The 72089-nt window shown below is 41.7% G+C and overlaps 1 protein-coding gene across 2 annotated transcripts; it reads left to right on the top strand.

Annotated features, from left to right (window-relative positions):
- Window positions 1-33322: 33322 nt before the first annotated feature.
- LOC147891445 (small RNA-binding protein 11, chloroplastic-like) lies at window positions 33323-57704 on the top strand. Of its 2 annotated transcripts, none has more exons than XM_087389737.1 (5): window positions 33323-33749; window positions 44811-44943; window positions 56838-56906; window positions 57012-57091; window positions 57260-57704. In XM_087389737.1, the coding sequence occupies exons 1-5, from the start codon at window positions 33747-33749 to the stop codon at window positions 57323-57325; spliced, it is 351 nt and encodes a 116-aa protein (XP_087245863.1). In that variant the 5' UTR covers window positions 33323-33746; the 3' UTR covers window positions 57326-57704. The 2 variants fall into 2 exon arrangements, with proteins under 2 accessions (XP_087245863.1, XP_087245862.1); XM_087389736.1 differs by having other exon boundaries at window positions 56985-57091.
- The last annotated feature ends 14385 nt before the right edge of the window (window positions 57705-72089 follow it).

Raw genomic sequence — 72089 nt, 5'->3', positions numbered from 1 at the left:
CTCCAATCCCTACCAAGGGTTTAATCTACTTCTTTTGAATAAGCACATCCCTTATCTGTTCTTTCCATAAAGAAAAGTTTATCCCATCAAACTTTTTACATGGAAGAGGAAGCCATGATGCAAATGAAACAAAATCCCAAATGCTAGTACTTGCAAGAGAGAAATCACACCAAATACAAGGTGCACCCAAATGTGAATGCCAAAATGGAAGGTAATATCACCAAACCTCAAAGGCTCAAAGCATCAAAATGCATTTGACTCATGTGCATATACTATGCATCCATATGAGCAAATTTGGCCCAAAAGAAACTGCCAACTATAATGGCAAAACAATGGCAATCCCAATGCCAAGAAGTGTCAAAATGGCTCAAGCATAAATGTTGTCCATGAGCATATGCATCAACAAAATCTCATCCAAGAGATCATCACACAACTTGTGCATCCACTGCAATGTGTTAAAGTTGTCCCTCAGCATTAAATAGCATCTGTGTGCAAAATGTCCATCAATAAAGCATCCCACAAGGCAATCTAGGCCTATCAGCACATCCAACAAGGATCACAATGCATCCAAATGGCCTATAAAGCATCAAATGTAACCCAATGCAAACCACGAATGAGCACACACGGCTTAGACTGTGCAACCATAATGATTTGCATAACATATATCCAAAAATTACGACCCCATGTCAATGATTGCTAGTGAAAATAGAACCTGAGATGCCTTAAAACATGGGCATCATTACATAATCAGACTTAGCAAGACAATTTACAAATATCTCTCTTCTGTTGGAACTCCAAAATCCTAACCGATGAATGGGAACTGGGGAGTCAATCCTTGCAATTAACCTATAATCCAAAAATCAAAGGTTTGAACCTTTCAATGGATTTTTGACAAAGAAATAAACAATTCGGCACCTCAGAGAGATGAAACTTCTCCAAATCTTCATGGAATTGCATAGCTAGGAGTTTTTGGGCCTCCAAAATGCAATGGAACAGATGGTTTTAAAAACTGTGGTCCCAATCATGACCGGGTCCAACACACGGACAAAAAAAACGTTTTACAAACAAACCTATTTGTAAACACCACCGGAGTGTGAATGATGAGCAACACATAAGTTTTAGAACCTCTTGAGTCCATTGAAACTAACAAATCTGTGAATGGTTGCTTCAAACTCGAGTTCTAACCCACTGGAAGAAAAATGTTGAAGCAGAGACAATGAGTGAGAAATCCAACAAAATGATGCCAAATTCAACAATAAGGGTGTTTTCAAACTCCCGAAGTGCAATGGACACCAAAAGCAAGCAATGGTTGCCTCTACAGGTCATTCCAGACTCTCAATCGCATCGAATGAAATAAGGGAATCATTAAAAAATGTCTTTTTTGCTCCAAAACCACTCAAAGAACTTTCCAAAGGTTCATGCAATGTCTTTGCATACCATGATATAGGTAAATTCACCCAACGGAGCTTCTCCTTCCTCCCATAGAGCTATAGTAGTAGATTTTAAGCTCCAGGGCTCAGTTAGAACATCTGCGCTCTGATACCAGTTGAGATATCTCAACAACAGAAGCAAAACAAAAGAAGGTGAGAGAGAGGGAGAGCACAAGAGAGAGCCACACAAGTTTTGGTTAGTGCATAACACCCTAATCTTCTATGTCATCCATATATATATGAGTTTGAGTATTGTACATAACCGGGGTTAAGGTACAGTGGCCTTTAACCCTCACACACCCAAGCTAATGTATCATTGCAAACACATTCTTCTTTAAGTTCTCTTGAATTTTTGCATACAAGCCATGAAGCAATGTTTATGTGTAAACATCATCATTGTAATCAACCTCAACGGTAGGCTGAGTAGCCTCATTACCATTAAGCTCAATCTCTTGCAAACAAGTAATGCATCCAATCCATTTGTTGTTAAGAATCATGTTATTTTCTCTTTAGAGCAGTCCAATAATAAGTTCTTGGAGCACTTTCATTGTGACCAATGGTCAAACAACTCCACACATGTAGCACTAGGGCGGATGCCTCATTAGTTAAAAATCTTGGAAACACTTGTTGCACCTTCTGTATGTTCACCATGACATGAGTTATTCTCCCATGCAATCGTGTTGCCATTTGCAATTTAATTCTTGGACTTGCACAAATGGAATTCAAATAGAAACCAAGCGTGCTTCAATTGCATTGAGCTTGTTGATGTATTTGGTTGAGCCATTCATTCAAATCAGGGAGCTTGTAAATGAATGTGTTAATCTACTTGTGTTGAAGAATTGTGCATCTATTACATGTCAAAGTTGTTTGTAGACTAGAGTCTTATTGTTCAGGGCTTAGCACAATGTCAAGCGATTAAAGGCCGACCTGATTTAGCTTTTGAAGTTGCTTCTTAAAAAATAGATTTTTGCAAGAGAAGCATCATTTTGAAGGCATGTTGAGAATTGCATTCGAGTATTTTAGTCTTTTGGTTGAAACATTTTACGGTAGAAGGTTGGCACAGAGCGATTCTACTTGGGGTAGCCACCAAACTTTTTTATTCCTTGCATAATCTACATACTCTCTCTTGGATTTGCTTATTTGTCATGTTTGTTCCTGGGCAAAGTCCTTTAAAGGCCTCAACAATTGTCTGTGAGTCAACATTAGATTCCATAATGGTATTTAGCTTGGATGTCATTTGGTAGTCATCGTGCATGCCTTTGTGCAATGGCAACATATCATTGACATGGGAAGATGAGGTAGCTGTTGTTACTTTGACTACCACAACCAAGTTTGTATGGCTTCCACTAGTTGTTGCATTGTAACTTGCAAAGTGTAGTTTTAAAGTTTTGTATGCCAATATTGACAAGTTCCATCGCTTCTTTTGCCATGTCACCATGCCCCTTAAAGAATGCCAAAGAAGCACTGCATAATGGTCTCTAAGCTTAATTACTTCAACTATGCTTGAATGCACTTTTTGCTACATTTTCCCTGCAAAGACTTTGGAATCGCTAAAGGTTACAAGCACTAAGAATATGCTTCTTCGGAAGGAAATATTTCAAAGGAGTCATGATCAATATGCAATGAATTCAAGTATTCATTCAAAATCCATTTTGTATGCTATAGAAGGCTATGCTGATTGTTTGCATGGGGGAAGATGAAGAACTTGGTGTCAATTGTCTCTACCACAGCAATTGTCTTTGCAAGACACGTAGCAACCTTTGATGTATGAGATGCAGTTTTGCACAAATTGAAGGTTTTTGTAGGTTACCACCAAAAGTGGCCAACCCATCAAATTTGAAGGTTTTTGTAAGTTATCACACCGAAAGTGACCAACCCATCAAATTTGAGACAAGATGACAAGTATGATGGAGCAAGATTCTAAATGTTGAACTTGTTTAAATCAATATTGAGGCTCTATTTTTTATGGATGTCGCTTTGAGAAGTTATTTATCCCCTTTGAAAAAGCAACACCAAACACACATATTATCAGCTTCCCTAAGCTTCACCACTTTAACCATTCTCAAAACATCCATTGATTTTGAGTCATGTGCTAAAATTCCATGGCCGAATGAGAATGCAAGAGCCAAGAGTATACCTATATTGCAAGGCGATGGCTCAAAGAAATAGTCATCCAACTACTCAAAAGACAACATTCATCATGAGACAGATGACAAAACATGTGTGCCTCAGGATCTATGGAGCGCTCTAAGGTGGATGGAACCTATGTGAAAACATGATGAAGAGAGTGCTCATGGCATGTATCTCAAGTCAATTAGGTTCCAAGATAGATTAGCTTGGACTCATAAAGAGAATCTTGAGATAGTGCAAAGTGCTTGATTGAATTACTTCAAATGAACCTCCCTTTTATAGGTGAGGGTACTTACATTCATTTGCTTGCTCACATGTGGGATATCTCCTCCATGCCATGTGGCAGCTTACCCTTTGCTCATACCTTTGCTCTACATGTGCTCATGGCACCACAACTCTCAACACCTTCCCTTGGTGCCATAATCCTTTGGCTACTGCAAGGTGGTCAGATGTGAGTTACATTCCATCACCTCCCCTTAGTGCATGCATTGCTACTTAAGGTGGTCAAGTGTGGCTTTTACATGTCAATACCTCCCCTAGGTGCTTTCATAGCTACTCTCAGGTGGTCAGGTTTGATTACAAAATATAGGCAAGGTTGGCAAGGTTTTTGCTTTTCAATACATTCCATTGATGTCACCTTTTGGCTCATGGCTTGATGATGACTCGTTTGCTTCTTTGTTTGGTGTAGCTTCATGCATGATGCTTTGTTCTTCCATGTGCCTTAATGCTTTCTGTGTGGATGCCATGCTTTCCACTATGGTCATCTCATGCACTTGTGCTTTTGGCATGCTTTCTACATTCATGCGTTGCTTTTTCATTTGTTGCAAAGGTCTTACCAATAGATTTCTTTCAATATTGGCAGTGTCTAATTGCGATAGATTAGCTTGGACTCATAAAGAGAATCTTGAGATAGTGCAAAGTGCTTGATTGAATTACTTCAAATGAACCTCCCTTTTATAGGTGAGGGTACTTACATTCATTTGCTTGCTCACATGTGGGATATCTCCTCCATGCCATGTGGCAGCTTACCCTTTGCTCATACCTTTGCTCTACATGTGCTCATGGCACCACAACTCTCAACAACAGATGTGTCTTGGGTAAAGTTAAGTTGAAAGGCTTCTTCTTATGTTCTTTTGATGAGCAAGGCTAGAGACATAGGAGTAATGAGGAAGCTCATTGAAATTATGCATTAGTAGAAGCAATCCATGGAGAATCCCACCTACCATGCCAAGCTTATAAGAAGTTTTGCATAAACATTGACATGAAGCAACTTCCCCATCATGTCATTCTCACAGGAAGGTTTGCTCAAAGCGTATGTAGAATCTAACTCAAGAAGACTATATATTTGTGCATGAGCATGGAAGGCACAAAAAATCCTTTATAAATCTTCCATTAAAAGAAAATATTCCTATTAAGAGCATTGTAATAATGATATCTAGTTTACAATTTGCTCATTGCTTAGTGATAAGGTCCCAAAAAGGCTTTGTGTCAGCATGGATGCGAGACTATTAGCAGAGAAGATATTGAGGTTGTGAATCTTATAGCCTATGTGATGCTACATTAAGACAACTAAACTTTGCATCACAATAGCAAAAAGCATGATGAGAGTAAATACTTATAGACACGCTTTCAGTTTACATCAAATAGGGAAAAAAGAAAGACAAAAAAGGAAACTTATATTAATTCCTTCTACCATGAATACTTTTGTAGGAAATGCTTGTGAGCAGGCATTGCACAAAAGAAGAGAAGCATGTAACCGTAATGCTTAGCTATGCTAAACCTTGAAAAGAAATTTCTCTACTAGATTTTTCTTAGCAATGAAAAAACTAAAGAAATGCTTGAAAAGACATAAGAACACAGTGACAATGAAAGCATCAAATGCACATAAGAGATGCAAATTATTCCTCCATATTTATTCCATAGTTTGAAGAAAGCATGGCTCAAAAAAGTCTTAGTGATCCCCCATGTGCAAAAAGAGAGCATTGCAGAAAAGTTTTTAAGTCTATTATTTTACATAGAATTGGAGCCACACATTGTACTACTTGGCAACCTAGCAAGAAAGCAAGTCTCCAAAAAATCCAATACAGGTTTAGTGGAAGAAGATAAATACAAAAGAAGCTCGAGTGCCCATAATTTCACCAGTTTCAATTCAAAATTATCATGCACAAAGTTAACAATAGAGTAGATATGGTTATGGTTACAAATCTTGAAGTTGAAGGAGATGCTTTGTAGTCTAAGCATCTAGGGGGGTCTCCAAGTATTAGCAAAAATGCCTTCAACCTCCACGAAAAACTCCAATTTAAGAACATAAACTATTTTAATAGCAACTTACTTTCCTTGATTAGGATCAAAGTCTAGCACATGACCTTGCTAGTTCACAAAAAAAGCACCAACCTTTCTTATGTCTATCAACAGTTCCTTACTCCTAATAGAATTCTTGTAGTACATATAGAGAAAAGGTTCTTATAGATAGAGAACCTTGTCAACACACAAACCAAAATGCAAAACACTCAATTGCACACCATCACACAACATTTTTTTCCCTTGTAGCATAGCTACTTGCATTATAGTAGCTACCTGGCAACATTGATGACAAGAGTAGTTCTGCCTCTGCCAACTTCCTTTATTTGTTTTACATAGGCTGCAGTTATGCTCAACCTTGATATTATTGAATTTCACAAGCTATAATGTCCCAAAGACCTAGCATTTAACTGTATACTTAGAAGGGGAGAAGATTCTATGATGTATTGGACATGAGAGATCCTAGAAAGCAATGAAGAAATCATTCACACAAATAACATATTATTGGAGGAATGATTCTAGTCAACTTACCTTTTTCCCATATCCTAGAGTTAAAATCTTCCTTGCAAATTGAGGTGAGGGTAGTGGAGTCAAGAAGGTCCCATCTAGTGTGAACAATGTGTTGCTTTATTGCTTCTATTAGGAGCAACATGATAACAGAGCAATAAGGCAAGAAGCAGAATGAATAAAACACACAAGATAGAAAGTGCATAGGATGGAAGAGATGTGGGCTACATCCACAAAGAAATAGCCAGTCCTACATTTTTCTTATCTAGCCAGTGAGAAGATACAAGAGTAGTATATGCGTTGCTCTCATGCTATGTGAGCCACACACTTATTTTACAAATTTTGACCACACAACTCATGCACTAATTTTCATGTAGTTTTGGTTTTAGGGAATTGCCCCTGAACCCCTACCAAGGGAGGCCTAATATCTATCTCTAGTCCCCCTTGGAACCCCCTAGTGGGATAGTAGTAGGGGGGCATTACCTCCCTTCATAGAGTGGGTATAAACACACCTGGGTCCAAAGCATAGCTAAAAAATAACTTCTAAAAAAAGAATCAGGCTTCATATACAACATATTCCACACCCCTATATTGTGGGCAACGTACATCACATTACCTTTTTCATGAAATTTATTGACTATCTGATAATACTCGAAGCATAAACAATAACTACAATTCATTAAATGAAATGTGTTCTCATAAAAGCAATCGTAGTAATGATCTTAACTTCACTATTACAAGGGTAGAAGCATTATGTTGGCTCTATCAATGGATGATGATGGCCCATCATCTATTGTGAGCTGCTCAAGATGCCCTCCACTTATTTTTGACACATCATCAATATTGACAATAGCATAGCAATTGTGCTAGGCTCTATCAATGCATTGTTTTCATTTGCATTGGATGACACTTTAGATAGGAATGAACTTATCTTCTTTTCAGGAAATAATAAAATGTGGCAAGGGAAAGCCTCAACTTTTACAATTGTTGTTGCCACATCCACATGCTGTGAAAATTTACATGTCTCGCCATCGTTAGTTCTTGGGTCTTTGCAAATAGCTGTTAATCTCTACGGATTCTAAGAATTTAGCCAAGTATACTTTAGAAACAATAAGCATCACATTTTTTTTAGCATTCAAATCTGTAAGGTCAACTTTCATATGCTTCAACCAAGGACCCTTCAATGCACAAAACGTCCCATATTTTACAAGCACCTTGCCTTCAAAAGCAAATTTATGAGAGCTTTCTAAAAACTATTGTATTAGCAATCAAGGTAGTGTATCGACTTCCCCCACTCCTTGCTTGCAAAAAATAATTGATGTCTTTGCACTCGCTTCAACAACATCAACTTTACAAGGAATATTGTAGACTCTTCAACACATCTTTCATGCCCTACAAGCCTCAAATTTTTAGCTACACGAAGGAACTATCAATGCAGCCCTACTTAATGTAGGGATTGCAAATAAGTAGCTAGAAGGCAATATTCAATCGACCTTCTTTAAGCCTTGCAATCCTCTCTTTATATGCAGTAGCCAAGGTCATTACTTTATGAAGTCTAAGACTTTTTCAAAGTTTCTTTGCATCACTACACTTGAACCACATCTTCTTGGGAGTGATAAGAGAACTGGATGTCCCTTTGGTATGTAGCTTGTCACAATATAAAGGGAAAGATTCAATTATTGCATATCAAAATATGGATTTTGAATTTCAATATTAGCAATTTGCAGTAAAAACATTTGCTTAGACATGCAAGTTACCATGCGCAACCTCCATGAATTGCATTTCCTCATCAAAAGACTCAAGGTTATCATGCACCATGCTACAATTCTTACTCTTTCTTGCTCCATTGAAAGTAACTGCAAGCACGATCAGACATAGGATCTATTGTGTAGCTACTTTATAGATTCAAGAAGCTACCTTCTCTCAAGACTAGCCATGCAAACCATAACCAATGCACTTAAGAAATGGCTGAGGAATGATGCCTAAAATCTTTTGGGCTGCTATGATGAATCAAATCCAGATTGCAATCTAAGAGAATGTGAATCAAAGAGGACCACATGGAAACAAAAGTTGAAGAACTGTAGCAAGTTTCTATCGCTCAACTAGTTACCATGAAGATACTCTAAAATCTATAGTCCAATTCAAAACAACAACCATGTGTGAAAAGCACACAAAACCCTGAGCCCCTTCTTGTTGATTTAATGATAGCAAAATGTAGTGATGAAGACTAATCTAAGTCAAATGAAAAAGAACTGCACCAAAGTTTCCATAGATGCAACATTATAGAACGATAAGTTTACAAAGTCAAATGCAGAAGAATTCCACCAAAGGTTTCACAAATAGGCTATTGGTCATACAACAGAGTGTCTACAACCCATTTTAACTTCAAAGAGCACCTCAAAAGCAAATGCACTCATAACCATGAACTAAAATAACACATCAAAGAATCAGGTCTCTAAATTTCTCAGCAATGAACTCTGTAAATTCCTCTTATGTAAACTACAATTGACAAAGCAACCCAATAGAGTGTTGATATTGGTCACTCCTGCAAGCAATCGTACTATGCAAAGAACACAAAAATGTAAGTGCAATATGGGAAGCTAACACTTGCAGTAGTTGAGAAGTTGCAAAAAAAGATCCAAACTCCAGAACCTACAAAAAGATGGATTGTAGAAGCCCCAATCCAACACTATGCTCGAGAAGCAAAATAGAGCACATAATAAAATGATCAATAAGCCTACAAGAATAGGAGCATACAAGAGATGAGTACACACTATATGCCTAGCAAGAAAATAATATGTAGATAAAATGAGCTAACACATGCTTTACCAAAAGTATGGTTGATGAATCCACATAGCAAGTTGATTCAAAAGAAACATAAAATTGATTAGAGGAAAATGACATGCAAAGCATAGTCACTTAAATCCATAACATATCTTTTGAGAATTGCTGACCTATAATTAGTTGATAGGGGGTATATTTTAGAATTATTTTCCTTGCCTCCACTGGTCTCAGTTCAGGGAGTGGTCTTCTTGTCATTAGATACCCAATGATGTCTGCACACCATTCAGGAATAGCATCAATTTGAAACAAAGTAGCATCTGGCAGGTCATCTTCTATTCCTTTTAGATCTCCTATCATTGTTCATGACATATGATCTACAATGTAGTGATGAGCTCCTTTCCTTACCACTATCTTGAAGTTGAATTCTTGGAGTAGTAGAAGCCATCTGGTGATCCGACTGATGGTACATGGTCAATTCACAAGATACAATAGGGCTTGATGATTTATGTAAATTACAAAGTCAATGGCCAATAAATAATGTCAAAATTTATTTACACTGTAGACCATCGCTAGGGATCTCTTTCAATGGTAGTGTAATTGACCTCCTCCTCATTCAACTGCCTGCTTGCAAAGTAGATTGGTTAATCTTTGTTGTACTTGCTAGGTTGACATAACATACTATGTATTGCATACTTGGAAACATCCATATGCTCATGAAATTCAATGTCCCAATTTGGAGCCATAAGTATGAGAGTTGTGATCAATCTCCACTTGAGGGTTTCAAATGCTTGTTCACATTCTTTCGTCCAGATGAAGTTCACCAGTAGCTTATAAAGGGGTATTGTGACCATGTACCTAAGTATGAACCTTCTATAGTATTTGGTATAGCTCATGAATACTTAGACACCATTAACATTTTGTTGGGGGGGGGGAGCTCCATGATGATCTTGATTTTGTCCACGTGAGTAGAATCCCATGTCAAGACACTATGTGTCCCAAGACTCCTCCATGTGTGACCATGAGTTGACATTTGAGAGGGTTCAAGGAGATTCCATACTCCCTGCATTTCTTCAGTACATCTTCAAGGCATTTCAAGCGATCCTTTTTGCTTGAGTATATGCACAAGTCATTGAGGAAGACTTGTAGGAACTTGTTGAGAAATTTCTTGAAGGTGGTGTACATGCCCCTTTGAAAAGTGGATGGGGCATTGCATAGGCCAAATGGCATGAATCTATATGCAAACTTCCCCACTCTATGGCAAAGGATGTCTTTTCATGATCTTGAGGTGCCATTTGTACTTGATTGTACTTGCTGAACCCATCTAAGAAGTTGTATACTTCTAACCCTGCTACCCATTCCAAAACTATCTCTGTTAATGGTAGGGGGTGCGATCTCTGATTTTTGCTGCATTGATGTTTTTGAGATTCACACATATTCTCAGCTTCTTGTTTTTCTTTTGGATAATCCCAATTGGTGACATTGAGTTGGTATGCTCGATCTCATAAATGAAATTGGCATCTAATAAATTTTCTAGCCCTTCATAGACATGGGTCTCATATTTTGGATTTCATCCGCACATTGGGTTTGAACTTGCATAACTTCTTGCTTTGGGAGGCTAGCACTAGATTCTCAATGGGGATTTTGTTTTCAAAGAGTGGCTCCTTTACCGTGCATACACCCTCAAGGCCCTTTGGGTGCCATTGTATTTTTTGTGGTTTTTATGCTTGGGTGGGCTTGGTTAAGTATAGTTCAACCACTCTGGCTTGCATCCTTTCAAACTAATTGAGGTGCGCCACCTTAGCCTTTTGGAATTACACACCCTCTTTCTTCTTCCTTGATCTTCTACTATTTGTTTCTATTAGGCGGTCTTAGCTTGGGATACTCTACCACCATTGATGAGTGAAGGTTGTTATAAAAAATTTGACCTTCTAATGTGGCATTCTCCACTTCTATCTCTAGATCCCAATCAAAATCTTCTCCATAGCCTTCGATGATGGCCTCTTTGGAGTCAGTATCCCATTCTATGCCCTCACCATGAAGATAGGTATATCCACCACCTCTAATTCTTCATCCCAGATTGGTGGTTCTACCTGTATCATTTGTGCATGTACATCTGACAACATTGGATGTGATGTTTTGTAGTTGTCTATTGTCGCCAATGCATGTATCCAATTGCTGATGTCACTTTGGCTATCACCTTTTGTAGGTTGAGTTCAAGTGATGCATGACTGGTGGCTATGGTGGAAGAATTGTCATCAATTTTCCTGGGTATATGGGCTTGATTTCCCTAGTTCCTAGAATGATTTTCACAACAATATCCCAATTTTGGATGGTGATCCTATCTATATCCCAATCATGGAGTATTGATGCCTCCCAAAGCCAATAATATATGGTATGTGGTTGATCCTTGAGGAAGATCATGTATGGTGAATTGTACACTGAACTTGACTCCCATAATTTTTGTTGACACATTGTCAACAATTCCCAATGGCTTCAATTTGGTGTGGCTAATGAGGCGTACGTTGAATGTGGCATTCCTCATCAGTTGGAGGACCCATTCTTCATAGAGATCCTTTGCGAGAATGTTAACACCTACCCCACAATCCACTATTGTAGGGTATTGGCCAAAGGCTTTATGTTCTAGGGGGATGGTTGCATGTTTTATGTCATCCCTAGCACCAAATTTCACTGATATAGGATTTTCTTTCTCTTTAGGTGGGGGGAAACATTGTGCCAATTCTATTCAACCCTTGAAATTCTCCCACATGATAGGACAATTTCTCAATAAGGTTTCAATTAGCATCATGATGGGATAGCTAATAAAGCTAGCTACGGCGGTGTCATCCAATTGGGGATGAGTTGCATGTAGATCCATTAATGGGCTTGGTGGTGGCTTCAACCACCATGTCGATACTATACAGTGTTGGTCTCCTACCCATTGTTGCTCTTTGGTCTACTTCGAATCTTCCTATTTAGGTCTTACCCATTCCTTCAAGGCTTGATATTGAGCTTTCTCCACTTCAACATTGGGGTAGACTTGCTTTGCTTCTTGCAGAGCACTTGGGGCCAATATACTTGCCATTGCCGCACTTTGTTCTAGGAGGGGCAAGGCTTGTGTGGCATTTGGGCTTTTTTCTTTCTGATAGTTTTTGCCATGCGGCTTCATTTTGCTTCCTTGTTATTACTAGCACAGGCTACAATGCAACACTTGGAGTTGCCACACTATGACTCTTAATGCCAATGATTCCAAGGGGTACATCGGCTTTGCTTCATGGGGTAGTTGAGGCTTTGCTCTGAGTGGGAAATCCATGCATGTATGCCTAACTCCACAATCTTTGCACACATGTTGGAGAGTACTTGGGCTACCTTTGTGTGGGCACTCAGTAGTCCAATGGTCTAATCCACATCCAAAACACTTGATGGGTGCTTGATACATGGTTGGTCTTACTTGATTGGCATACACTGGAATGAGTACTTTGGCACCATCCATGTAGTACATGGGGTATTTTGTTTCATACTCATATTGTAGTTCCATTTCTTCAGGTTTGAGTTGCACTGGGACTACTAGAGCAAGATTAGGGGCTTGAGGATACTATGGAGGATTGGGATTTCTCAGTAGTTGAGGCGTTTGTGTCCTCATAAGGATGGAATAAACCCATGGCACTTGTGCATTGGGTGAAAGTGCTGGCTTCCTATATACCAAGATTGGTGCATGTTGGTGTTGTTGGGGTTGGGGTTGTGCAACCCTCATATTGTAGAAGCATGTGTTTACCTCGTGGCCTGCAACATTGCAAATGGCACACCATAACCTTGGGGCCTGGCCCACTTTTGGTGGATTGTGTTTTCTCCTCAGGATTGGGCACTCATTCGTTTTGTGGTTGGCCATAGAGTGTTGGCACCATACATTCTCTCTTCTTGGGTACCATGGTGGTTGATAGATGAACAACTTTTACTGTATGGGCTGCATCATTTCTTCCTTCGCCCTTAAGGCCATGGCTTCCACTCTGTCCTTAGTGGTGCAATCCTTGGTCGAAGTGCTTCCCTTCTTGAAAGATTTGTTGTCCTGATGACTTGATTTATAATCACCACTATCACTATCAGATTTGGTCATGCTATCATTGATGTCAATTGCAGCTTCATGAGCATCATTGAAATGTGCATAGCCGCTAACTTTTCTCATATATTTGCAAATGGACTTTTTCAGTCTAGAGATGAACCAAGCAACGAGGTACTTCTTGTCAAGATGGGGAACACACTTGACTCTCAATCTCTTAATTCTTCCCAAGTATGTTCTGATGTTCTCTCTTTTCTTACACATTTCCATTTTCCCAATTGGAGGGTAGGCTCATCTTGTAGTGTTTTGGCTTGGAACCTCCTTCTAAGCTGCTTGGATAGTAGTGCCCATGTGGCTCTTTCTTCTACAACAAGTTATAGGTACCATTTTGAGGCCTCATTGATTAAGGCCATGGGAAAATTTCTTTCATTTGATTGGCCGCCTCTAGCACAACATGTTGCATCAACGAGTTAAAGGAATCTTACAGGATCATCTCGTCCATTGTACTTTAGCATTTCCAATTTACCAAAGTGTCTTCTTCCATTGTTGTTGTTGTTGTTGTTGCATCATTGATTAAAGAGATTTGTGGGATGTAGATCGTCATTTAGTAATTCTTCATCAGGCCTTTGGCCCTCCATACTGCTTGTCAACAGTGAGGCTAAATTCTTGGAGAGCATCAAGGGTAGAAGAAAGTTCTCAAAAGTAGGCAGGTGCTAGCCTTTGTCCTGATCTCAAGTGCATACACAATGCTTAATTGTGGCTTTTAGTTGAGTACATATGATGGCAAAGTCCACAATTTATTAAGACCTTCATAGCCTAAAAATGGGAAAAAATATGCGATTGACGGGTCAAAATCAGTGCCTATGTGGTGGTGCATAGTGATTATTTGGTCAATGATTCATGAATAACATGCTTGATGCAATGTTTACATTGCTAGACTCATTATCTCATATTTTGTACTAATCTGCCATTGCAAGAATGAACAAAATTGATGCAACATTGAGATGAATCATGTATTACTTCTAATATTTTCATGTTGATTTAGACTAGTATTAGTGGCCAAAAGACTCTAGAGAGTTAATCATATTAGTAATTCATGAATACAATGAATGGTGGAACATGTCCATTCATAAGATGATCATCCATACATGTGACATTGTGCCACATGTGTACACATGGTTAGATCAATGTCACCATTCATTGTATAATATACATACATAAACATCACTCACTATAAGACTCGTACACATATGTACTATAATTCATGTCAAAAAGTTCAATGAAATCCTATGAGAAATCATGGATTAATAGATTGTGTTATTATAGTTCACATTCTTACTCATTCTCAATCTTTTTAATCCTAAATTCTCGATGCTAATCTCTCATCCCTCTCCATGCATGCCTTACCTGGGCTTAAGCTATACTACTCCTCCTTAGTTTCCTAACCCTAAGCTATACTCTTCCTCAATTTCCAAACCTTATCACAACCAGGCTTTATTTTACATCCTTGTGGTTAGATGATAAAAAAGAGTTGCAGCAATGCTAAGGCCATCCCTCCCTACCACGAAATCAAAGTACTTAAAAGGCAGCAATTACAACATGTTTCCTACCCCCCTTGATTTGAAGACTAGAAGGAGAAGGAATGCCACAAAAGAGGCCTAGTAAACACACAAGTGATATCAAAAGTTGGACACTATGGTGTTTGTCTAGCATTAGCATTGTTGTGTTTGGGTCTCTCTCTCTCTCTCTCTCTCTCTCTCTCTCTCTCTCTCTCTCTCTCTCTATATATATATATATATATATATATATATATATATATATGTTGCATGGTAGCCCGCATGCATATGTGTGCATGCATGCATGCGCGCGCGCGTGTGTGTGTGTGTGTGTGTGTTAAGATTAGATTAGAACCCCTTAAGAAGGTCCAAGAATATATGCACCAGACTTAACATGAAATGATTATTAAAAGGTATTTATAAAGAGTAGATGTAGTTGAATCCCCAAAAAAGAATTTAGGATTGATTTTTTCCCCCATGGTAGAACCTTTGCACAAAACCTCAACCAATAATGCTGATACCTGCCATCATCCAAAATGTTTAAGTTAGGATCCTGTCTTAAAGGGTAAGGGAAGACAGGTGTCATAGCATTGATGGACTTGTTATTGATGTCCAAAGTAGCATACAAAAATAAATTAAACCATGAGAAAATGTTGTGATAGGAGGGATTTCATATCTCTTCAAACACATCTTTGCTTTTAGTACAACATTTTCATATCCATGCCCAAGCATAGGAAAATCTTTATATCAAGAGATTGCTGTATTAAAGTTATTAATTAGAACCCTTAACTTTATAATGAAAAAAGGGTCTAATAGGGCCTAAAAGTATCTAATTTAATTGAATACCAAATGATTTAATTTAGCCATATCCATTATGAGATATGTGCTGCCACCAATGGTAAAGTATAGGCCTATTATTTTAAAATTTCCACCCAAAGGTTGGTAAGGCACTTCAAATACTTTGAGCTAAAGGCCCGGGTATTGCCCCAAAAAAAACCATTAATAATATGGGTTTTGAAAAAAAAACCATATGGTCACAAGGCCCTTAAGGCTCCAAGGGGTCAAAAAGGGATAAAATGAAAAAATGGCTGAAGGCCAAATTAGAGGCATCTAAGGCCAAGTGGACCACGTGTACCCTTGTCTCCGTGCAATGCATGGTTCGTCGAGCACCCCTCCCTACGATGTGCCACGTAGCATCATAAATATGACCCTATTGGCACGATTGCGAGGGCTAAGGCTTTGTAACATCTGTGCCATATCCATAGTGGTCATGTGGCATAGAGGCCACATAGTGGATAATGCCAACAATGGCGAGCCTCTTTCCAAAAAGGTATAGTTAATGCCTTGAACACTTCAAGGCCAATGGCTTCAAGGGCTATGTAATAAGTGCCAAATTCCCCAATTTGACCATGCCCCTTGTCACCATGTACATGCAGACTTGCGTGTGTGTATTAAACTCCACACCGCTGCCCCTCACCAATCCTCAAGACCTATAGTTGAGCATCCTACAAGACCTGCATGAGGGAGAATAAGATGACAATGCATTCTCAAAGATCAACAACTGGGAGGAGGGCCAAAGGTCAAGAAAATGGTGTGCTAAGCGATGGTTTCTAGTAAGCTATGTAGCCTACTTGTTGTAGTGTCAAGAAATTGTATGTCACTCTTCGCAATAGTAGATAGGTACTTGTAGTTGTAGTCACTTACCTTGTGAAGCTGCCTTCGAATCAAACTTCTAGCGAGTTTCTTGAAAGAAGAGTCATGCTCTTGATAACTTTATGATGCTCCCCTCAACGAAGTCAAGGTGGTATTTATAGAATTGCCCCCAAATTAAATGAAGGGCAGCTTCAAAAATGAAAGGTCACTTTGCCTTTTCATTACCCATTCAAAAATGAAGGGCCATTTACCTACCCTTTGCCCTAAAAATTGAAGGGTCACTTGCTCATTATTTACCCCACAACCTGTGTGAAAAATTCTAATGAAAATGTTCTTTGTGCCCACTCTATAAGCAAGGGTTGATTTCATGCTTTTACCCAATCTTGCTCTTTTTACAACCCTTTGTAGTTGAGTGACCTTTCCACTATCTAATTCAAAAAGATATAAGTCATTTGTGATTCGACTCATTACTTGCATTTTAAAAATGGTTTTTTGGTTGTGCACGCATGTGCGTGCGCACGCCCGCGCACGCACGTGTGTGTGTGTGTGTGAGAGAGAGAGAGAGAGAGAGAGAGAGAGAGAGAGAGAGAGAGAGAGAGGTCCCTCCATTCATGAATCATTGATTATGTCCCCCTAGAGAATCAAAAATCAAAAATCAAATAATTACTTCCTCCCCCTTTTCGTGGATAGATGCAATTGAGCTAAGTAATCAGATCCTCTAATCAAATTAACCCAAGTTCTCTCCAAAAAAGTGATCCTTGATTCCTGCTTATCGCTTTCAACTGCCTTGAATTTTTCTAGCTCCTTCAACTCCTTGGATCTCCTCCTTGCTGCACATCGTGGTCGCCCTTCGTCCAGTTGTGGCTTTCATGCTTCAACCTCGTCAAGGGATAATTTCCCCTTCGGCATTTTGATTGTTTCCTTGCGCAATCCCGATGATTGCAGTGAATGCTGAGAGCTCAATCCAATTCATCTTTCGTGGCCATCTTAATTGGTTGGATAGGGTCTGTTCAATAGTGTTTCGATTCTCGAGTCCGCTAGTAGCATGATCTTGTCGCGTTTGTGGCTCCTCCTCTGCCACAAGTGTTGCCATGGCCTCAATGGCAATTGTTGTGGCAAGATGCTAGGGAACGAGAATGGAAGCTGTAAGACGAGTACAACTAGAGAAAGGAACAAATACAAACTCTTCGTCAAGCACTGAAGGCGAAAGATGTGGTTGCTCTTGAGGATCTTCTGAGTGCCACAATTCTATCTGGATGTGCCTACAAGGTAATGTAGCATTTCTAATTGAACGACGCTGTTACAAAGCATATCCTCATGGGATTTTCAATGTTCCAGTCAAATTTCGGTGGTTATAATATGTGTGCCAAGTCTCCCTCGACACAAATGTGTGGTTATGTGCTAAATGCAAGATACTATAAACAAAATGTAAAGTGGTGTGTGCCAAATTCAATTTACTATGGGAAAAATTCAAATTTCTTTGTGCTAAATGCAAATTGAAACTAACGCAAGAAAGGGCACGTTCCTTGGTATTATAGCTTTTGGAGAGGATCTCTCCCCCCATACAAATGTGTGGTTATATGCCGAACTCAAGGGACTATGTGCAAAATGCAAATATGCTTTGAATGCATGTGCGATGTGGAAAATTCAATTTTCAAAAAATAACACGTGTGGTTATATACTAAAATTACAAAATCCAAATATGCATTTTTACAAAATGTTTGGTTTGGAATCGTGAAAATTACAGATTTTAGAATGAAACCAAGCCAATTATTATAATTACTCAATTATGCAATTACCAGAGAGATTCGATGATGCAATGGACGCGTCCCCTGGAGTTGGAATGAAGATGTTGCAGTGTCGGAGCAGCAACAGTGATATTTCTTCTTCTTCTTCCTGTGCTGTCGTCGCCGTCGTGAGGGCAACCATGTCTCGAGGTAGCAGCAGCAACGAAAACAGCCAGCACCTCCTTCAGCGCGCCAGCAGCGATCAGCAGCGCGCCCTCACCGCCTCTGTAGCTAACTTCGCCAAAGCTGCAGAGCAATCGTTCGCAGTTGCAGAAGAGGCCGAACGCATGGAAAGGGCTGCCTGCGGCGTCGCCCAGCGCGCCGTCGAGGATTACTTTAGAGCCGCTGTTGACGCCAACATGGCCAAATGCACCAAGCTCATTGACATCGCGAAGTCCGCCAAGAGCATGACCGAAACAGTCAGCGATTCCGCTGCCGCCTGCTCCAACGAGTACCTGAACCGCAAGGTGAAAACCTCAGCTGATCCTCGCGTGCCGCTCAAGGCTGCACAGTCTGCGTTGTATACCAAAGAGAAGTCCGGCACTGTGGCTACCTACATCAAGGTTGGTAGAGGCGCTCCACCCTTATCTTCAGTTTCCTTAGTTTGTGATACTTTGCAGAGTTGGTCTCCGAAAATTCTTCTTCATTTTCTTGCAGAGAAACTCTATGGCTGTGAGGTCTTCCAAGGGGGCGCCACCGGAAACTGTTGGGAACGACGCAAACTCCTAACGAGACGGACGCAATCGATGGATGATTGATTGGTGGCGCTACAGATGAAGACCTTATAAAGTACTAACAGTACATCCTAGGAAAAGCGTTTCACTGTGGCAATCCCTTAAAGTAAAGAAAAATATGTCCCTCGACTCAACTTTTACTCTAATTCACGATTATAGGGCCCCATTGAGGAAAAAAAACCCTATTAATTAATTATCTAGTGTGGGGGAGTGGGAGTGCTATATGATGGAGTATAAAGGAGGCTATAGGGGAGTGAGAAAAAAAACCCAATTAATTAATTAGTTGGTGGGAGTAGTATATGATGGCAATATATATTTAGGGATAAAGGGGGGAGGGCTTGAATTAAACAAAAGTAGGAGCGGGAGGGGGGGAGAGCTTGAATTAAATAAAGGGGGGAGAGGGAGGAGCGTTAAAGAGGGACTTGTGAGATTGCGGAGGGCATTAAAGAGGAAAGGACATCCGAAAGGGGGAAAGGGCACTCTTCAATAGAAAACATTTTTTCTCAACAAATCACAAAACTTGGGATTTCAAAATTTGAAGGTTTTTCTTGAGAATTTATCGATTTTAAAGCTAAAATTAACTAAATTGCCTAAAACTTTGCATATTTTATAAAAATGAGAAAATGTTTTTTACGGGTGAAGATTCAAATGTTGCGGGTTCATTGTATATGGTTTGCAGGTTTTCGATGAACACTGGGAGGGGGATGAGGGAGGATTTGGGAGGATTTATAGGACTATTATAATGAAAGGAGTTTATAATATTACTTAATAGCTTAGTGGTAGGACTCGCGCGTGGGAAAAATAAGGTTTTGAGTTTGATTCTTTTCTTGACAGTTTGGGAAAGCCCCCCTTGGACATGAGAGAGAGAGAGAGAGAGAGAGAGAGAGAGAGGTAAAAGGGCTACTACTATGCACCCCTAACCTTTTACTATAGCAAGGAGTGCACCTATCAATCTTTTGAAGTTTTTGGAAATGTAAAATCGTCGCATAAATAACTATGGAGGAGTGATATAAGAGAGAAAAAAAGCTTAGCTTGGTGGAGAGCCAATACCAAAGGCCAGTACTATGCCACATGTTTTCTTTTCTTTTCTTTTGAACTCACCCACCCAACTCACACACACGATTGAGCCTATCGAGGGGCAACCCACCTTGCCTCTACTCCCCAAGGGGATCGAACAAGGGCCGCCGCCCTGGTACACTGGCAGTCCTACCACTGGGCTCCCGCGGCTTCCTCAGTACTATGCCACATGTTGAGTATCTCAACTTTTAATCGAAGCTTTACACGTAATCATTTTCCCTTCTTTTTCATGCCTCTTTACTTATTCTTCCCATGGATAGAATAGGGGGGTTGTCAACATTTGAAAGGCACCTGCCGCTTTATTGGCCCCTTTACCCTATGTATGTATGTGCCTAGGTAGTAATAGTGACTCTGGGTATGAGTGTGCATGTGGAGAGAGAGAGAGAGAGAGAGAGAGAGAGAGAGAGATGTATGTAGGTAGGACTTGATTAAATAAAGAATATATATAATTACATATATAATGCATAAACAGAAAATGATAATCCATATTTCAAAATTTTCTTTATGGTGTTGGAAAAAGAAAGAATAATGTTATGATTTTAAATATGTATACTTTCAACCAGTTATAATAAAATAAAAGCACTCTCAATTCACATAATATACATTAAAAAAAAGAGAACAAATAAATAGCATAAAATAAGCATAGACATAAATGAGAAAGAATACCTATACATGCAAATTTCTATGTTATATTTTTAAATAAGTTATTGGATACATCAAATTAAAAAGGATAGGCATGAAGAATTTTATTTATCACTTTTCTAAGATTTCCAAATGCCAAATGTATAGTTCTCTATACTTTTTTAGAAAAAAAAAGCTTGTTAATGATTAAATGAATGAAATATTCTAAAATTTTAAATCCTAAGTATAAAATTTCACAAATATTTTTTGATTTTATAAAAAAATATTTTTACTTGCTCTCCCTCAAGAGCACACCAGTCAGCTACACCATTTATGAGGGAGGGGGCTTGGGAGTGGAAGGAAAAATGCCGCCACCCTCATGATAGGACTCTCCCTCTGGAACCTCAAACCTATGCGACAATGCAGGTTGTGAGGCAAGGGAGTTGGGAGGGGAGAGGACATTGCCTTCACGTTTGGCATGGCCAAATGCAACTTAATGGACAGAAGAAAGAGAAATAAAGAGGGAGAGGAAGAGAGTTAGAGCATAGAGGGCATTTGAGAGAAGGGAGTTGGGAGGGGACGGGGCATTGCCTTCATGTTTGGCATGGCCAAATGCAACTTAATGGACGGAAGGAAGAAAAATAAAGAGGGAGAGGAAGAGAGTTAGAGCATAGAGGGCATTTGAGAGAAGGGAGAGGAAAAAGGATGGAATGGGTAGGGGAGAAAGACTAAGAGGAGAGGATAGAGAAAATGATGGAATGGAGAGAGAAAGGAGGGACGAAAGAAGAGAGGGAACAACAAGAAAATGGAATCAAGAGAAAGAAAGACTGGCGAGAGAAGGGGAGCAAGACAAGATGGAATGGAGAGTAAATTAAAGTGAATGCAAAGAAGCAAGAAACAAAGACAAGAGGGAAAGCACAATGAAATGGAATGAATAGGAAATAGGGAAGGAAGAAGACAATGAATGATACAACATAGTACAATGAAGAGGAAGGAACAAATGAAGAGAGAGCCGTCAAGTTGTCAAAAAAGGGTTATTTACCCACCCTATATGGGCAACAAAAAGGGCAGCAAAAGCCCATCATTGATTGTTAGAGAGGCGACTTGATTCCTAGGGTCAAATGTTCTTATAACAAGCTTGAACGATCTCATAAGGCCTAGTGTGCTTGAATGGCATGTACACACCCATCGAAAATTACATTGTTTTGGCCCAGAAAGCAATGTCAAAAACCATGTTTGGTTGAATTTGGGAGACAAAACTTATTGTCCAACTCAAAGCGACGATATGGCCAAATTAGTGAAATTTCGCTCAGTTGGTTCAAAAGGCACTTGAAAAGATCATGGGTGTTTGAATTGGAGAGCAAATGGAGTCCCATGGTGAAATGGTCTTATAATCAACTCGATCCCATTAAGGACAAGGGAGCTGTGCACTCATTGTTCAACTAGATGGAATTTACTCACCCATTGGCTAAAGTAGTAAAACCTATCTTGGTTAGTCCAAATCCATTACAAAAGACCATATTTGGTTGAAGGAATATGGATTATGAAGATTCAAGAGACTTGAGATAAGCCAAATTTATTAAGGCCTAGGGCTCTATACACTCCAGGTCCAACTTGATGGTATCTATGCATCACCTATAGCCAATTTTGTAAAAATTTTGCTTGTTTAGTCTAGAAAATACCATAGTTGGTTGAGTTGGGTTAAATTCCTCCATTGCTTCTCACTTGAATGAATTTAATATTATTTTCAGCCAGCTTCAGGCTCAGAAGATGAATTTTGATGCAGAGACTAAGGCAATATTTCTCTTATGTTCATTGCCATCCTCGTGGGATACCTTCCGTACAGCTGTTAGTAACTCTGCACCTGGTGGAGTACTGAAATTTGATGATGTTGTGGGTAGCTTGTTGGCCGAGGAGATTAGACGGAAGTCTATGGATGGCAACAAGCAGGATGCAGCCTTAAATGTGCAAAGGGGCAGATCACAGTTCAGGGGGAATTCCCAAGAAAGAGGGAAGTCTCGTAGCAAATCCAAGGCATGGAACATTGAGTGTTACCACTGTGGCAAGAAGGGCCATATGAAAAAGGATTGCTACAAGCTGAAAAGAGAGCAAAAGGATAAGAAAAAGAATGCAAATTGGGGTGCAAATCAAAAGGAAGAGAGTCCAAGGGAGAACAAAGGAAAAGTGAAGATCGATGAGATCAATGCAGTCACACATGATAGTGACAATGACGTTCTCTTCATGTCTAGTTTATCTGCAAAGTTGCTTACCACTTCAGATGATGCATATTCCCAGGATTGGATTTTGGATTCTGGTGCTTCATTCCATGTTACTCCCCATAGGGAATGGTTCTCCACTTATGACAGTGGAAAGACAGGTTGTGTGCATCTTGGAAATGACTATGCATGTGACATAGTGGGAGAAGGTGACATAAAGTTTTCTTTTGCAAATGGGTGTGCATTTATTTTGAAACATGTGAGACATGTGCCTAAGTTGACCAAGAGTCTTATTTCAGTGGGTCAGCTAGATGATGTTGGTTTTCACACCACTTTTGGCTTTCAGAGTTGGAAAATTCAGAGGGGCTCTATGCTTTTGGCCAGGGGTGCCAAGTGTGGGACTTTGTATCCCTTACATGTATCAGGGGTATTTGATCATGTTGTTATAATAACCGAGCAGCCAAGCACTTCTTTGTGGCATTGCAGGTTGGGGCACATGAGCCAGAATGGAATGAAACTCTTAAGCCGTTTGGGTTATGTACCGCATTTGAGTTTCTCTAATTTTGAATTTTGTGAGCACTGTCTCTATGGGAAGCAGACTAAATCAACCCATAAAATAAGGGGAAAGAAAGAGTTTGAAAAGCTTGATTTGGTGCATTCAGATATATGTGGTCCCATGCCTACACGGTCATTAGGCAGGGCTGAATACTATGTGACATTCATTGATGATGCAACTAAGAAAGTGTGGGCTTATGCTATAGCTCAGAAGAGTGATGTGTTCCAGGTATTTCAGAAATGGCTGGCCTTGGTTGAGAATCAGTCAGGTAGAACGCTTAAATGCCTACGGACTGACAATGGTGGAGAGTATCTCTCTCATGACTTTCAGCATTTCTATGATACACGTGGGATTAAGAGGGAGCTCACATCCCCTCGTACTCTAGAGCAAAATCCAGTTGCAAGAAAGATGAATCGTACCATTCAAGAAAGGTTGCAATGCATGCTTTCCAATGCAAGTCTTTGGTCGTTTTTAGGCTGAGGCAATGAAGACTGCAGTGCATGTGATCAATAGATCACCTAGTAAGAGTTTGGATGGCGGCATTCTTGAAGAGGCATGGAGTGGCAAGAAGCCCTCTTACTCTCATTTGCGTATATTTGGGTGTGAGGCATATGCACATGTGCCAAAAGAGCTTCGAAAGAAGCTAGATCCTAAGTCTAGGAAATGCATCTTTCTGGGTTATGGTGAAAGTGGAGAGATGGGCAATCGTCTCTGGGATCCAGAAGCAAAGAAGATCATACACAGCCATGATGTAGTCTTCAATGAGAAGAAGATGCATAAGGCACCCATGAGGGATGTGGAAATGAGGAGAATCACTTTCCAGGATGTGAATCCACTTGCATATGTTGATAGATAGCAAGCTGTCCATGCACCAAATGTGCGAGAAATGGTACCACCAAGTACTCCCATAGGTATACAATCAAGGGTAGATGATGGATCATCTATCGGTGGAAATGATGAGCCAAATGTGGCTGATATGCAGATGGGGCAACAAGCTAAAATGCCCTTGAGAAGATCATCTAGAGTGTCTAGACTACCTGATAGGTTTGTTCCACGGGTAGACTATGTGATGCTTACTGATTGCGGGGAGCCTTCTTGCTACAAAGAGGCTATGATGCGCAAGGATCAATGCAAGTGGGAGTATGCTATGCAATCAGAGATGAGTTCACTTATGAAGAATAAGACTTGGGACTTGGTTTCTTTGCCACATGGAAAGAAAAATGGGTCTACAAAATGAAGGTCACAGGTGATGATGTGCCTAGGTACAAGGCCCGTTTGGTCGCTAAAGGGTTCAAGCAAGAGAAGGGTGTGGACTTTGATGAGATATTCTCTCCGGTTGTGAAGATGACCACACTTAGATGCATGCTTGGACTAGTGGCATCAGAGGATATGGAGCTTATGCAGATGGATGTCAAGACAGCTTTCTTGCATGGGGATTTGCATGAGGAAATTTACATGGTGCAGCAAGAAGGCTTTGAAGAAAAGGGAAAAGAGCATTTAGTTTGCAAGCTAAAGAAGAGTCTCTATGGTCTTAAGCAAGCACCTAGAGATGGTATCAGAAGTTTGATGCTTTCATTCGGTCCCAGGGTTTTAGAAGGAGTGAAATTGATCACTGCCTCTACACTAAAAGGGCTAAGGATAATAGCCTGATAATCTTGGCACTATATGTGGATGATATGCTATTGGCTAGCAAGAATACTTATGAGCTAGATGCATTAAAGGCCAAGTTGCATGAGGCCTTTGATATGAAGGATTTAGGTCATATTCTTGGTATGCGCATCACGCGTGATCGGAGTAGGAAACTCCTTTGGTTTTCACAAAAGGAGTATGTGACAAAAGTATTGCAGCGTTTTAATATGGAGGGGGGAAGGCAGTGAGTACTCCATTGCCTCCATATGTGAAACTGAGTCATATAGATAGTCCCAAATCAGACGAGGAAAGGGCCATGATGGCCAAGGTTCCTTATGCATCAGCGGTTGGGAGTCTTATGTATGCTATGATAGCTACTAGACCAGACATCGCATTTACAGTGGGAGTTGTTAGCCGGTATATGGCTAATCCAGGAAAGAGACATTAGGAGGCAGTTAAGTGCATCATGAGGTACATGAAGGGTACCAAGGAGATGTGCATCTGCTTTGGTAGAGGAGACATGCGTGTACTTGGGTACACAGATTCAGACTATGCAGGGCATGTGGATAGTAGGAGATCCACTTCTAGTTATGTGTTCACCTTTGCAGGTGGTGCAGTGTCGTGGATGTTTCGCGCACAGAAGTGCGTTGCTTTGTCTACCACAGAGGCTGAGTATGTTGCAGCCACAGAGGGCTGCAAGGAGGCTATATGGCTTGATCGGCTAGTGGGAGATTTGGGGATTTATACAGGTGTACCGACATTGCGTAGTGATTCCATGAGTGCTATTTAGCTAGCACGGAATCCGGTCTTTCATGCAAAGACCAAACACATTGAGGTCAGGTACCATTTCATCAGGGAGGTACTTGAGGACAAGCGCATAGAGCTTGTCAAGGTTCATACAGATTGATAACCCTACAGATATGCTGACGAAGAGTCTACCTAGTCAGCAGTTTGAGTATTGTCGTGTATTGATGGGCATTGGATAGTATGCTCAGTGGTTGTTCTTCCTTAAAGGCACACTGTCCTTTAAGTGGAAGGTTGTGGGGGTTAAAGGTCACTGTGCCTTTACCTCAGTTATGTACAATACTCAAACACATATATAAATGAATGAAAAAGAAGATTAGGGTGGTTCTGCACCCACCAAAACTTGTGTGGCTCTCTGTTTCTCTCTCTCCCTCTTCCGTTCTTGCTTCCGTTGAGAGCACTCTCAGCTACATCCAGTGTATTACCTATGGGGGCTCCATCGATACCTCCTCGTGTTATGTAAATTGTTCGTGATGCACAAATCCAAGCCATCCTTCACAGTTCTCACAAGCTTTGTAAAGTCATGGAACAGTCCCCCTTTTTCCATCAGTGTGAGTCCAAGAACAAATCCTCCTCTTCTTTTGGAGCTCCCATGTATTCCTTGGGATTTGGGACCTCCTTGAATACCGTGACTGCCTCTTCTTTTTGTTCCTTCACAAGAGGGTCCTTCTAATGTTCTACATCTGTCGATGGTCCCCATGTAATCAATATCCTACCCTCTTCCACTTTCTTCATAAGTGTATTCCATTTCAAGAGTGGGAATAATCAATCCCATCTTATCCACAACAGGGAGAGACATTCTTAGATCTGTGAGCTATCTTTGAGGTGAAGAAGCTTCTCTACAAAAATGGCAGCTTGACAACCCTTCACCGTTTTCGTTGTAACTTTTGCATTTAATACCGGATTTGGGAGTTCTAGTGCTCAGATCAAAGAGCACATCAAGATCTACACACCTACATCTATTTGCTAAAATGTTTTTTTGTCCGTGTGTTGGACCTAGAGTGATTGGGACCAAGATTTCCAAAACCGTCTGTTCCTTGGACTAACAATGCTAGAGAGTATCTCTCGTGATTTTTAGCATTTCTGTGACACACATGGGATCAAGAGGGAGATCTCGTCCCCTTGTACTCTAGAGAAAAATCTAGTTCGAGAAAAGATAAACCGCACCATTTAGGAAAGGTTGCAATGCATGCTTTCTAATGTAAGTCTTTCTTATGCTTTTGGGTTGAGGCAATGAAGACTGCAGTGCATGTGATCAATAGATCACCTAGTAAAAGTTTGGATGGTGGGATTACTGAAGAGGCATGGAGTGGCAAGAAGACCTCTTACTCTCATTTGCATATATTTAGGTGTGAGGCATATGCACATGTGCTGAAAGAGCTTCAAAAGAAGCTATATCCTAAGTCTAGGAAATGCATCTTTCTGGCTTATGGTGAAAATGGAGAAATAGGCTATTGTCTCTAGGATCTAAAAGCAAAGAAGATCATACAAAGCCATGATTTGGTCTTCAATGAGAAGAAGATGCATAAGACACCCATGAGGGATGTTGAAATGAAGGAAATCATTTTCCAAGATGTCAATCCACCCACATATGTTGATAGATAGCAAGTTGTCCATGCACCGAATGTGCAAGAAATGGTGCCACTAGGTACTCGCACAGGCACACATTCAAGGGCAAATGATGGATCATCTATTGGTGGAAATGATGAGCCAAATGTGGCTGATATGTAGGCAGGACAACAAGCTAAAATATCCTTGAGAAGATCAGCTAGAGTGTGTAGACTGCCTGAGAGATTTGTTCCAGGGGTAGACTATGTGATGCTTACTAATTGCGGGGAGCCTTGCTATAGAGAGGCTATGATGCACAAGGATCAACGCAAGTGGGAATATTCTATGCAATTAGAGATGAGTTCACTCATGAAGAATAAGACTAGGGACTTGGTTTCTTTGCCACATGGAAAGAAAGCGTTGCCATGAAAAATGGGTCTACAAGATGAAGGTCACAAGTGATGATGTGCCTAAGTATAAGGCTCACTTGGTTGCTAAAGGGTTCAAGCAAGAGAAGGGTATGGAATTTAATGAGATCTTCTCTCTGGTTGTGAAGATGAGCACACTTAGATGTGTACTTGGATGTGTGGCACAACAAAGGATATGCAGCTTATGCACATGGATGTCAAGACAACTTTCTTGCATGGGGGATGCAAGCATGAGGAAATTTATATGGTGCAGCTGGAAGGCTTTGAAGAAAATGACAAAGAGCATTTGGTTTGTAAGTTGAAAAAGAGTCTTTATGGCCTTAAGCAAGCACCTAGAGAATGGTATAAATAGTTTAATGCTTTCATTTGGTCCTAGGGTTTTAGAAGGATTGAAATTGATCACTCCGTCGACACTAAAACGGCTAAGGATAATAGTCTGATACTCCTAGCACTTTATGTAGATGATATGCTATTGTCTAGCAAGAACACTTATGAGCTGGATGCATTAAAGACCAAGTTGCATGAGGCCTTTGACATGGGATTTGGACCTATAGGTCATATTCTTGGTATGCATATCGCACGTGACCGAAGTAGGAAACTCCTTTGGCTTTCATACATTTCAATATGGAGGGGGGGAAGGCACTAAGTAATCCATTGCCTCCATATGTGACAGGCAGATAGTCCCAAATCAGATGAGGAGAGGGCCATGATAGTCAAGGTTCCTTATGCATCAGCGGTTGGGAGTCTTATGTATGCTATAATAGCTACTAGATCAGGGACATTGCATTTGTAGTGGGAGTTGTTAGCCGGTATATGGCTAATCGAGAAAAGAGACATTGGGAGGTAATTAAGTGCACCATGGGGTACATAAAGGGTACTAAGGAGATGTGCATCTACTTTGGTAGAGGAGAGATGTGTGTACTTGGGTACACAGATTCAGACTATGCAAGGCATGTGGATAGTAGGAGATGCACTTCTGGTTACGTGTTCACCTTTGCAGGTGGCGCAATGTCGTGGATGTCTTTTGCACAGAATTGCATTCATTTGTCTACCATAGAAGCCGTATGTTGCAACCACTGAGGGTTGCAAGGAGGCTGTATGGCTTGATCGACTAGTGAGAGACTAGGGGTTCATACAGGTGTACCGACATTGCATAGTGATTCCATGAGTGCTATTCAGCTCTAGCATGGAATCTGGTCTTTCATGCAAAGACCAAACACATTGAGGTCAAATACCATGGGAGGTACCTGAGGACAAGCACATAGAGCTTGTCAACATTCATATAGATGATAACCTTGTAGATATACTGACAAAGAGTCTACCTAGTCAACGGTTTGAGTATTGTCGTGTCTTGACGGTGGGCATTGGATAGTATGTCCACTAGTATTTCTCCCTTAAAGTCACATTGTCCTTTAAGTGGGAGGTTGTGTGGGTTAAAGGACATTGTGCCTTAAACCTCGATTAATGTACACAATACTCAACATATATATATGAATGACATAGAAGATAAGGGTGGTTCAGCACCCACAAATTTGAGTGTTCCTCTTTGGCTCTCACTCTCTCTTGCTTTCCACTTTCATTGTGAACTCACAACTAATCCATAGCCTTGTGCTTTGAGCATTATTTCATAAAGCATCCTAAAGAACCTTTCAAAAGAAATTTATTCCCAATCATGCTCAAGGGATTCCTGAACGTGTGTCTCAAGAACAACTACTCTTATCCTTTCTTCTAAGGCATCTCTTTTTGGTCCTAGATGGAGGCTCCTAACTTTGAGTTGTGTATCTAGTTTATGTAGGCCATTGCAATATGACCTAGATTTGACTTTGCTAGCTTTTTTGGATTCAAGCATACTTTGAACATTCATTGCAATACTCAAATAGAGTTTCATACATCTCATCTGTGATGTTATTAATCTTTTTCGACTATTGCCAATGCTTACCCACATTGGCCTTTGATGACTTTGACATGAGAAAATCAACAACTTTTGATTTAAGAATTGACAAATTTCATCTGCCAACACCTGTCCTCCAATGTTATGAACTTTGATGGTTTGGAAGATTTGAGAAGGACTTTTCTCTCTTAGATTTCTTGCTGCAAATCCAAGACTGTGGGGTCTTCCATGCCCGACTAACATCAAAACATTGTTGGCCCCAACCTTCTTGTGTCCTTTTCTTGAGAAACTTATTCCACTTTTCCATAGGTGGGACTCTTTGTTATTGTCATTCCCTTGACCAAAACCTGAATTTGGCAAATTGCCTAACATATATTTACATGATATCTAGACATCATGCAAAGAGTTCATTTGAATTGATTATGACACACTTATGTCCAATATTAGCTTTAAAATTGAGCGTATAATGCACAAAAAATAACATAGTAAGACACACTATTTTTCAATATCAGTTTTAAAATTGCTCTTGTATCTACAAGTATGACACAATGATGTTCAAGATTGGTTTTGGAACCTAACTTGTACCAATTTAGCTTTAGCAATAATTTTCAAAACATAAACAAAGAAAAATATAAAAAGGTAGGATCAAAGAAATACTTACATGCCATTCTTTTCATGACATATGTCCTTTACCAACTTTGGATTTAGGCTTGTTCAGTCTCATCAAACACAATGTTTCACCCCCAAATATTTTTCCCCCTTTTTTGTTCTGATTCTTCATAGCAAAAAGGTGATATATAATAGAATTTGAAGCCTATCTGAACAAGGATGGCTTCATCACCTTCCATGTTCCCAAAACCCTTTGTTACTCTAGTCACTACACCTACGTCGTTGTGGAGCATTCTCCCATCTCATAAAATAGATGGACCTTCTTAAAAGGACTATCAATTTCACAATAAGTATCAAAGAATGATGACTATTGTGGATCTTTTCATCCATTGATGAACTTTCAAATTCACTTGATGTGAACTCACCACCTCTGTTTAATCTCAACTTCTTCACCTTCCTCCTGGTTTCTTTCTCGACCATTACATGCCATTCTTTGAACTTACTAAAAGCCTCATCTTTAGTCTTCAGGAAGTATATCCATATCCTTCTACTGTAGTCATCGATCAGCGTCATGAAGTAGTAGGAACCACCCAAAGCTTCCGTCTCCATCTTTCCGCAGAGGTCTGTGTGAATGAGCTCTAGAGGAGCCTTTGCCCTGCTGGCCTCTTTAGGAAAGGGCTGCCGATGCTGCTTGCCCACCATGCAAGCTTCACATACATCGGGCAGATCTGTAATTTCTGGTAGGTCTGTAATCGTTCCACTTTTATGCATCTCCTTTAAAGAACTAAGGTTTAGATGGCCAAAGCTCTCATGCCACAGCTTAGGGTTGCTCACATCGGCTCGAGCATAGTATCAAAGAATGATGACTATTGTGGATCTTTTCATCCATTGAATATTTCATCAATGGGTTAACTTCTTTTTAGGATGTGCTACCACTACTAGCACTTCAAATCTATCTCTTGTCTTTGGCACCATCTTTAGTGATCTTGCTCGATGTCTCAGTGCTCTTGCTTTTCATTATTATTTTAAACCAAAATGTCAAAACACCTAGATTAAATTACAAATGTAAATCATACATCACAACATGAATATGTACTATTTATTTTAGACTCTATGGACTAATTTGGAATGTATTATTTTCCATTTGCACTATGAAATGGAGATCATAACTCAAATGCAATTGCTACATTATAAGTCCAAAAAAAACATCAAAACACATGCCTTTCATAATCTGCCAAGGTTTCTTTGTTCATATCGTCCCTCAATTTTAAAATCGAGCTTGGCTCCTTCTCCTTGGTAGAGAATACAAAAATCCAAGCTTGGTTTTAAATCCGATCATATCTTGTCATCCTCCAATCTCCACCAAGGTGGAGGCATCAAGCTTGGTTTTAAACGCGTGCCTAGCTTTTCATCCTCATGAAGATTGGTTTAAAGGATGAAAAGCCAAGCTCTATCTTAAAACCGAGGATAATGCCTCCACATTGGTGAAGGTTGAGGATGAAAAGTTAGGCTTGGCTTTAAAATTGAGGTTGGATTTCTCCACTGAGCTAGAGGCACCCATCTTGGTTTTAAAACCAAGCTTGGTGAAATGCAAAGACAGAATCACTTTCAAAGCAAAGCTTGGTGGAGGATGACAAGCCAAGCTTGGTTTTAAAACCAAGCTTGGCTTGTCATCCTCCACCAAGCTCCACTTTTAAAATGAGCTTGGCTTCCCATTCTCCACCAAGCCAACATTGGGTTTAGAACTGAGCTCGACTGCTCCACCTTAGTGGAGGATCCAAAAGCCTTAGCTTGGAGAATTAAAAGCCAAGCTCAGTTTTAAAATCAAGCTTGGTGGAATATGAAAGGCTAAGGTTAGTTTTAAAGTCGATCATTCTCCATCGAGGATAAAAAGCTAAGATAAGTTAAGATAAGATAAAAGGCTAAGATCAGTTCTAACACCAATCTTAGCCTTTCATCCTCCACTAGGATGAAAGGAATGCTAAGATTGGTTTAAAAACTAATCTTAGCCTTTCATCCTTCCTCGAGAATGAAAGGCTAAATTTTTTTTAAAAGCTAACTTTAGCCTTTCCTCCTACCTTAACCTTTTATCCTCAGCGGAAGATTAAAGGCTAAGATCAATTTTTAAATCACATGTAGCCTTCCTTTCATTGTCGATGGAGAATAAAAGCTAAGATCTATTTTGTCGATCTTAGCCTTCCTTTATCCTCGGTGGAGGATGAAAAATCTATGATCTTAGCCTTTCATCCTTTAAAGGCTAACATCAATCTTAAAAATGATCTTATCCTTTTATCCCCAGTGGAGGATGAAAGTCTAAGCTTGGTTTTGATACCCATCTTAGCCTTCCTTTCATCATTCTTGGTGGAGGATGAAAGGCTAAGATAGCTTTTAGCCTTTCTTTCATCCTCAACCAAGGATGAAAGGAAGGCTAATGTAGGATGAAAGCCTAAGATTGGTTTTCAAACAAATCTTAGTGTTTCATCCTCCTTTCATCCTCTACCAAGAATGAAAGACTAAGATTGGTTTTAAAATTGAGTTTAGGCTTTCATCCTCCACTAAGCTTAGTTTTAAAATCGAGCTTAGTAGAAAGCTTAAAATTTTAATCTCGATTTCAAACTTGAAATTTGAAATTCAAATTATGAATTTGTTGCTTTATTTAATTTAAACTAGAAATTTTAAGAGAGAGATAGAGATCTCTACCTCAAAAGGGACAGTGACACAAGCGAGGCTTGAGCACAAGCAACAACAATGAAAACATGAATCTCTGGCAAAAGCAATAGCAATGGATCCCTAGTGAAAGCAATAGCGACTAGAGCGACAATAGTAGCACAAACTCCTCCCATGGTAGTATGGACTCCTATGAGGGTAGCTTCCAAGATTGTAATATGAGTGACTAACGTAGGGATACATTGCAAAAGTCAACAACAGAGGATGATCGCATGAGACAGTGAGACAACAGGAGTCAATAACAATAGGATGATTGCAGGACAATTGCATGACATGTAGACCTTGGGAATGAACTGAGACGCGCCATGCCCTCTGCAACGCACCGACATAGCACTGCCCCCTCTCCCGACACTCGTTTTCTCTTGCATTCCTTCGACACTCGTTTTCTCTTGCATTCCTTCGCCATCCGAGCGAGTCACAACCGGAGGTAAGCACACTAGGGAAGAGAAACAACCAAGGGCGAACACTGACAGTGAACTGCTAGGAGACGTGCACTCCCAGTCGCTTCTACTTGGCAACTAGTGGAAATCTCGAGTCACATTACAACTCGTCCAAATCTCTGTGAGACCTGAGATCTCCACAAGAAGCAGACTACCGAGGTGCAGGAAACCGTCGTTGACGGTAACAAGTACGAAGATCTAGAAGCACTCCCACAAGGAGCAGCACGCATGGATCCCGGTACTCTCCTTTGAGGACCCATCACAATGGTAAGTTTGTTTTCGTCGTACACGGATCCGTGAATATACTTTGTCAAGACTTGTCCTTTGGTTTGTGTACACAAGACTAGTTTTGGCCTCCCATAGCTTCACGTTTGCCAAATTCCAGCATTTGCTCCTCTTTCTGTCTTTTTGGGGGTATGAATGCCCCCATCCCCCCCCCCCCCCCTTTCTGTCGAGAGTTTTGACCTGTCTTTGTGAAGCCACAATTGAAGGTGTGCAAATTTTAGCTGATGCTGTAATGCATCATGCCAGTAGGCAAATTCCAGGTGTGCACCGTTCTGCACATGAAGGAGAATTTGAATTGCTTGTGAAAAAGAGAGCTGGATGATAGTTGTAAATCAAATGATGAATCTCGCCAAAGAGAGCAAACTTGCACCTAGACTAGAAGTTGCTGAGGCAACATGATGCCTCGAAAAGAGAGAAAGAAAGAAAGAAATATTAACGTTTTCTGGAGGCCTCAAGGGCCTATGAGACAAATGTAAACCAAAAGGGATAAACACCAACATCAATTATAGACCGAGAGTCTTTTGGGAGTGCGTATAGCATCTCCGAGATTATTATCATGGTCTCCTGTAAAAGATAGTCAGCCTCAGTTTAAGATTGAGAGTCTTTGGGCTTGGATTTGGAGTTTCTGATTAGTGCTTTTCCATCTTTGTTAACAGCCCATTTTCCTTCCTTGCGAGCGCCCTTCACTTTGGCCATTTATGTGGCTTTCATCTTGTGCTGAGTTGGTGTGAGCTCCTTCGAGATCCATATCTTGGTACCTCTCAGCTTGTTGGTTTCCTTGAGAACCTTTCTTCGTGCCATCTCGTCATTAAGAACTAATTTGGCTTGTGCCCCTTGCTGGTGACACAAATTATATCTTTGAAGTCCCACTCAATCTGTAGTATAGTCATTCTTTTCTGTCATGCTCCCCTCATGCCAGCCCTCAAGCAGTACTCCTATGCGTAGACTTTGGATATTTGCAGCCCTTTTTTCCTGTTCTTGTACTTTTCCATACACGTCCCATGTGTTTACTTTGTTGTCCATTGTTGCTGTAATTTCATGTTTCATTGACTGGAGCTGAGTGGTAACCATGTCCTGGACTTTTGGTTACCAATTGTAGTGCAGGCACTGCTTCATTGTGTATGTGCAATGCTTCTTGTATTATTCCTTGTTTACCACGTTGAAGACTTAGAGGCAAGTCGAGCATTTCTCCTGGAGCTCTTGCTGTAGGTAATAGACTTGTCCTTGTGGGTCCAAGCCCACGAGTCTGTTTCATTGTCTTTGATAGTTCAAAGCATAAGGGGAAGATGTAGAAAAGGGGGTAGGGGCAGATTAGAGAAAGGGGTCTAGAAGAGCGGAAGGGAGAGAGAGGAAGGGAGAGGAGGAGGGAGATGGGAAAAGAGAGAGAAGAAGAGGTGGGCAGAGAGAGAGAGAGAGATTTGGGGGAGAGAGAGTGTAGTTAGCAAGTAGGAGAAGGGATGATAGGAGTTAGGATTAGATGTCACATCAAAAGTGGTACCAAGTGGCGGGCTTGGACTTATATAGTCCCCTCCATTTCCCCCTCTAACCCTCACTCATTATCGAATACAATAGATTTTGGGAACCCATGTAACCTAAAGATTTCCCTTATGAATAACCTTGTTGTTTCAGGAGCAGACAACTCCTTTTTACAGGGAATAAAATGAGCCTGTTTACTCAGCCTATCTATAACAGTGAAAATCTGCTCAAACTGACCAACCTTGGGGAAACTTGACACAAAATCCATTGTAATGTGTTCCCACCTTTTAGAGGGAATAGGCAAAGGCTGCAAAAGACCAACAGTCTTACTTGTGTCAGATTTAATGCGCTGACATACGTCACATTGTTGAACAAAGGTTTAAACTTCTTTGCGAAGTTTAGGCCAATGGAAGTACCTCTCAATATTGTCAATGGTCCCTCTCTTCGCCAATGGAAGTACCTCTCAATATTGTCAATGGTCCCTCTAATGCCTCTATGTCCAGAATATGGACTCGCATGTAACTCACTCATGACTAGATACCGAAATGTTTTGGGTACACATATGGCACGTCCCAACAATAAGTATCCATCCATGATGGAATAAGCCTCTAAACCCCCGACCTCATTACGCTGAATCTTCCCATAAATGTCAGCGAAGTCCTTATCTAAAGAATAAGCTTCAACCATTGCTTCTAATGATTTCTCCTTAATCACAGAAATGTGATTAACTTAGGGCCGTCTACTCAAAGCATTAGCTACTAAATTCTCCTTTCGTGGTTGATATTTAATATCTGGTTGCCCAAAGGATTGAATATATTCAAACCATTTTATTTGCCTTGAAGAAAGAATGGGTTGAGAAAACAAGTGCTTGATACTTTGATGGTCAGACTTAATCTCGAAAGCAGAACCATATAAATAATGCTTTCATAACTTTAAAGCATGAATGACTGCCAATAACTCCTTCTCATACGTGATATATTTCAATTCAGCCCCCTTGAAGTTTTCTACTCTCATAAGCAATGGGATGCCCTCCTTGCATCAACACTGCCCCAATCGAGGTACCACTCGCATCCGTACATACAATAAATAACTCTTTGTCCATATCCGGAAGTGTTAACACTGGTGCAGTGGCCAATGTTCTCTTAAGATCCTCAAAAGCTACTTGGTGAACCTCTCCCCACTCATAGAGGGAATGCTTCTTCAACAAATTTGTTAGTGGAGAAGCAAGATGTGCAAAATTCTTAATGAATCTGCGATAATAACTACACATCCCTAGGAAGGATCTCAGCTCATGTATATTTTTAGGTATTGGCCATTCAATTATGGCCTTGACCTTTTTAGGGTCAACCCGAATTCCCTCAGCAGATAGAATGTGTCCCAAATACTCTATTTTTGTCGTGAAGAACTCACTCTTCTTGGTATTTAGGAACAATCGATCCTTCCTTAGGAGCTCCATCACCTTAGCAAGGTGATCCTTATGCTCTTCGTCATTCTGGCTGAAAACTAAAATGTCGCCAAAGAAGACTATGACAAATTTTCCTAAGTAGGGTCGCAAAACCCTTCTCATCAGCCTACTAAAGGTGGTTGGAGCATTAGTAAGGCATGACCAAAAACTCATAATGTCCAGTGAGAGTGTGAAAAGCAGTCTTATGTTCATCCCCAGCTTTCATCCGAAGTTGATCATAACCAGATTTCAAATCCAATTTGCTAAGAACTTTTACCTTTAAGCATATCTAATAAATTATCCACTCTTGGAATTGGATACCGGTTCTTAATCGTAAGTTTATTCAAAGCACGGTAATCTATACACATGATATGGTCCATCCTTCTTCTTGACCAATAATACAGGTGCTCCAAATGGAGACTGCTTGGTCGAATCAGGCCTTTTTGCAATAGATCTTCAATTTGTTTTTCTACCTCTATTTCTATCCTGTTCATCGTGTATGGGGCCCTACATGGAGGAGAAGCTCCTGGCTCTAAGTCTATGGCATGATTATCTTCTCTCTCCATAGGTAATTCGAATGAGTCATCTCTTGAAAATCGATCCTCATAAGTGTCACGATTTGTGACGTATTCCTTTCTCTATATCTTAGACTTATGGATGGTTTGATGAATGGACACTTGTGGAAGGGTATGCCCTTTCGACAGGACACTTCCTATGAGGCACAACCCTTCACAAGAGACATTCTATGGAAGAGACACTCCCATTGTAATGTATACTCTCATCAAGGGTCACACCCTTCACAAGGGGTACACACCTCTTCATGCACATACACTTTGGAGTACATACCTTTTCATGTGTGACTCTTCACTCTCTATATAAGAGAGGCCCAATTGTATGGATGACACACTACAGACATTCAAGCAATACAAATATTCCTTGTTCTCTGCTATTTCAGTCTCCTTTCTGTTCCTTAGCACATTTCTAAATATAGTAAATCTAGGATTTCTTACAGTGGTATCAGAGCAAAATTCGCTCCTGCCTGTAGGAAATGCCCCCCACCTTCTAGCGCCTATTTGATACATCTCTTTTCGCTAGAAGGTTATCCACACATGTTGTGCATGGAAGAGATGGAGAGAATGAGCGTAAAATTTTTTAGCGCCAACCCCATCTAAAGTCATTAGTGGCCTCTCCATCTCCCTCACATCACGAGTTGATGTGAATGGACACGACAAAAATCGTGTCTTTTGATGTGCTTGCGCTGTCCCAAAACCAAGGGATGCACCTTTTCCACCATCAGACACACCTTTTGATGGAGAGTTTCTGACTCCTCACCCAAGGGACACACCCCATCGTGGAAAAAAGGACATCCTTTCGTGTGGTGACACCCCTTTTTAAAACAGGGTCACACCCCTTCATGAAACGGTACACCTATTCCAAGGGTCATACCCCGTAGAATAGACACATCCTTTGGCACCAAGCAGCAACTACAAAAGGGTACCTAGAGGGCCTAAAAAGGGCAACCAGCCCTACACCCAAGGCCTAACCCTAGACTACCCTAGACTACCCTAGGTACAAGGCAACCCACGTTTTAATTTTTGGCAACCACCCAACCTAGGCAGCCAAACAAAAATGACGATTCCCGTTTGACGCCCATACGGAAATTCGTCACGCAGGTTCGCCTCTCTTCCACGCCATACGCAGCTCTCCATCAGCCGATTTGCTGCCCTGGTTTCCAGCCAGTCTTTCCTGGCCCAGATCATCAGCCCTTGCTGCCCGCAAATCAGCCCTGGACGCAAGCAACACACTTCCCTCAAGCAGCGCCAGATGCAAGCAGCCTCTGCCAGCGAATTAAATCAGCCTGGTCCCTGCTGCGCATAGCCTGTGAACAGCGACTCTTGGCAGCCCTCTCTTTCCGTCTAGCCAGGCTCGGTCCTCTTCTAGTATCCCACAGGTTTCAATGCAGGCCATCTTCGCCAGGCTACGAACTTCCACGCAGGAAAAGTGCACCAGATCTCATGCGATCTGCAAAATATTCCAAATGTGGTTCCCATGGATGGTGTTGATGCAGACAATCCACAAAGTGTGAAGAAATTGCCCAACTTTGGAGCAGGCTGAAAGTGGCAATGATGGGCTGAGAAGATCACAAAGAATCAAGGACAAAGGTACGTCACATGTGAACTTTGCTTTGATGGCAAAAGTTCTTTCTAATGATGAACCCACTTTATTTTCTGAAGCAATCAAAAACAGCAAATGGAAAGAAGCAATGGAAGAAGAATACTCTTCTATCATGAAGAATAACACTTGGACACTTGTTGAGTTACCTCATGGGAAGCAGGCCATTGGTACTAAGTGGGTTTTCAGGATCAAGTACAAGGCAGATGGCACCTTGGACAAGTACAAGGCAAGGCTGGTTGCTAAAGGTTATGTGCAAAAAGAAGGGATTGATTATGAGGAGACATTTGCTCCAGTTGCAAAAATGACAACCATACGATTGGTTTTGGCAGTGGCCACTCATCATGGGTGGTCTGTCGCACAAATGGATGTCAAGTCTGCCTTTCTCAATGGCATTCTTGAAGAGGAGGTATATGTGCAACAGCCCCAAGGCTTTGAAATCAAAGGCAAGGAGAGGCTTGTGTGCAAGCTTAAGAAGGCGTTGTATGGCTTGAAACAAGCTCCCAGGGCATGGTACTCAAGGATTGATGAGTATCTCACAAAGAATGGCTTCATGAGGAGTAAGAATGACTCCAACCTTTATGTCTTTCATGAAAATGCAGATTTATTGTTGATCATTGTCTATGTGGATGATTTGGTAATCACAGGAAGCAGCACCTCATTGATTAAGCGCATAAAGAAGAGCTTGTCAATTGAATTTGACATGAAGGATTTGGGACAGCTTCATTACTGTCTTGGTATTGAAGTTTGGAGGCAGGAAAACAGTATGTTTCTTACCCAATCCAAGTATGTGAAAGATGTACTTGAAAGATTTGAAATGACTGATTCAAAAATAATGCACACCCCCATGGAATTGAATGAGAAGCTAACCTCACGTGTAGATGAAAAGAAAGTGGATGGCACAGGTTATAGGAAACTAGTTGGCGGTCTCATTTATGCTACTATCACGAGGCCGGATATTTCATATGCAGTGAGTGCTCTAAGTCAGTATATGGCAGATCCAAAGGAAAGCCACATGAAGGCAGCAAAGCGGTTGTTGAGATACATGAAGGGCACTTATAATTATGGTCTCGAATTTGTTGCATCTTGTGATTTATTGCTGGCTGGTTATTGTGATTCTGATTGGGCCAGCAGTGTTGATGACAGAAGATCTACCTCAGGATATTGTTTCTCACTTGGCTCTGGAGTTATTTCATGGAAGAGTAAGAAGCAGCCCACGGTTGCTTTATCCTCTACTGAAGCTGAGTATATTGCAGCAAAAAGTGCCGTTTGTGAAGCAGTGTGGCTGAGGTGCTTATTGGCTGAAATACATGAAGTACAGGCAGGTGCAACAGTGATTTATTGTGACAATCAAAGCTGTATTCAGATTGCTAAAAATCCAGTATTCCATGCAAGGACGAAGCATATTGAAATTCATTATCATTATGTTCGTGAGAAGGTGCAAGCAAAGGAGATAGAGCTGGTTTATTGCTCTACTGAAGATTAAGCAGCAGACATGCTTACTAAAGCATTGTCTCGAGATAAGTTGGAAAAATTCAGAAACATGATGAATGTAAAAGAGAACAGATTGATCGTTAAGGGGGGGTGTGAGAGTTAAAATAATGATGTCAATCTAATGTGCAAGGGGGCAGCAAATAAATGAAGGGTAGTACAATAAATGTGTACCAATTGTTAAGGTACAAAGAGTGGTATGAATAAATGAGGCCCTAACATTAGGCGCCCTATGTATGTATGCAGTTTTCAGTTTTAACGTAAGTTACTCTTTTGGCTTCTCAACGTGTCTCTTCGCTCCTCTCCTTCTCTCTCTCTTTGATCTCATTTTTCAGCAAGCTTCCTCGCACTTTAACACCTTCTTGTGCAACACCAGGATAAAAAACTTGTCTTTTCGCATCCAACATTATACGGACAAGTTGAACTTCGACATCATGCCTCTTTCTCGGTACGATGTCATACTTGGACAATAGTGGCTCTACGACTATGATCCATCAATCAGTTTTCGCAGCCATACTATCCAATTTGTCCACTAGGGGAAAATTATTGAGCTAACTGGTTCTAGGGACTCTCCTTCAACCCCAGTTGCCTTTGCCCTACAAGTAAAGAAGTGGGTTCGTAAACATCAAGTAAAGACTTCACTTCTGTTGGTTACGGCAGTAGAGGAGACACCAACAAAGGAGCCTCCTGAATACCTCAACCAACCTTTTTTCCAGCCCTACCTGGATATCTTTCCATAGGAATTGCCAAAGTAGTTACCACCTCGACGACCACCCAATCGAACTTATTCCTGGTAGTAATCCACCGTTGAAACCTCCTTATCGAGTTTCTTACACTCAAAATGAAGAAATCCAAAGACAGGTGACCGAACTACTCGACAAAGGTCACATTCGGCCCAGTCGCAGCCCTTTCGAATCTCCTGTACTACCTGTGGAAAAAAAGAATAAGTACATGCGCCTCTGCATTGACTACCGAGCCCTCAACAAGCTCACTATAAAAAACAAGTATCCATTGCCTCGCATCGATGATCTCTTCGATCAACTTCTACACGCAACACAATTCTCAAAGATGGATCTTCGTTCAGGTTATCATCAAATTCGCATATGAGAAGGCGATAGTACAAGATAGCTTTTCGAACAAAGTATGGACACTATGAATGTTTGGTCATGCCTTTTGGGTTAAACAATGCCCCAGCCACATTCATGACATTAATGAACATCTTCAGGCCTTGCCTCGATAAGTTCGTCATCGTATACCTCGATGACATCCTCGTTTTCAGCAGATCCCTACATGAGCATAAACAACATCTTCACCAAGTTTTTGAAGTTCTCCGCGCAAATTCTCTCTACATCAACGTTGAGAAGAGTTAGTTCTTTAAGACCCAACTCGAATATTTGGGACACGTTATTTCAGCTCAAGGCATCTCTGTGGATCCCAAGAAGGTCGAGGTAATCCGCGGCTGGCCTACTCCTAAGACTGTTCATGATGTCCGCTCTTTTCTTGGATTGGCAAACTTCTACCATACAAAGGTCTATTAGTTTTCCGAAATCGCAGCTCCTATGTCCGACTTATTGAAAGGTACATCAGTTTTTCAGTGGTTTCCCGAAACAGAGTATAGCTTTCAACAACTCAAGCAAGCACTCACTACCACACCAGTTATGGCTATTGCTGACCCAAACCTTCCATTTGAGGTCATGACCGACGCTTCCGACATCGCTACAGGAGCAGTCTTGATGCAAGAAGGCAGAGTTATTGCTTTTGACAGCCATAAACATTCCGATAATTAAACCCGATACCCGGTTTATGATAAGGAGTTTCTTGCCATTGTACATGCTTATGGCTCTTGGAAACATTATCTCATGGGAGCCGACTCGGTGGTCAAGACAGACCATCACTCTCTAAAGTATATCTTTACTCAGCCAGTCATGAACGCTCGACAAGCACGTTGGGTTGAGTTTCTGGCCAACTTTCACATGACCATTGAGTACTTTCCAGGACTACGCAATGTAGTTGCAGATGCTCTCAGCAGGTTAACTCTAGCGTCAGCTATGGTAATCTCTACATTATCTGTGGATGTTCCGAATTCATTCAAAGGGAAGTATTTCAATGATAAAGACTTCGGCACAGCAGTGCAAGTTCTTTCAAAAGATCAACCTTCGACTTCCGAACATAAGATTTTCTCATACTATTCTTATACGGACGACCTTCTGTATTATCAAGATCGCGTGTGTGTACCACATGACAAGGATGTTCGACGTCTTTTGTTAAAAGAGCATGATGTAGTTCCTTATGCTGCCCATCCATGCATCAATAAGACTTATAGGTTATCAGTGCAACATACTACTGGCCTCAGATGAAAAGTGACGTCATCAAAATGGTTACATCTTGCTTATCTTGTCAACAAATGAAAGCAAGCCGACAACACTCAGATTATGGTAATTGTTGATCGATTGTCAAAAATGGCACATTTTGTTGCTTGCAAAAGAAGTGCACAGGCTCTGAACATCGCCAAACTCTTCATACAACACATCTTCTGACACCATGGATTGCCCAAGAATATCGTATCCGACAGAGATCCTAAGTTTACAAGTCACTTTTGGATTTCACTGTTTGAATCTTTACCTAGAATCAGATGGCTAGACTGAAAGAGTCAACCAAGTTCTGGAAGAAATGCTTCGACATTATATTCAGTCACGCCTAGCAGCTTGGGAAGAGTATCTACCACTCCTTGATTTTGCTTATAATAACTCTTTCCATAGTGTGATGCATGACTCCATTCCAAGCAGCTTATGGACACACTCCGATTGTCCCAACGAATTTTGTACTTCAACATCGAGTGGCCCTAGCTGATCAATTGGTTCAAGAAATGCAAGACGTTCTACTCCAAGTCAGGGATCATATGCGAAAAGCGCAAGAGCGGTATCAACGGTCTGCCAACAAACATAGACGTCACTTGGAATTTGACACTGGTGACATGGTGCTATTATTTGTAGCCCCACATCGCTATAAGACAGTTGGTTAAGTCTGTGTTTCCTAAGTTGCGACCAAGATACTATGGACCTTTCCGGATCGTCAAGAAAAATTCACCTTTAAGCTACAGATTGGAATTACCACCATCATGGGCTAAAATCCATCCGACATTTCATGTTTCTTGGCTAAAGACGTACATTCCAGGCGATGAAGCAGTTCCTCTTGCAGGTGATTATGTCCCAGAAATCGAAGACGATTATGTTCTCCTAATTCTTGAGCGTATTTTGGACCATCGACAGCTAGAGACTTGACATCGACTTATCACGGAATTCCTTGTTCTTTGGCGAGATCTGGACGACTCCGACACTACTTGGCAATCTGATGAAGACTTACAGCAGTACCCTGACATTTTACAGCAGTATTTTCAGAATTTACCGTGATATTTTCTACATCAGTTCATTATCTCCACCAGGGTCTTATTTTGAGTGGGAGGGGATGTCACGATCTGTGACGTATTCCTTTCTCTATATCTTAGACTTATGGATGGTTTGATGATCCATGTGATGACACTACGTTTTAATGGATCAAGTATGGTTTCATCATTCATTGGATTGGGTTCTTTTATTTTTGTGGAGCTTGCTTTTCCTACCAAACTGGAAGCCCATAATCTTGCTTTGAGCATACAATCACTTGTGGAAGCATTTTTCGTTTGAATGAAATAGAAGAGTTCAGATTGGACTCTTCTTTGTTATGTGTCTGCTGGAGCAAAAGGGGAGTTGCATTAATCATTGATTGATCCTTGCAGATCGTGTGCTTTTCAATTTGGGAATCTAGTTGGAGGTTTGCCTGGCGAGGGGAGTTTCAGCCTATAATTAGCATTTTGGCAAGCTCGCATCATTGATCTAGTAATCAAAGTCTCCATCAAATCCGTTAAATTTTTATTTGAAGCATTTTGGCCTACCAGTAGTAGATGAGAACCACCTGAGCTTTTGTCCAGCTTTTGGACATCGAGCTGTAGCTTGCATGCTGCATTCTTTGAACTGTTTAAGTTCATTGTATTTGAATAATTGTTCGTTGTGCATATGAACAAGAGCTACCAAGACCAGACATAAATCACATATGTATTTGGTTGGCAGTGCTGGGAGCAGCAAAAATGAGTAAACTAATCTAGAATTCATGCTGGATGAGATGGGCAATTTAAACTAATTATCAATGCTTACTACCTGATTGTTCAGGAATGATGATTTTCAGCTGTATTTATGATGTGGCAGTTCTGCAGTCCTGACATAGTTTCTTGTGAAAAACTACTTTTCTTGGACTTGCTAATGTCCTTAATGCTTATTGGTTCATGTGAAAAGCATGGCACTTAGCTTTTCTACTAAGGCTGTGTACGGAATGTTTTGTTGCATGTGCCAAAGTGTATCAAATACAATTTCTAATTGTGGTTTGGACAACCCTCATTCTTAAACAATCACATGGCCTTTTTACAGGTTGTAGAGATGGTCCAAGCCGTGAGACTTTTCTTTTTTTTGCGATTGTGCAACCCGCTTTTAAATTACGGTGCCTTTCCGCATATCTATATCAGTGCTCGTGGTGTCACTTCCAGGACGCTCTTTGTCGGAGGTTTGCCCATATTTAGATCCTTTCATTCTGGTTTCATGAACTTCTCTTTCATGATTTTAAGGCAATTTATTTGTGAAACTGTGATGCCTCCAGTTTCGGCGCCGCAGTGTTTCAAGAAATTTTAATTTTTGTTTGCTTAACTTGGTGTACATGTGAAATATGCTAAGCTCTTATTTTAGTGAAAGGGCCAAATGTACATATAAACATCAATCACACACTATCATAACAGGAGCCAATCAGCTAAGAACCTTCAACCTTGAAGACAATAGTCAGTAGAAGCCATGTTTGCTCGTTGGGAAGAGGTACTTCTATATTAAGGAAGGCATGTTACCTTCCTTCATATGCAATGAGTGTATGAAGTCTTAATGGTGAGTAGTTTAGTCTCTTAGAACCTTGTGTGGGTTTTTGGGAGGGTAATCCGAGAACAAAGATGAGACGTTGATGAATTCGATTGATGTAACCCTATAGTATCCCAGCAATTATTTTTCATCTTGGCTTCTGGAGTTTCTCATATAAATCAAACAAATAAACAACAACAATGCTCATTATAGCCCTTCTGAAAATCTGCCCATGTTGTAGGTTTAGACATTCATTCACGCCACCATGTAAAAGCTTTGCCTTGTAAGAACAACCAGATTTGCGCAAGGTGCTGCTCCTCTAGAAACTAATGCATATGAAAGCTGTCCACTTGTACAGCCATGCATTTGCATTCTCCTCTTACTTCTATTCTGTTCCCCCAAATATGGCTCAAGATACAAAAAAGAAAGAAGCCACTGGAATAAAGATCGCCACTGGAATAAAGATCGCCTAGAGCTGCATCAATGAAGAATGTGAGCATGTTGACAATGGGGAAGTTGAAATTACTGAGTCATCTACTGCTGGACATAAGCAGAAGCCTGGTTTTCATGTCCTTTTGATGTGGGTGGATATTTGAGCAAAATGGTAGTGATAATTGTTCTCATGTGGTTTGACAGGCTGGAATGGACTTAATGCTTTTGACCATTAAGGATTGGCCAAAAGAGAAAATGCACAAAAACACCCATTGCAAATCCAAAGCTTTGGTCAAATATGGAACTTATCATCCAGGTGCATGGGAGAGGACATAATGAAGGCAATTCAGCTATGAATGATGAGCACCCTGTTGGAAATAGAGAATAGAATCACTCACACCTCACTCCCTATCTAGCTCATACAACACTCAAAGAGAGATAGGACAGAAACTCAGATATATTCCTCCACAAAAGTGGGCAAACAAAAGCTCAAGGATGAGCGTGTACAAACAGCTCCGAGATGCTGTCAATTGCTGAGCCTCTTCCTCTCCCTCTGCGCGCTTGCCTGTGTGCAAGGCTGTCTGTGCAGGTGATGAGGAATGAGGGGGGGAATGGAGGCTTTTTATAGGAGGGGCTAGGCCCCCTTAAAGTGGCCGACCAGGGAGTCGGCTCTCTGATCTAGGCACACCGACCTGCAAGGCCCCACCGACCAGGCTGGGTTGGCCTTTCCTGGCTGATCTGGCCGGCTTGGGCTAGGCCTATATAAGGGCCCATGTGCTGGGCTGCAGTGCTGCAGTGCCTAATGCCACCCATACGCTGCTCCAGGAGGCGCCTAGGATGCTGCACCTTCAACTTCCTGCTGCGCTGGTTCCAGGCTAGGTAGGTCTTGTGCCTTTTCTTCTTCCCTTACCCCCTATGGTTTTCTGCGCCCTTATCTACTCAAATCGGGGGCTCACAGGTGGGGTAGTGACCTTCTAACACCCCCTCTCATGACACAATTGTGGGCCGATCCCCATGCGTCAAATGAGGTGTCCAATCTGCTCCCTGGGAAGCGCCTTCGTGAAGACTTTGAGAGGTGTCCAATCTGCTCCCTGGGAAATAAAGATACCGCTCTTTCCTTGCTTCACCTCAATCCCAAGAAAGTAGTGAAGTATGCCTAAGTTAGTCATCTCAAACTCCTCCGTAAGAAGTCTCTTGACCTGAGCAATCTTCTTCGTATGATCCCCAATAATTATGAGGTCATCCACATATAGAATCAATACTAGCCGCAAATCCCCCTCTATGTCGAGATAGAGATTTGCCTCTGATGGACTCCGCTGAAGCTTGATCTTTTGAAAGAAAACATCTATCTGTTGGTACCAAACTCTGGGGGCCTGTTTCAGCCTGTATAAGGCCTTCTTCAATTTGCAGACTTTTGATGGGGATCCTGGAATCTGAAATCTTGGTGGCTGCGCCACATATACCTCCTCCTCCAGGCTACCATTCAAAAATGCAGACTTGACGTCCATCTGAAAAATAGGCCAACTATGAGCAGCCAAGGCAATGACTGTTCGAATAGTCACCATCCTAGCTGTGGGGGCAAAGGTCTTGTCGAAGTCAAATCCTTTTGATTGTGCATAGCCTTTCACTACCAATCTTGCTTTGTACTTGTTGAAGCTCCCTTCTGACTTAAACTTAAGCGTATACACCCATTTAGTCCCGATGATCTTCCGTTTGGTTGGTTTGGGCACTAAATCCCAGGTGTCATTTTTCAAAATGGCATCCATCTTTGCCTGCATGGCTTCGTGCCATTTTGGTATATCCTTCGCTTCTTGGAAGGAACAGGGCTCCACAAGTTGAGCCACCAAAGTGTAGTTCACGGAGGGAGTCTTCATGTTTCTTTGAGACTGTGGCGCTCTGGAACTGCTCTCGGGAATGTTCGTGACCCGTGAGTCTGCTAACGTCTTCAAATACCATTGAGGTAGCTTCTTCTCAGATGGAGGTGCTTTTGATAATGTTGACTTGGGAGTTGGCTCTAGAATGGCATGCTCCTCCTCCTCCTCCTCCTCCTCCTCCTTGGGGTCTTTAGTCGGCTCCACCTCTTGGATGGTGACTTTGGGTGGGGGTAACGCTGGAAGTTCTGGAATCTCTTTTACAGGCTGTGGCTCAGTCTCTTCAAAGATCACATCCTTGCTAATAAGGATCTTCTTCTTGTCCAGGTTGAATAGGCGATAGGCCTTGGACTCTTCGTTGTATCCCACAAAGATACAGCTCTGGCTATGGGGATCCGGCTTTGTCCTCCGCTCATCTTTATGTACATGCACAAATGCTTTAGAACCGAAAACCCTTAGATGAGATATGATGGGCTTCTTACCATAATAAGCTTCGTATGGAGTCTTGTCATCAACAGCCTTGGTCTTGGTTCTGTTGAGGATGTGAACGGCAGTGTTCACAGCTTCACCCTAGTAGGCTTTCGAGAGATTCTTCCATGGCAACATGGTCAACCGTGTCTCTGTGACGGTCCTGTGCTTCCTCTTAGCAACTCCATTTTGCTGAGATGTGCGAGCTGTCGCTTAATCCCGTGCTTCTTGCAAAATCCATTGAACTTGGTAGAAGTGAACTCTCCCCCTTTGTCGGTGCGGAAGGCTTTGATTACCTCCCCACTCTCCCTCTCTACTTGGGCCTTCCAGTCTTTGAATTTCTCGAAAGCTTGCGATTTCTTGGCCGGGCAGAATACCCACGTCATGCGATTGAAATCATCCACTAGTAAGAGAGAATACTGCGAAATTGCGAATGAATTCGTTGACATTGGGCTGCAGATGTCGGCGTGAACCAACTTGAGCGGCTTCTTGGCCCGTGTGATGAGGCCTCTCGTGGGAACTTGTCCCTGTGTTGCTTACCTTCCACGTAAGCCCTGTAGACCCGATCATTGCTTGCAATTGGTGGAAGTCTATCCACCATCTTTGTCTTCTGCATCTAGGAGAGAGTGCCATAGTTTGTGACCGAACCGCTCATGCCATAATCTGGATCTGCCATGGTCCTCGTGCACCAACAGAGCGTTGAGCCCCTCGACGCAAGCCCTGCAGACACGATCATTGCCTGTAATCGGTGGAAGTTCATCCATTATCTTTGTCTTCTGCATCTCAGAGAGAGTGCCATAGTTGACGTGACCGAACCCCTCATGCCATAATTTGGATCTGCCATGGTCCCCGTGCACCATTAGAGCGTTGAGCCGATATAGCCCATGCTCCTTGACACCTTGAGCCACCACCTGTCCGTCTGTCTTGGATGTGACAGTGACCTTGCCGTTGTTGAATAAGATCGACATATTGTGCTTGTCCATCTGACAGACAAACAATAGGTTCTTGCACAAGTTCGGTACATATAGTACACCGGAAATCAACTCCTCGTTTTCTGCAGTCGTGATGAACGGAATACTACTGACACCCTTCACAGGGCATGATCGGTTATCCCCAACAGTGACCTTGGACTCGGGATGCGTACCTTCCATGGTTTTGAACCACTCCTTGTTGGACATGTGCTTTGAAGCTCCACTGTTCACACTCCTCGAAGGTGAGAGGCTTGGTCCTCTGTCTTGGAGTGACTGTAGTCACGAAACTCTTAAAGCTTCGAGGTAGCTTGTGTAAGATCAACAGTGCCAATTGACTTGAATCTACCTTCTGACCAACTGCCGCGAGCTGGTCCCTTACCATCTTTACTTTTGTCAGATGGTCATGAACATTGTCTGCCTCAGTCATGTCCAGATTGTACGGTTGGTGTTGGAGCATCAGAATTTGAGATGTATTGTCCATTTTATACAAATCCTTTAGGATAGCCCACGCCTCTACAGACGTCTCGGCTATGTGGATATGCGGAAGAACGGAGTCCGCCGTGGTCCCAATGATTAATGCTAGGGAGTGGGCATCTCTCTCTTCCCAATTCTCAAGCTCTTCACCATCCACTGGAATGAGAATCTTCCCCTAGTTGTCTAGCAAGTCTTCGGTTTTGCCTCCACCCCCGTTGTTAGCTTCCACAACTTCCGGGCCACAAGGTGGCTCTGGATTTTCATATTCCAAATCGGGTAGTTCTACCCGTCTAGCTTCCTTGACTCTCCGAAGTTCGGGATTGTGAATGAGAGGAATCCGGAGGAGGAAGGAAGAGAAGGGGCTGAAGAGGCAACAATAGAATCTTTGTCCTCCATCCTTGCTGTAATAAAGAACAGTAAACTGAATTTACAGCGGAGAACTTGACCACACAGCAAACCTGAGTGGATTGGAGTCGCCTTCTTGCAGAGGTACTCCAATCTAGAGCTGTGAACCTAGCTCTGATACCACGTTGGAAATAGAGGATAGAATCACTCACACCTCACTCCCTATCTGGCTCATACAACAGTCAAAAAGACGGAAAGAGCGATAGGACAGAAACTCAGAGATATTCCTCCACCAAAGTGGGTAAACAAAAGCTCAAGGATGAGCTTGTACAAACAGCTCTGAGATGCTGTCAATTGCTGAGCCTCTTCCTCTCCCTGTGCGCACTTGCCTGTGTGCAAGGCTGTCTGTGCAGGTGATGAGGAATGAGGGGGGGAATGGAGGCTTTTTATAGGAGGGGCTAGGTCCCCTTGGTCCCCTTAAAGTGGCCGACCAGGGAGTCGGCTCCCTGATCTAGGCACCGACCTGCAAGCCCCCACCGACCAGGCTGGGTTGGCCTTTCCTGGCTGATCTGGCCGGCTTGGGCCAGGCCTATATAAGGGCCCATGTGCCCAGCACATGGGCTGCTTGCTGCTGCAGTCCCTAATGCCGCCCGTACGCTGCTCCAAGAGGCGCCTAGGATGCTGCACCTTCAACTTCCTGCTGCGCGGGTTCCAGGCCAGGTAGGTCTTCTGCCTTTTCTTCTTCCCTTACCCCCTATGGTCTTCTGCCCCCTTGTCCCCTCAAATCGGGGGCTCACAGGTGGGGCAGTGACCTTGTAAGGATATCTGTTGGAATGTAGAGGCCAACTCCCCACCCGTGAGCACTATATTTTACTAAGCACACTCCTGAGGGGATGTGAGGGAGGGGATGAGGCTGAATGATGATTCGAACCCGGACCTTGATGATATAGCACGATGACTTTACTGCCAGGCTACGTCCCCACCCTTGATTCCTCATATGTTGGAATCCACCTCGTGTAATGAAGGGGTCCCCACCCTTTATTCCTCATATGTTGGAATCCACCTTGTGTAATGAAGGGGAAAAAGGGCCAAGCTAGAGGTCTTTTAGGTGGAAAATGTGGAGGGACTATATAAGTCTCCATCCACTCCCTACTATGTACTTTTTGATGTGACATCTAATCCTATCTACTCTCCCTTCCTCCTTCGTGCCTACGCTCACTCACTCTCTGTCTTCCCTACTCCCTCTCTCTTTCCTACCTCATTCTCTTTTCTACCCCTTTCCTCTCCCTCTTCCCCTCTCTCTCTCTCTCCCTTCTGCTCCTCTATCCCCCTTTCTCCAAATCTGTCCCTACCCCTTTTCTACATTGGTATCAGAGCCCAAGCTCCTCGCACTTGACCCTCGTGGAGTTCTTGCTATCAATCGTGGTTTGCCAGCGCTTCAGGTTGAGGGGAAATACTAGCACGTCTTCGGGCAAAGCTACATCAAGGAAATCGTGACCATTGCAAACAAGCGTGGGCTGCCAGCAAGCAGATTTTGACAGGCATCGTTAGCTCTTTCTAGTTCATGCGAACTTGGGAATAGCAAACGTCACTACAAGTGTGACTTTCTTCCTGCCGGCCAAACTATGGACCTTCGCTCTTGAATAACTCCAACAACAGCCCCGTCCCGTCGTTGGTCTCCATGCCCATGCTGTGACACCTAACAGCACGTGCCGTCGTACAATCTTTGCCCTCGTACCTCGAACCTGTCGCCCTCAGACCCCAGATATGTCGTATTCTGTCCGTTGCTCGTACGTGAGATACTTCTGTCCGTCTTGCGAGTCTCCATCGAACGAAACCACCCTGCCGTCGCTAGCATGAACACCTCTTCTATATCCACCACATGCGTCGCCCTTCATGCGCTGCCCTTGTCGTGTTTCTCCGCCGCCCTCGCCGCACCGCACCGCCTGTCGCATCCTGCAAAACCTTAATCTACAAGGGCCTAAGCCTTAGGTTAGACTTTAACCAGGGTTAGTTTAGTTAGGGGTTAGGTTTAGGTTTGGTTAGTTTGGACCTAGGTTAGGTTAGTGCTAACTAGGGTATAAGGAGGGTTAGGTTAGACCAAGTCAGTGGCCTAACTATCTTACTAGTCCTAAGTGTCCTAGGTGACTTAGGGACCCGCCCCCCCCAATTCTCCAAGGCTTGTCACCATGACACCGAAGCGTGCCCCTCATGATATATTGCATGACAGTGATGAGGCTGCTCTGTATGAGCAAGTGTCTGCCAGAGTGGCTGCATCGACTGGTGGTATAGAGGTTCCTTCCACTCAACCTCTCTCCCCTGCATCTCGGGAAGCGCAGGTAGCGCAAATAGTTTCTGGATGCCCTTTCCTCTATGCTCTAGGGTGCTTTCCACCAGATAGGACAGGAGTTCAACAAGTAGCTTACCACAGCCATGGCTTTCATGCAGGATGTCAGGCCATCTTTTGGCTCACAGCTTTCTGCATCTATGCAGGCTGAGCCGTCTTTTTGGGCCGACCCGTTGGTGTGCATTTGGTTTGTGCTCCTTTCACTGCACCAGCGAGTATGCTTGGAGCTAGCTTTGGTTTATATGGCAGCCCACTCCCCTGGGAGAGAGGTCAGTCATCTTCTCAGCCCTTTGGTATGCCATCATTTCGGAGAGATGCATATGGCAGAGAGACCTAGCTCGGGATTCATGCACCTATTGCTCCGCCAGCGAGCACATATAGCCAGACGCAGCCAGTGCATCAAGGTGGCAGCAGCTACTCTGCAGCAAAGAGTTAGTGGTGGGCAGCAAGCCACTTTTGATGACATGATGGCAGATTCTTCGCGTGCATACAAGGCCCTACCTGAGGCCATCAAACTTGAGATGTCATGCTCTGATTATGTGAACTTCAAGCATGATGATGTCCGCACTTCTAGAGGTTACACACACAAGAATTATGCAGCCAAGGATATCAAGGACAAACTCACAGTGCATAAGTGTAAAGGGGACGCTCGCACGCCCAATGAGTTGGAGGAGTGGCTCACGAAGTTGGAAGACTATTTCTGCTTCTAACCCAAGTATGAGGAGGAGCGCATCATTTTTGTAGGTATGCATATGCAGGACTTTGCCCACACATGGTGGCGATATATGAGGGATTCGCCTCAGAGACCAACCATTTGGAGGGTTTCAAAGAATTGATGGCCACTACATTTGTATCCCTACTTGTCTTGGATCAATACTTGGCTGAATTTGATGCCTTGTCGCAGACCGGTACGGTCCAAGAGTACTTGCAGCGCTTTTGGAGTCTTTCCCTGTTTGTGCAGGACGTATCTGAAAAGGGAAAGCTGCTGTGTTTCATCCATGGGTTAAGTCCTTCTCTCGCTGCAGATGTGAAGGCACATAACAATTGAGCGCGCAGCCCAATTGGCAGAGGTATTTGAGCCCAAATATGCCATCAAGTAGAAGATGATAGCGGGCAATGCATATGAGGCTGAGAGGATGCCTAAAGTGACTGATTGGAATGAAAGAAAATCAGCAGCAGCACCAGGTTTCCCACAGTTACAGGCAGCAAGATGCCATATGCTAAGCCATACAGGTCATTTGATGCTAAGCCACGAGCTAAGCCAAGTGTTGGGATTGAAAAATCAGAATTTAAACGACACACCAGGGCTATTATGGACAGCAGAAAGAGGGAAAACTTATGCTTTAAGTGTGGTGAGAAGTGTACTCCTGAGCATTGGGAAGTTTGCAAAATGCGTAACAGTGGTACTGCAAAAAGTCAGCATGATTATTGAGATATCGGATGATGAGGACTCGATGGATGCTTCTGAGACTTTGAATGCCACTCATGATGATTAAGAGGGTGCACAAATCGTGGAAAAAGCTCTAGATATTGGAGCCACGAAGGGGGCTGATTTCCCCTTTGATCCCGTTGGTGCTAATGAACATAATATGCATGGTATACAATCCGATGACATTCAGCCCACATGTAACACATGAGGCCGTTGGCCTAAAGTCTTTCATGTGGAGCATCAAGTTGCTATGCCTTTTCTTGCACAAGAGGATGCAAATGGTAATGCTCCTGTGGTCGAGGAGGAGATCTATTGGGATGCGCAGCAAACAATTTATGCTCTCTCTTCTCATGCATTGATGGGTGCTAAAATTGCTGAAACTATCAGATTGAAAGGACAAATTAATGGCAGGAATGTTCACATGCTTGTGGACAGCGGTAGCACTCATAGTTTCATCAATTCTAAGGCCTTACAGAAGGTGGGACTGATTGCTATTGAGATTGATCATGGGCTGAGAGTAGAGGTGGCAAATGGACAACATTTGGTCAGTAAATTTTGTTGCCAAGATGCAAGGATCAAGCTCTCTGAGAATTATGAATTTGCTGGGGATCTCTTGGCATTGGATATGGGCCCAATAGATGCTGTCGTGGGTTGCGATTGGTTGAAATCTTTGGGGTAAAATCAGCATGGATTTAAATGCCCTATCACTCAGCTTTGTCCACAAGGGTGGAACTGTAGCATTGCATGGCATTGCCACTCCTAAATTGCAGGTCATTTCAGCAAGGCAGCTAGCCAGAGAGCTCAGGAAGGAGCATGCCCTCTACGCATTGAATGTGTCAGTATCTCAGGGGGGTAGCGTTCCCCATGTTGAGGACTGTGATATGCAGCAGTTGCTATCAGATTTGTTGATGTATTTGCTGATATGCCATCCCAATTGCCTCCCAAGAGGGATGTGGATCATGCCATTGTTCTAGAGCCTGGCAGGAAGGCCATAAACAAAGACCGATATCGTCTCTCTAAGGTTGAGCGGGAGGAAGTGGCAGTATAGGTGCGGGAATTGATTGAGAAGAACTTCATCTCTCATAGCATTTCTCCTTTTGCCTCGCCGGTGCTTCTGGTGAAGAAGAAGGATGGATCATACCGCATGTGCATTGATTACAGGGATCTAAATAAGGTCACAATCTTCAAGACGAGTTGTGACTAGGCAAACTGTGGATGCATCGAGTCATGCCCATGTTAGTATTCATATGCTTGAAAATATTCCCAGGGTTGAAGAAGGAGTTGCAGAAGAGGATCTCATTGCTGAAATAGGCACTACCCCAACGCTTGATCCACCTTGTGAGGTTGTTAACCAAGATACGGGGAGAGGATTTATGCGGGTGTCACAAGCCTCTCAAAGAGTTGTTCCACGTGCACAGGGGGGAAAGCCTAAGTGACATGGTCCAGAGTGGGACTTTGTTATTAATGTTATTATTAATGTCAATGACTACACTGAGTGGAAATGCAAGTATTGTGGAATACAAAAATATGGAGGAGAACCTCGCATAAGGGGCCACTTGCTTGGTGACTCAAGAAAGAGCATTCAGCGTTGTGTGGCCCCAAGAGCTGTTGCAGCAGCTCGCACCTTGACAGAGAAGTTGCAAGATTCTGGAAAAATATGAAGAAGATCAATTTGGGAAAGTCAAGGTATAAGTGGAGTAGAGTCTGTAAGCATACACGGTGACAGAAGTACAAGTGTTGCAGACTCCCATGTGAGAACTCCTTGTGGGGACACTAGCATGCAAGATAGACTGCCACCTATGGCTCATGAAGCTAGATCGACAACTGCGACTCTTAACTTGAGGCAACCCATGATAGTTGAGAGCATCCGGATTCAAGATTTGGAGAATGCACAGTATGTACTCGGTAGAGCAATCTTGCGGTCAGGATATCCACTGAGTATGGTCGATAACAATGATATGAGAGCTGCATGGAATTGCATTGCTAACTTTGGGCCGGGCTTCAAGCCGCCTTCTTACCACACATTGCGTACGTCATTGTTAGATAAGGCATATGTAGAAGAGAAAGAGCACATAAATCGTAGCATTTTCGAGCAACTGCATAACACCGGATGCACAATTGTGTTAGACGGGTGGACAAGCATAAAATGCTATGCTTTATTGAATGTGATGGTTATATCGCCATGTGGGGAGGCCTTCCACACATCAATTGATGCCTCACATCATGTAAAGAAGTCGGGGACATATATGGCTGGTGTATTATCAAAGGTTATAAGAGAGTTAGGCCCTGAAAAGATTGTTCACGTTGTCATGGATAATGCCAAGAGTTGTAAAAAGGCGGGTAGAATACTACAAAGGGAGTATACCACTCGAGGGGTGCACTACTAAGAAACCCTATGTATCACGTGCGTTCAAGGGATACTTAAAAAACCCCTAGACTAAAATTTCTCCAAAACTTTAGAACCATCAATCTTTGATTGGAATTCTATAATGCCCTAATCTCTCACTTGCATATTAGATAGTCCATAATGAGAGAGAGCCACTGGTTTCAGTTTGGGTAAAATCTGAGGTGTCTATCTTAAGTTATAGCCTTTGTAGGCCTAGGAGATGCTATTTGTTCTGGGCCTATGGTATAATTACGTGTGCGCATGGGTACGCAGGTCATGGGATTAAATTTATAAAAAAAGAGGAAAAAAACTAACTTTTAATTAATTAAAATATTTTAATCTATTGTACATATGCCAGCACCCTACTGGAGTTCGGTCTTTGCCAGGCTGGTTTGGAGGCTGAAAAGGGCCACATTTGGCCACCTCATCAGTGGTGGTTGAGGGCCACATTTGGCCACCCAACCAGATGAGGTAAGTCCGACCAGCCTGGTCAGGTAGACCCGACTAGACCCGACTCCTCCACCCTTTCTTGTTGGGGCATAATAGTGTGTTGGCATGCTATTTTGTGTTTCGCTGTATAAAGGTATATGGGCTCGGTGTCACTTGTGTTGCCTGCATGTATCTATGAGCACTGACAGCATGAACCTGAATGCCAGCGTGTTTGTTTTACAATCTTTCAGCGTTAATTGGCTGAAACTTATGAGTTACGCTACTAGGTTGAAGATCTTGTGCATTTTTTCGAAGTTATACGGTTAAATTGAAGGCCTTATCTTTTTATCCAAGGCTTTTGTTACACGAACATGATCTCTTTTAAAGAGTAGTCTGGAATGCAGGTATATCCAAAAAGATCAAGGAAGAGGATTTGAGAACCGCATTTGCATCCCACGGTGAAATAATAAAAGGTAAGCAGTCTTTTCAACTATTGACAATTGTTTTTTAAATTAGACTGTCTTATAATGCTGTCATACTATGGTTTCCAGCTAGAATCTGTGTCGATCCTGTCTCAGAAATGTCAAGGGGATTTGGATTTATTCAATATTCCTCAATCAAGGAGGCCGAGGATGCTCTCAAGTTAATGAACGGGCAGGTATGGTCCAGTGGAAAGCAAAGCATCCTTGCTTCTAAAGGTCATAAGCTGAAAATTGTAAATGCAACGTCCTCGTGTGAGGATCTTTGAAGATGAAATTGAGGATGGATAATATTTCACTTTCATGGTTTGGATGCTTGGTAGTGTTTACTTCAAAATTTTCTGCAGGCTCTTGGTGGAAGACGCATTCGAGTTACTCATGCTGTATCTGAGCCACAAGAAGATGCTGATTAAATCTGTGACATACCTTCTGGAATCTACAGAGGTTGCCGACCCATGGGTCTCAGCTAGATGTGAGACATTTATTTCGGTGAGTGTGATGGATGGAGCTTCAAGGCTATATACTGAAGGTGGCAGTTTGTCCATCTGTAGTCCCCAACATGCAAATCATTTGTGTGTCCGAGCATACCAGCTCCTTTGATCCCCTCTGCCTCCAAGGCCATTAAGGCCAGCCATAGCAATCTGCGTCGCCTTGATCTCGTGGTACCAAAGATAAGTGACCACAGGAAAGACTTACCTTGGCAAAAGGTAATCATTTAGGGGGTATGGCTAGGTGACTAACAAAGACTGCCAACAAGGCACTGGACATGAAGCAAAATGCTGATGGTGAGTAGAAAGTTTGAGTTTGCGAAAATTCGGATCTTGATTTATGAGACTTGCCCAATGCTCATCTCAGAAGGGTTATGCATGAGGAGAGTAGAGAGAGAGGGATGCATTGTGGGTTACTCTTGTATGGAAGAGAGATTGAGGCCTATGCATTATTGTTGTTCTTATGCTGAATAGAGGTAGAGTCTCTTCATGATGGTTGTAATTGCTTGTATGAAGTTAAAGTCATAAGCTTTGAATCATTGAGTCAAAGTACTAGTTTTGAAAGAATGCCAGTCTATGCGATTCTTTAAAGGTGACTTTTGTGAGCTGGAACGTACCATGCTTATGGTAATTGTTGCTAAAGTTGAGCAATTGCTTGTATGAAGTTGAAGTTATAAGGTTTAAATTGTTGAGTCACACTCAAAGTACTATTATTGGAGGAATGCAATCTATAGGATTTCCTTGAAAGGGACTTGTGTAACATACCGTTATGTCTTAAGTGTTGCTAAAAGTTGTGTAATATAGCACTTGAATATGGCACAATGGTTTTATCAATTAGTGTATAGAACTGCCTTGCTAAGTGTGAAATGATAGTTTGAAGCTAGAATATGCTTGGTATATGTGCATTAACTGTGTTTGGATTATGTTTACAAGGAGATGTTCAGTTATTAACATTTGCATTAGGTATGCTAGAAGCTGTCACAAATTGCAATGCAGCTCATCACCTTTAAGTTTGAGTACCCAAACGCACATAGCATGGTTGCACTGAGGACATTATATTGAGTTTCGAATCTTGCCTTAGATTCTTACCCATCTTGAGCCCAATTAAGGAACTTGTCTGGCACATGTACCCCACTTTTACTTCCCATGGGAGTGAGTAGTGAGTCAGTAGAAGATTGAGTAGGAGAAAGAGAGAGAGAGAGAGAGAGCGAGCTAAGGACGTAAGTAGGGTGGAGAAATACCCGTTAAAATTTAGCAATCATGTCCGCACAGAAGGAGTGCCTTAAGTTGCGATGTTGAGGTAGGTTGAATTGCTATAGGTGTGATGAATCTCTATAGGTCTTGGCAAGGCAAGAAATGTGTGTCATTAAGTGTAGCCAAGTATTATGCAAGAAACCTATCTCAAGTGGCCTTTGTAAGAAATCTACATGTTATTAAGTGTAGCCAAGTAATATGCAAAATTAATGAGCATGAGCAATGTTGACATTATGCAAAATTGAGGAGGATGAGCAAGCAATGTTGACCTTAATGTATCCCTCTTGATGAGCTTTGCTACAACTGTATGTCCACTATTTCCATGAGAGAGGTACAATTGCTTTGAATTGTTGCTAGATAGAGGTGTGCCATCTTAGTAATTCTTTGTTCGTTACACAATGGCTAGAGGAGGGAGCATAACAGGGAGTGAGGAACCATAAAAAGAGAGCATACTAGAGCATCTTGAAGAGTCTCGTGAGCTAGCTATAAGAGGATGGTAGACAATTGAGTTTGTGTTTGAACAAGTCTAAGATTAGTATAGACACTAGTGAGCCCACTACAAAGGGCATAGATGCCAAAGTGTGGAGAGCAATTTAAGATTGAGGCAATTAGGTAGGCCGTAGGTCTAGTCATATAAAGGGAAAAGATGAGAGGATCGAGTTGAGCTTTGGTTTGAGCCCAAAGCATTGAAATAATGAAGCAAAGATGCCTACATCATTAAGCTATTCACTAATTTCCAAGAAATTTACGGACGAGGGTACCCTATGAAGCATCTATAGAGTGTGCACCATTGTTATAAATTTTCTCTCTTTCATGTATCGAGGTGCTTGTTACCTTTTGTGTGTTTTTTAAGCTCTAGGATAGTGGGCATGTTTGCAAGTAACATAGGGTGTCGAGTTGTATTCCATTGAAAGGAGGTGTAACATTTGACTAAGTGAAGCTTTATGAGAGGACTAATCACAAAGGGTTCAAAGGAGCCATTTTATGGGATACTAGGGATAGGAGGAGGTTGTAGGTTCAAAAATAGGTTGAGGGTTAAGAAAGGGTGGAGTTTATTAGAAAGGGTAAGAATAGAAAGAGTAAGAATAGAGAAGTGAACCTTTGTTGCTAAGCTTGGGGAGGTTAACGGGTATTAAAATTGTTAAACTAGAAGTTTAGAGAAGTGAACCTTTGTTGCTAAGCTTGAGGAGGATAATGGGTATAAAAATTGTTAAACTAGAAGTTTAGGGTTGAGAAAAGGTGTAGGGATTGTAGATTCAGGGTTCAAAAATGGGTATAGAATTTAGAAAACGATTGAGGATTGAGTTTCGAAGAAAAGAATGAAATTGTGTCTTGTAAGAGTGGTTTGTGAGAGGGTGTTATATGTGTTTACAAGAGAGCTTTGTGAGTGGTGTGAGGTTCATTCTCCAAGTGTTTTTAGGGGAGGGAGAGAGAGAGAGAGAGAGAGAGAGAGCTCCTTGACTATGAGGTTGTGAAGGTCCTCCATCTCCTACTTGTGGCAACTCCTCACTTACACATGCAACTAGTCAACAGGCTTACACAGGGGCAAGGTTGCAGATGCACACCCCCTTAAGCTTGGTCAAAGAAGTTCTTTGAGCTTTGGAGCTCATAAGAGCTCACATAAAGCTTAGAGAGTTGCGAAGCCCAAGTTGTCCTCTCAAGTCTTTTGTTGATTCCACAAAGCACCTCCTTGAGCTAGGTCCTCCATCAAAGCCCAAGACAGTCATGCCTTGATCCCTCCTTGCATGCTGTGAAAAATGACCTATAGGTTGCATTGAAGGAGACCTTGTCAGGTCTCCTGCCATCTTTAATAGCACGTAGAACCGAAGCCTGCATGGAGCTTAGTCTCCTCGAGCCCCATCCAACTAGTTTTCAACACTGGTGACATTGAATTGGTAGCAGTACTAGCAATTGGCATGAAGCACGTCCTATCCATCGTTGCCCCATCATTTCACCTAGTCAGTTGCATGAAGCACATTCTACCCCATTGCAACTAGTCTTCGACACTAGTAGCATCAATTTGATAGCAATGCTAACACGTCCTATCCATTGTTGCCCCATCATTTCACTTAGTTGGTTGCATGAAGCACGTCCTACCCCATGCAACTAGTCTTTGACACTAGTAACATCGAATTGATAGCAATGTTAGCAACTTCAGTCGCATGAAACACGTCTTATCCATCGTTGCTCCATCATTTCACCTCTTGTGCATCGTCAATATTAGGTTGCAACTCATGCCCTTTGAGACTATGGCCATCTCCTCTTGACGTTAAGTCCATCTCTTTGATTCTGCCATGCGATGCCTTGTCCTCTACTCAATTTGTGCCTCCCAGTGAGTCTCCTCCCATCTTACTCCTTGATTGTGGAGCATCCCCCACATCTACTCCTTGCACAATCTTTCCATCCATCATCCAAAGCTAGTTGCTTGGTCCACATGATAGATTTTCCATGTGATAGATCGGAGCTCAAACACCCAATCAGAATCTACTAAGTGGTAGATAAGGCACAAAATGTAGGAAGCCATGTGATAGATCAAATTGACATGTTGGACCACACACACTTGTAGCAGATGAAATGTGGCCATGTCCACATTACCCTTATCTTGACATGTTGTAGCAACTACTTGCCATGTCACACATTTGCCTTGTCACCAAGATTAAAGGTGGCAATCCATGTCAATAGGGCCACATTACCCTAAACACATAATCAATCCACATGATGAAGCCATGCCAATATGCAAGATCATCATTGACACATGGCAAGAGGTATCATTGCCACCTCATCCTTGTGCCTTTTAAGCATGCATAGTGCAATCTAAGCATAGCCTGAATGAAAAAAAAGCATATGCACTAATACCTACAGCATCATCACAGTGCTTCATATGAACACCCCTCCACTAGCAGTGCCACTTGCATGTGCACACACCTACCGCATCATCACAGTGCTTCATCACCCCTCCACTAGCAACACTTGCATGTGCACATGAATGCCACATCATCATTTTTAAAAATTAATTAAAATTTGGATTGCCAACATCAAAATTAATTAAATTTTGGATGGTTAGGCCAATTTGGGCCTCTAGGTCAATTCGGAGAACCAACTCCACAAAAGCCGAATCTTATAGCCTAATTTGGATATTTAGTCTTTGTGATTGTCTAGAAAGACAAATGGGTGCCTCAATGAATTCTATTTCAAGAGCCTGAAATCACCTATATTTAGTGCATTTATGTGTTGGTCATAACATCTATTTGATTTTCAAACCATGTTTCAGATACTTATAAAGTCCTACCTTCTAGCACCATTTCTAGGAATGTTTGATCATTTTATGCGCATCAAACTCTAACATCAATTTCTCTTGGTAGTTTTGGTTTTACTTTAATCATAGGGATGGTTTGGCCAAGTAAATACTGTTTGTAATGAGGAACCCATGGAATTTACATCACTTTAGATGCCATAAGCGGCCATAAGCATCATCTCTTCATCGGGGTCTAAATGCTATAAATATTTGGTCATCCTCCTCAGGATCTAACTACTTGTCCTCGTTTGAGGTTTTCTTTTCCTCTATATCATTGTACTAAATTAGTACTTTTTTTATGTGGATTCTTTGTATTTTTTATATTCATGTAGGCACATAGGAGAAAGGAAAATAATAATAAGAAGTTTTGAATTCTTGGAATTTTATATAGAAAGAATTGAATGAGGAGGATGAGCAAATAAGGATGTTCATTTTTATAGCCTACACCACATGTACAAGGAGGATGACCAAATAAGGATGTTCATTCTATAGCCTACACCATGTGTACGAACAAGCAATCCTTTCACAAAGCCACTTTGAGATCTTGTGCACTAGTTCTTCATCTAACGATGATGAACTTTGTCTATCCATCTACACACGACCTGTCAACATACTAAAAGTATGTTAACATTTGAACTAACACCTTAAAACACAAAAAATAGAGTACATACCGATATATCCATTAATATATTCATCAATATGTTATATTTGTCGGTATATTATCGATATATCCATCAATATATTCAGTATATTCATCGATATTTGAAACGTAAATAACGGTGGTAATACTAATAATTTGCAATGAAATATCAATGGATATACCAATAGATTTCGGTGCAAAATTTGAGACATGAGAGATTGCATTTTAGTTTTCCTTATTCGATTTGAGAGCTTTCCTCCCTCCCTTGCTTTCTTCATCTTTTCCCAATCTTTGAATGCTTCCCCCCCTCATACCTATCACTCTTTCCTACCCGTTTCCACTTACCTTTGAAGGAGGAAGTAGCTTGGGAGCTTGAGAAAGAAGGAGCTTCAAAGTCACAATCTCTTTCTCCCTTCACTTCTTGCACTTTAGGTATGCTAAATCCTCATCCTATCTTTGTTTCTAAATGTTTATAATTTTTATTCAGGAGGTTTTGGGTTTGAATTTTTCTAAGTTTTGTGAGGTTTTTCCAAGGCTGCTTCCCAAAAGAGAATGTAGGTTTTATAAAGGATGTGATATCTAATCCCCTATCTCTTAGATTTCCTCCCTTTTTATGCTTCTTCCCTCTTCTATTTCCATGCAAGAATGAAAGAAGAAGATGGAGAAAGAGGGAGGGAAGAGAGAAAGAGAGTGCATGCTTTTCTCAAATCTACTCTTCTCTTTTGGAGCTCCTCTCCTCTTCTCAATTCATGAAAGAATGGAAGAAAGCGATTTCAATCATTAAGACAAGCATGGAAGAGAGAAAAAGAAGGAAAAAGCGGGAGATTGATTACCTTTTCCTTTCAATTTATGGCTTGCTTGCTCCTTTCTTTTACGCTCCTCCCTTCTTCTTTGTATTATATAAATCTAAGGACATTGCTGTGTTATTTTTCTAGGAATTTGGACCTATTTCTTATGCACAAAAATTCCTATTTGTTGGTCAAGGGATTGGCACATGAACTAGAGTAGTAGGACTATACTAAAAATACTACTCTACAAGTGGTGGTTGGTCTATATCATAGAGGCTTGGGATGGGTGATTAATGCCCACAAGACCATGCATGATCTTGGGACCTTTGCTCTACACTCCCAATTTCTACTCCTTATTCTATAAACTAGAGCCATTCACATTCAATGGTAGTTGTGAATGCTGCCCTGTATTTGGCCTCACAACTAGAATTGGCAACTCAGGTTGCTTCTAACTCAACCAAGACATGCATGAAATACCTAAGAAGAAGCAAAAATCAAAAGTGGGACACTGGTGTATCGAAGCAGCCACCCAATCTAAGTCTCAAAAAGCATGCACTTGATAATTAATCCCCTTGGGGTAGAACAAACCAAGGTGCTAAGTACCATGGAACATCCAATCCATAGCTTGCTAGTGCTTACTCCATGGGCTATGCGTAAATCTACTCAACTATGACACCCCATATGTATGTTTGACCTTGTATTGCATAAATAAAGCAAATAGCCTATAGTTCTCATTGGTAGAAAGGGGCAACTGGCTTGTAGTCCTAAAAGGAAAACCTTTGGAGTAGCTTGCGTATATACTTTGTATACATCATGATGATACCATCTGCTTGCTATGAAAATTGCAAGCCCAAATAGAAATGCAACGGGCCTAGATTACTATCTCAAATGAGGCATGTGATTCAGCCTTAAAGGTTACAATGTCTTGATCATGGGTTCCAGTGAGTAGCATATCACTGACAAAGTACAATGTCTTGCTCATGGGGTCCAATGAGTCCGAGGATGAGTTGCATATCATTAACATAAAGTATGATAACAAAAAAATCTACTTTAGTATTTCAGACATAAGAGCACTCTCAATTGGACAGTTGCAAAAGCCATGTACAACCAAACAAGGATGTATCTTCTCATACCATGCTCTAGGTGCCTGCTTAAGGCCATCTTCAGTCGACACACTTTATGTTCCTACCCCTTCTGCACAAAGCCATGAGGTTCAGATACATGTACCTCCTCATGCAAATCTTCGTGCAAGAAAACAATATTTATGTCCAATTGATGTATATTCAAGCCATGATGAGTTGCCATAGCAATCATGCACATGATAGTAGTCATCCTCGAAGTGGGAGCAAAGTGTCAATACCCTTCTGTTGAGCTAACCCTTTGCAACAAGCCTTGCCTTAAAGTGGTCCACGATGCCATCTGCCTTTTGTTTGATCTTGCAACCCCACTTATTGCCAACTATCTTTTCCCCATAAGGCAAATCTATTAGATACCATGTATCATTATGCATGATGAAATCATATTCACTTTGCTTAACATGCATCCAATTTTTATCCTCTTTAAGGAGAGTACATGTACCCTTTGCTTTTTGAATCATACCCAACAAAGCATTTTACAGCTTTGTCATCAAGCTTGGTTCTTTGTTGCTATGGCACTTATACTTTTGCCAAGCATCTAAAGACTTGAAAGAGTGCAACTAAAGTCTTTTGGCCATACCAAGCTTAAATGGAGTCACTGGCTGTAAGGCTTTTGTGGGGCATCTATTTAGCACATATGTTGCATACATGACAACCTCCAACCAAAACCTATTGGGAAATATTTGACCCTTCAACATGCATCTTGCCATCTCCATGAGAGCATTTTCCTCCTAGCAACACCATTTTGCTGAGGTGTGTATGACAAAGTGTACCGATGAATAATGCCTCTGTTTTCCAAATAAGCATGAAACTTCTTTAATATAATATACTCTCCCCCGATTTATACATACAATAATAATCTTGCAATCTAATGGATTTTCAACCATAGAGACAAAATGTCTAGAGTGCACAAATACCTTTCAACCATAGAGACAAAATGTGTAAAGTGTATAAATACCTTAACTTACATTTCTCTTTCATTGGATATCAAGTGAATCTAACAATCATCAATAAAAGTGACAAACTAGAGTTATCCCCCAATCGTGTTAGAATTATAGATATAATTCAGTAGTGACCAATGTAATTTAATAAGCTAGTTAGGGGCACTTTTCCCTCTTTAAGAGGTTTTCCCCCTAACCGCAGTTAGTCCACTAACTATGGTTAGTGACTACTAACGTTTTGTCACTAGGACAAAACCTTATCTCTCACTCTTTCAGTTGTACTCTCACACTCTTCTATTGCAATAAGCTTTCAATTTTTCAGCTCTCAGCTCACTCTCTTGCTCTCTCTCTCCCCCAAATCTTACATTTGGTATCAGAGCGGGTTCAAGAGCTCCGTACTCCCTGCTCCCTTCAGCTCATGCTCTCTACCTCCAGCTCCAGCCCAACATCTCCCTGCAATCTCGCTGTCCTTTCTGATCGTGATCGTCCGTACGCTTCCTTTCTGATCGTCGTTCGTACGTTCGCCGTACCTTTTTGCATCAGTGCTGTATAGCTCGTACCTGCAATTGTACAGTACGTACTTGTGCATACCGTACAGCAAGACCAGCGCTGTACAGATGTACATGCAATCTCATCGTAGTACCTATTTTCGTACAGGTCCTGATACCATATAGATTGTTGTACATCTGTACTTCTCCGTACATCCCGAATCTACTTGTCCGTACATCGACTGTACTCTATCCGTACTAGTTGACTGTCCATACCACCGTCCATCTGCAAGACATTCGGTACAGCTGGTCCATACATCGTTGAGTGTTCGTACACCATCGGCCGTACAGTTGTATGGTTCTTACTCCAAGTATGTACCTGACCATACATGTTGTACTTGTGCACAAGCTCTTCCTTGCAGGTGATCTTTGGCAGGCACATTTTGCAGACAACCATTGTTTGGCTTAGTTTTTGGGAGCACATTTGGGGCATCTTGTTTGTTGCAGACATTGCAATCAAGTTGTAGAATCTGCTTCAGAAATTTGGGGCTTTTTTGGTTCTGCTTGCAATCTTGCGGACAAAATTTGAGACTTTGCAGATAATTGCAAAATTTGGGGCTTTTAGTAAATTTGCCCCTTTCTGGTTGCAATTTCAAGCTCGAAATTTGGGGCTTTCAATTTTGCAGTACATTTTCTTGAAGAAATTTGGGGATTTTGTGATAACACTGCAATTTCGTAGTGAAATTTGGGGCTTTTGCAAACAGAGCACAATTCTTACAACATTTGGGGCTTTTGATCAATTTGCCCCTTTCTGGTTGTAATTTCGGGCCTATTTTGGGGCTTTTATGTTGGGAGAGCAATTTTGGAGATTTCAGTTCATACTACCTTTCTTGAAGTGTTTTGCAGCACTTTTGGCAAATTCTGGAGAGTTTTTTGATGCTTGGATAGATTTCTGACAGTGCAAGTGCAGAAATCTGAGTTGCATTTACAGCCAGTGCTTGGCTGAGTTGTGCATTTCATTCCCAGTAAGGGAATTCAGTCTTGTTTCTGCTAAAATCTCTTTCTCAAATATGGCCCAACAAAATCAGAATGATTTCCAGTTCGGTGGTCTTTCATAGGAAGACAAGTTCGACGGTACCAACTACTCCCTCTGGAGTTTTATGGTACGCAATATTCTGATTTCTCGCAATTTATGGGATTATGTGAATGGGGGTGAGATCCAACCAGCAGGTATGGCACCTAATACCCCTCCTTAGCAAGGAGGTGGAAGAGGTCATGCACAGGGTGCAAGTGCAGAACAAGTTATTGGTGCAGCTATAGCCACTACTCTAGAACAGAAGAGATGGGATTCACGGGATGCCTTAGCTTTGTCATGCATCTCTCTTTCATGACCAGCAGGTATGGCACCTAATACCCCTCCTCAGCAAGGAGGTGGAAGAGGTCATGCACAGGGTGCAGCTACAGAACAAGTTGTTGGTGTAGCTATAGCCACTACTCTAGAACAGAAGAGATGGGATTCACGGGATGCCTTAGCTTTGTCATGCATCTCTCTTTCAGTGAAAAGATTTATCATTCCACATATCCGGTCATGTAAGACCTCGAAGGTAGCGTGGGATATCTTAGAAAGCATGTATGTAGCCCGGAATGATGCAAGGGTATCTTTCTTGAAAAGAGAGTTAAGTAATACACATATGGAAGAGGGTGACTCCATGTCAATCCACCTCACAAAGCTAAAGGATCTCAGAGAGCAATTATTGAACATTGATGAGATTATTCCTGATTCAGAGATGATTACCACCACTCTGAATTCTCTTCCTAAGTCTTATCTCAGCTTTCATACCTCGCTGAATTTATCATTGAGGGGGGGTGCAAATCCTCTCACTTTTCATGAGTTGATAGGACTTTTGCTTCAGGAAGAGCAGACCAGGAAAAACTTGGCTTCACATGCAGGTGAACAAGCTATGCTCTCAAAGTTCAAGTAAAAAACAAAGGGACAGGCAAAGACATCAGTAAATCAGCCTTCCAGTGGGTCAGGATAGCCTTCACAAAAGGCTAAAAATGATGCAAGTAAGCCCAAGAAGAAGGGTTTTTGTCATTACTGCAAAAAGCCTAGTCATCACATTGCAAAATGCAGGAAAAGGCTTGCAAAAGAGAAGAAAAAAAGCTCTGGTATGGATGTTTCAGATTCAGCTCCTCATGCATCTGACAGTGGGGATGCTACAGCCAACTTTGTTGGACAGGATTATGCCTTTTTATCTTGCATTTCAGATTCTAGGCTGGCTGCTCCAGATGCTCGGGATAGTATAGCCACTTGTAATGATGATACATATGCCTTTTTGACTTGCAGTTATGACCCCTCTATGGATGCATCAGCTTTCAGTGTCAATGAAACACTGAATACTTGGTATTTTGATAGCGGTCCCTCCAAGCATATCACTTCTAGGAAGTGTCTCTTTACTTCCTTGCATCCTCCTCCCGTTGGTAAGAAAGTCACTTGTGCCAACAACTCGTCATATTCAGTACGTGGCACAGGAGAAGTTGAGCTTACTGCCATTGATGGCTCAGTTTTTAGACTTTCAGATGTCTTATATGTGCCTAGTATCACCAAGAATCTCCTTTCGGTGTCCACTCTTAACAAGGCTGGATTTCAGGTCATTTTTGAGGATGAGAAATGTGCTGTCCGAGATAGGGAAAATGATTATGCCTTGAGATTATCTGGTACTCTGTTGCGTGGGCTTTTTCAACTTGATCTTTTTGAGAAAAGAGCAGCCCATGCTCTTGCAGTTTATACTCCTACTGCTGCCATGCAGAATGCAGAATTATGGCATGCCCGATATGGCCACATGCATTACAACAGCTTGATGACACTTCAAAAGCACTCTATAGTTGATGCATTGCCACGTCTTGAGATACCTCCTCCACATGCGTGTGAAGGGTGCATTTTAGGCAAGATGCATAGATTCCCCTTCAAAAAGGATGGTTCAGTTAAAGCTGTCTGCAAATTACAGCAAGCTTATACACAGTGATGTCTGTGGTCCCATGAGGACTCCATCATTGGGTGGTCATCTCTACTTTATTACTTTTATTGATGATTACTCCAATTTCACTTGGGTCTTTGGGATGAAGCACAAATAAGAAGTGTTCATGGTGTTTAAACACTTTTCAGCCATGGTTGAAAATGAAACTGGACTCAAGATACAGACATTGCGCATAGATAGAGGTGGGGAATACTTGTCTGTAGATTTTGATGCTTTTCTGAAAGGCAAGGGTATTGTGCATCAGCTCACAGTGAGGCTGACCCCTCAACAAAATGGCAAAGCTGAGAGGAAAAATAGAACTCTTATGGAGATGGATAGATGTATGCTGAAAAGCAAACACATGCCTCATAAATTCTGGCTTGAAGGTCTGATGTGTGCCAACTACATCTTAAATCGGGCTCCCACGAAGGCTTTGGAAACAAAAACTCCATATGAGGTCTGGAATGGGAGAAAGCCTTCAGTGGATCATTTCCGAGTCTTTGGATGCCTTGCATATGCTCATGTGCCAGTTGAATTTCAGCATAAGTTGTCAGATAAGGCAATTAAGTGCATATTTGTTGGGTACAGTGTAGAAAGCAAGGGGTATTGTCTCTACAATCTTGTTACACGCAAGATCATTGTCAGTAGAGATGTGATATTTGCAGAAAATTCAGCTCACACTCAGGCTGAATTTCATTTTCCTTCTTCTTCAGAGGATGTTTTTGAGGGGTTGCTACCCATTGCCTTGGGTTCCCCTGCTAATATTTCTGATGCAAATTAGAATTTACAGCCACATTTCTGATGCAAATTAGAATTTACAGCCACCTCCTGATGCTCCAGTTTAGCCACAAGATGTCTTGCCACCTCCACAGGCAGTGGAACAGGTGGTTCAGCAAGAAATTGCAGACATACATGCAGCAAAAACAGTCCCAAACTGGCTGTTACAGACTCTCAGGGAGAGTAAGATTGATGCTCCATTACCTGGCAGGACTCGCAGTGCAGCAAGGCACATGGAAGGTGCTAATTCAGTGGAATCAACATATGCAAGTACTCTTCTTGATGAGGAGGAGCCTGCAACATTCGAAGAAGAAAAGGACAATATGCATTGGATGAATGCCATGCACAATGAGTTGTAGTCCATTAAGAAAAATTAGACTTGGGATGTTGTAGACTTGCCACAGGTAAACATGCCATTGGCACACGATGGGTTTTCAAGGTAAAACGGAAGCCAGACTCTTTTTGGCACTGAGAATTTAGGATCTGCTCCTTCCCTTGGTTGCTAGGCCTTAATGCTTTGACCAACATGAAGTTATTGGATGCAAACGTTACCCATGTCTTACAAGAATTATGACAGTATCCTTGCTCTTTTCAGCTAGTCGATATGAAGTTATCATGATCACGAGACCAATTGATCGTAAAAAATATTATAACTCTCCTTGATTTTCTAGATAAGTCTCCAATTATGAGGGATAATCTATTTATATGATCAAAGATTGTAATTTTATTATTAAAGTTGTACTTTTGATACTTTTTATTGATGGCCTCAACCAACTGGTCAAAGGACTCTCACTTGATACTTTTTATTAATGGCCTCAACCAATTGGTCAAAGGACTCTCACTATATACATTCTATGAATGTCCTTGAGCAATTGGTCGAAGGATTCTTCCATGACTATGAATACTTTGCCACCCTGCATCGACTGGTTGGGAAGGGATAATACTTCTACTTGTTTTAAGATCATTTTGGTACCAAGACTATAGGATCAGCTCCTTCCCTTGGTTGCTGGTCCTAAATGCTCTGATCAACTTGAAGTAATTGGATGCAAACATCGCCCATGGTATACAATAATTATGAGAGTATTCATATTCTTTTTAGCTAGCTAATATGAAATTATCACCATCACAAAACCAATTGATAGTAGAAAATAACATATCTCTCCTTAATTTTCAAGAAAAGTCTCCAATTATTAGGGATAATCTGTTTAGATGCTCGAAGTTTTAATTTTAAGGATTTTCTTTTGATGCTTTTTATTGATGGCCTCGACCAATTGGTTGAAGGACTTTTATTTCATAACATTTTTGGGATGTCCCTGACCAATTGGTCAAAGTACTCTTCCATAATTATGAAAACTTTGCTATCCTTCACTGACTGGTTGGAAAGGGTTAATACGTCTACTTATTTTGCAAATATTGATGCAGATCAACTACCATATGTAATGGGATTGTCCTCATATTGTCATGACCCATAAGAACTCACTATCATACTTGAATGGTACTTTCAAGGCCCTTTTGTACTCATCCTAATGGTAACAGGATGGATTTAATTAGCAAGTTATCATAGTTGATTTGATTTTAATCTAGGGAAATAGTTCGACCCAATCCATTGTGATGGGTGGATTGCTACCCTCACTTGGATATGGTGATAGCATGGCTGAACATCTATGCTAGGATCAAGGCCAAGACCTTCTGTCCAAGGCCACTTGTGGTCTTGGTCTCTCTTATTATGGAGTCGGCATAATGTGGCCTAGACATTACATGTGGTAAACAAGCTAGATGTCTTAGTCTTGGGTGGCAAGAAGAATGTACCAAGATGTAGACGTGGTAGGCTTGGGTGGCAAGGAGGACATATTAGGAGGTGCATGAGTTAGGGCATCATAGAGAAATTTGGCATATGTGTGACAAATAGACAGGTCCGTGATGGGGATGGGTGGCTTCCTCTTTGAAAGAGGCCCCCATGCAATAGTGGGGTATCCTTCTCAAAAGGACCAAGTTACCTCATCCAACCTATGTTAGAGGAAAGACCACCTATTTTTATGGCATATAAGAGGTGTTATATCTAGTATGCCTCAAATGTCATCAATTGTCCCAAAGCCTGCTCATGTATGAGGTGCAATCTCATCTTTGAGCACTCTGTATTGAACCATGAGTTAAATGCCATCTTCTCGACTAGACGGAGGGCCTGTTGTGGATCAAATCATGCATGGAATGATTTGGGAGTAGCATTTCTAACAATTGATGCAAGTTATGGGAAAGGTCTGCATCATCTCCAAGGGAGGTCGGTAGCTCATGGCTTGCATAGACCATGGGCATGGTCAAAGTGTATTTGAACAAGGGTGGGGATAGGATGATC

Source organism: Dipteris shenzhenensis, chromosome 18, assembly GCF_047967505.1.
Source record: "Dipteris shenzhenensis isolate YYH24624 ecotype China chromosome 18, Dip_SZ_1.0, whole genome shotgun sequence".
Lineage (NCBI taxonomy): Eukaryota > Viridiplantae > Streptophyta > Polypodiopsida > Gleicheniales > Dipteridaceae > Dipteris > Dipteris shenzhenensis.
The sequence above is the reverse complement of the archived record's forward strand: the minus strand, read 5'-3'. Positions and strand labels throughout refer to the sequence as shown.

Bases quoted from the DNA above. Each gene is read 5' to 3' on its own strand.
- LOC147891445 (XM_087389736.1), top strand. The intron at 56,907-56,984 runs GTAAGCAGTCTT...TATGGTTTCCAG, and splicing joins CCACGGTGAAATAATAAAAG to CTAGAATCTGTGTCGATCCT. The intron at 57,092-57,259 runs GTATGGTCCAGT...AATTTTCTGCAG, and splicing joins TCAAGTTAATGAACGGGCAG to GCTCTTGGTGGAAGACGCAT.